The 72,089-nt window shown below is 46.4% G+C and overlaps 3 non-coding genes across 3 annotated transcripts; 2 read left to right on the top strand and 1 right to left on the bottom strand.

Moving 5' to 3' along the window:
- The first annotated feature begins 30,549 nt into the window (after positions 1–30,549).
- trnak-cuu (transfer RNA lysine (anticodon CUU)) lies at positions 30,550–30,622 on the top strand. The gene has a single exon. It is a non-coding gene; the product is annotated as a tRNA-Lys (tRNA).
- A 197-nt stretch (positions 30,623–30,819) lies between these two features.
- Positions 30,820–30,892, top strand: trnak-cuu (transfer RNA lysine (anticodon CUU)). Its single transcript has one exon. It is a non-coding gene; the product is annotated as a tRNA-Lys (tRNA).
- A 36,933-nt stretch (positions 30,893–67,825) lies between these two features.
- Positions 67,826–67,898, bottom strand: trnak-uuu (transfer RNA lysine (anticodon UUU)). The gene has a single exon. It is a non-coding gene; the product is annotated as a tRNA-Lys (tRNA).
- Positions 67,899–72,089: the final 4,191 nt, after the last annotated feature.

The raw sequence follows: 72,089 nt of genomic DNA on the forward strand, positions 1-72,089 counted from the left end.
CTCAACATTGGGAACATTCTTCCTGCATCTAACCTGTCTAAACGCATCAGAATGTTAAACGTTACGATGATGTCCCCTCTTATTCATCTGAACTCCAGTGAATACAAGCCCAGTTGATCCAGTCTTTCTCGAAATGTCAGTCCCGCCATCCCGGGAATCAGTCTGGTGAACCTTCGCTGCACTCCCTCAATAGCAAGGATGTCCTTCCTCAGTTTAGGAGACCAGAACTGTACACAATACTCCAGGTGTGGCCTCACCAAGGACCTGCACAACTGTAGCAACACCTCCCTGCCCCATGTACTCAAATCCCCTCGCTATGAAGGCCAACATGCCATTTTGTTTCTCAACCGCCTGCTGTACCTGAATGCCAACCTTCAATGACTGATGAACCATGACACCCAGCTCCAGTTGTACCTCCACTTTTCCTAATCTGTCACCATTCAGATAATAGTCTGTCTCTCTGTTTGTACCACCAAATTGCATAACCTCACATTTATCTAAATTATACTTCATCTGCCATGCTTTTGCCCACTAACCGAACCTATCCAAGTCGCTCTGAAGCCTCATAGCATCCTCCTCGCAGCTCACACTGCCACTCAACTTAGTGTCATCCGCATATTTGGAGATACTACATTTAATCCCCTCGTCTAAATCATTAATGTACAGTGTAAACAGCTGGGGCCCCAGCACAGAACCTTGCAGTACCCCACTAGTCACTGCCTGCCATTCTGAAAAGTCCCCATTTACTCCTACTCTTTGCTTCCTGTCTGACAACCAGTTCTCAATCCATGTCAGCACATTACCCCCAATCCCATGTGCTTTAACTTTGCACATTAATCTCTTGTGTGGGACCTTGTCGAAAGCATTCTGAAAGTCCAAATACACCACTTCAACTGGTTCTCCCTTGTCCACTCTACTGGAAACATCCTCAAAAAATTCCAGAAGATTTGTCAAGCATGATTTCCCTTTCATAACTCCATGCTGACTTGGACCTATCATGTTACCTCATTCCAAATGCGCTGCTATGATATCCTTAATAATTGATTCCATCATTTTACCCATTACCGATGTCAGGCTGATCGGTCCATAATTCCCTGTTATTTCTCTCCCTCCTTTTTTAAGAAGTGGGGTTACATTGGCTACCCTCCACTCCATTGGAACTGATCCAGAGTCAATGGAATGTTCGAAAATGACTGTCAATGCATCCGCCATTTCCAAGGCCACCTCCTTAAGTACTCTGGGATGCAGTCCATCAGGCCCTGGTGATTTATCGGCCTTCAATCCCATCAATTTCCCCAACACAATTTCCCGACTAATAAGGATTTCCCTCAATTCCTCATCCTCACAAGACCCTCTGACCCCTTTTATATGCGGAAGTTTGTTTGTGTCCTCCTTAGTAAATACCGAACCAAAGTACTTGTTTAATTGGTCCGTCATTTCTTTGTTCCCCGTTATGACTTCCCCTGAGTCTGACTGGAGGGAACCTCCATGTGTCTTTACTAACCTTTTTCTCTTTTACAAATCAATAGAAAGTTTTTCAATCCGTCTTAATGTTCCCTGCAAGCTTCTTCTCGCACTCCATTTTCCCTGCCCTAATCAAACCCTTTTTCCTCCTCTGCTGAGTTCTAAATTTCTCCCAGTCCGCGGGTTCGCTGCTATTTCTGGCCAATTTGTCGGCCACTTCCTTGGCTTTCATACTATCCCTGATTTACCTTGATAGCCACGGTTGAGCCAACTTCACTTTTATATTTTTACACCAGGCACGAATGTACAATTGTTGTCGTTCATCCATGCGGTCTCTAAATGTCTGCCATTGCCCATCCACAGTGAACCCCTTAAGTATCATACGCCAATCAATCCTAGACCATTCACTCCTCATACCTTCAAAGTTAGCCTTCTTTAAGTTCTAATAAAAACATAGAAACATAGAAACATAGAAACATAGAAACATAGAAAATAGCTGCAGAAGTAGGCCATTCGGCACTTCTAGCCTGCACCACCATTCAATGAGTTAGTTGCTGAACATGCGACTTCAGTACCCCATTCCTGCTTTCACGCCATACCCCTTGATCCCTTGAGTAGTAAGGAATTCACCTAACTCCTTTTTGAATATATTTAGTGAATTGGCCTCAACCACTTTATGTGGTAGAGAATTCCACAGGTTCACCACTTTCTGGGTAAAGAAGTTCCTCCTCATCTCCGTCCTAAATGGCTTACCCCTTATCCTTAGACTGTGACCCATGGTTCTGATCTTCCCCAACATTGGGAACATTCTTCCTGCATCTAAACTGTCTAACCCCGTCAGAATTTTAAACGTTCCTAGGAGGTCACCTCTCATTCTTCTGAGCTCCAGTGAATACAAGCCCAGTAGATCCCGTCTTTCTTGAAATGTCAGTCCCGCCGTCCCGGGAATCAGTCTGGTGAACCTTCGCTGCACTCCGTCAATAGCAAGAATGTCCTTCCTCAGGTTAGGAGAACAAAACTGTGCACAATACTCCAGGTGTGGCCTCACCAATGCACTGTACAACTGTAGCAGCACCTCCCTGCCACTGCACCCAAATCCCCTCGCTATGAAGGCGAACATCCCATTTGCTTTCTTAATCGCCTGCTGTCCCTGCATGGCAGCCTTCAATGACTGACGTACCATGACACCCAGGTCTCTTTGCACCTCCACTTTTCCTAATCTGTCACCATTCAGATAATAGTCTGTATCTCTGTTTTTGCCACCAAAGTGGATAACCTCACATTTATCCACATGATACTTTATCTGCCATGCATTTGCCCACTCATCTAACCTATGCAAGTCGCTCTGCAGCCTCATAGCATCCTCCTCGCAGCTCACACTGCCACCCACCTTAGTGTCATCCGCAAATTTGGAGATACTACATTAAATCCCCTCGTCTAAATCATTAATGTACATTGTAAACAGCTGGAGCCCTAGCACAGAACCTTGCGGTACTCCACTAGTCACTGCCTGCCATTCTGAAAAGCCCCATTTACTCTTACTCTTTGCTTCCTGTCTGACAACCAGTTCTCAATCCATGTCAACACACTGCACCAAATCGTATGTGCTTTAACTTTGCACATTAATCTCTTGTGTGGGACCTTGTCGAAAGGCTTCTGAAAGTCCAAATATACCAGATCAACTGGTTCTCCCTTGTCCACTCTACTGGAAACATCCTCACAAAATTCCAGAAGATTTGTCAAGCATGATTTCCCTCTTACAAATCCATGCTGATTTGGACCTATCATGTCACCGCTTTCCAAATGCGCTGCTATGACATCCTAAATAATTGATTCGAGCATTTTACCCACTACTGATGTCGGGCTGACCGATCTATAATTCCCTGTTATTTCTCTCCCTCCTTTTTTTAAAAGTGGCGTTACATTGGCTACCGTCCACTCCATAGGAACTGATCCAGAGTCAATGGAATGTTGGAAAATGACTGTCAATGCTTCCGCTATTTCCAAGGCAACTTGCCTAAGTGCTCTGGGATGAAGTCCATCAGGCCCTGGAGATTTATCGGCCTTCAATCCCATCAACTTCCCCAGCACAATTTCCCGACTAATAAGAATTTCCCTCAGTTTCTCTTCCTTACTAGACCCTCCGACCCCTTTTATATCCGGAAGGTTGTTTGTGTCCTCCTTAGTGAATACCGAACCAAAGTTCAATTGGTCTGCCATTTCTTTGTTCCCCATTATGACTTCTCCTGATTCTGACACAGGGGACCTACGCTTTTCTTCCCTGATCTTTTTCTCTTGACTTATCTATAGAAACGTTTGCAATCCTTCTTAATGTTTCCTGCAAGCTTCTACTCGTACTCCATTTTCCCTGCCCTAATCAAACCCTTTGTCCTCCTCTGCTAAGTTCTAAATTTCTCCCAGTTCCCGAGTTCGCTGCTGTTTCTGGCCAATGTGTGTGCCACTTCCTTGGATTTAATACTATCCCTGATTTCCCTTGATAGCCACGGTTGAGCCACCTTCCCTTATTTATTTTTATGCCAGACAGGCATGTACAATTGTTGTAGTTCATCCATGCGGTCTCTAAATGTCTGCCATTGCCCATCCACAGTCAACCCCTGAAGTATCATTCGCAAATCTATCCTAGCCAATTCACGCCTCATACCTTGAAAGTTAGCCTTCTTTAAGTTCTGGATCATGGTCTCTGAATTAACTGTTTCATTCTCCATCCTAATGCAGAATCCATCATATTATGGTCACTCTTCCCCAAGGGGCCTCGCAAAACGAGATTGCCTATTAATCTTCTAAAATGTCACAAACCCAGTCTAAGATGGCCTCCCCCCAGTTGGTTTCTCGACAGATTGGTCTAAAAAACCATCCCTTATGCACTCCAGGAAATCCTCCTCCACCGTATTGCTTTCAGTATCGTTAGCCCAATCTATATGCATATTAAATACACCCATTATAACTGCTTCACCTTTATTGCATGCATCCCTAATTTCCAGTTTGATGCCCTCCCCAACATCACTACGACTGTTTACAGGTCTGTACACAACTCCCACTAACGTTTTTTGCCGTTTGGTGTTCTGCAGCTCTACCCATATAGATTACACATCATCCAAGCTCATGTCCTTCCGAACTACTGCCTTAATCTCCTCCTTAACCAGCAATGCTACCCCACCTCCTGTTCCTTTTATTCTATCCTTCCTGAATATTGAATACCCCTGGATGTTGAGTTCCCAGCCCAGATCATCCTGGGGCCATGTCTCCGTAATCCCAATCAAATCATATTTGTTAATATCTATTTGCACAGTAAATTCATCCACCTTATTGCGGATACTCCTTGCATTAAGACACAAAGCCTTCAGGCTTGTTTTTTAACACCCTTTGTCCTTTTAGAATTTTGCTGTACAGTGGCCCTTTTTGTTCTTTGCCTTGGGTTTCTCTGCGCTCCACTTTTCCTCATGTGAGAAAAAAATAATTATTTGCAATTTGAAGCCGAACTGATTTGCTTGAACACGCATTCGAGGATTGCCTGACAGGAGAAGAATCTGCTGTGGGATTTTGCTATTCCACATCTGAAAGAAGGCAAGTTACATAAGGTAGAAACATAGCGGTTTTAGCGAGAGCTTGTGTGTGGGCTGTGTGGCATGATGACCTCCTTCCCGCTTATTTTCAAAAACAAATCAAGACAAGACAAGACATGACAGACTGACTGACTTTGTTTATATATATATATATATGTAAATATTTACATATATGCATTTTTATATACATTCCCTACTTGCTAATTTTCACAGTACATGATCTTTTGCTGTTCTGCCTGCAATCGGCTCAATTACATTTGACCGTTTTCACAGCACAAGCAGCTGCTGTCAGATCCAGCAGATGGCACTCGCGACTTTAAAAGATCGCATTTGTTGCCCACAACTTCCCTTGTCGCTTGTCTTCCACCATGGGTATTTACTGACTGCACCCCCTGATTTCCAGTGGAATTCATCCAGTCACACAGCATTCGTTCAATCAAAAATATATAGATTATCAAAAAATTATTATTTATTTAATCAAATCAAATTCAGTTTTTTGAAATAAAATTGTAAATTTATTTATTTTCTTATTATGATAAATATATATATATTTCAACTAGGCTTTTTGTCTGGGTTGGTTTTACTTCCCTCCCTCATTTCTGCCTGTCGATCACCTGTGGCTTCAACAACCGTCCCAGCCCCGCATGGTCCTGAGCCCCACACTTACTCACGCGCATCACAGTTGCCTTCAGGAATGATAGAAATCCCACTTTATTCTTTTAAAACGGAACTGCTGTCAGTCAAGAGTCATTCTACATCTGTAAGGGGGAAGTACTTGCATTCATTCGGTGGCTGTTTAAACGGGGTGGTTGTCAGTTCCATTTTATGTTTTGCCCTTTTAAGACGTATTTGCTCAGAATGCCGGATCATTCTGTATAGTTTTAAAAGGACTTTGATTTCAGCTGCGTTGACCGAATAGTTAAACTGTTGTGTTTCAAGCTATATTGACGTTGCCTGTGCCCGTGAGCATCTATATCACAGTGCATCTATTCATTACTCGAAATGTACTCCTGTTTTTCGAAATCCTCTCCTTGATATAACCCTTGTCCCAAATTTACTCTCAATATAAAAAAACAACAAATGTTGCGTCAACGGCAGCGGCCGCTTTCCCGAATGGATAAGGCGTCTAACTTCGATTATAACAGCGATGCTATCAGAAGATTGCAGTTTCGAGTCTTGCCACGGTCAACTTACTCGCCGCGTGAAATATTATATTTTTTCTTTTGATTTTGCCTCAAAACTAACCATCTCGTACAGTCACTCACCTGAAGTAAATGAAGGCTGTTTGCTTTAAGAAGCTAATGGCACATTTTCATCACTGCCGATTTGGTTGCATGGGCAGAACAGGCGGTGAAGTCGACTTTCTTGCACATTATTTCTGTTTGGATGCTCAAAGTAGAGGATCGATTTCTGACGAGGTTCTGGCGATGGACTGCTAATCCATTGTGCTCCCACCCTCGTCGTTATTGTGTTAAACATTTGACCCCTCTGGTTTTTTTGGCAATCACTTTTCACCTCATTCCCAAATTCACCATTTACTGACAAGGATGCAGCTCTTTGGTAATGTAATGTCTCAAATTAATAATATATTCATCAAAGGCAAAACAATAGCAAGACAAGGGTGAGGGGGACTCATCAGATAGGTCTCTGAGAGTCAGAACATGTACGATGGGCCGAATAGTAAACTACCGTCAGAATCTGTGAGCTGCGCTCCTCGTTATTGGTGGCTCGTTGGTCTCAGGTTATGATTCTCGCTTGGGGATTTTCATAATTGGAAATGCGAGAGGTCCCGGGTTCAAATTCCGACGAGCCCTGTCAACTTTTAGGCAAAGAAGCGTTTCTGAGCCGGTCGACATATGAGAAAACAGACATATTTCAAATTAAAACGTGTGATTTCGCTCCGTTGTTCCCACATCGTCCAAATCCTGGAGTTTCCCAGGAGCAAAGTGAAACTCACTGAACGGACTAAAATTAAAGTATCTCAGATGTACTTGGCTCTGTGTCTCATTTGAGAACTTAAACCCGTGTTTGGTTCCGGCCAACACTTGATCAGGAAATCTTCATTTCTGCATGCATGAGCGCACCTCCATTGGGATAAGCATACATTCGGCGTCAATCTCCACTTCAACGTGAAACATTCTCTGCCCTGAATATGAGTGCGTCCTGTTTCTCTCGCGCCGAAAAGATGGGAGAAGCCGATTTTTGAATTAGTCCCTTGGCTGCCGAATTTAAACCGTACAGGAAATCAATCCGCGGTGGCCAAGCTGCCTGGTCTGATTAAAAGGCGTCCACACCCTATATTTCAGGCATGTTATAGTCTTGTGGCCTCAACATTAGGTTCAGCATATCGGATCATAAGCACCGAATCCATTGTCTGGCAATGGTTCTGCTGTTCTCACTCACACCTCCTCTGGACCATCCTTTGTTACATTATTGCCCGCTTACCACCCACTCTGCCTTTTTCGCCTTGCGGCATTTATTATTCAATCATTCCTGTGCTCCACTTTTGTCCTTCCTCGCTGCCTATATTTTCCAGGCGCTATTTTTGTTGAAAAAATCTGTAAAATTTACATTTTTCCCAAAATATCGGAATGATCATCTGACTGAACTTGAACCCGGGATCTTCATCCACAGAATCTGCACGACCTGCTGAGTTTTGCAGAATTCTCTGTTTTTGCTCATTCTGTTCCCGTATCCCTTATAAGGTGATGTGCTGATGGTCGATGACATTCTCTGTCTCTCTAAAATGGTGTGCGATCAGTCCCGGTTCGTTCTGTGTCTGTCCCGGATTTCAAATTTCAAATTTCAAAATCTGCCTTTGGAGGGTGCAGGAATGTTAGTTTGTTTGTGTGCTTGTGTATGCGAGAGAGTGCGTACCAACATGCTTCGCGATCTTACTGTGCATTTCATGTCACCTGAGAAAAAAGGCATTATTTGCAACTTGAAGCCATACTGATTTGATTCAACACGCATTCGAGGACTGCCTGGCAGGAGAAGAATCTGCTGTGGGATTTTGCTCTTCCTCATCTGAAAGAAGGCAAATGACATAAGTTAGAAACATAGCGATTTTAGCGAGTGTTTGCCTGTGGGCTGTGCGACATGATGACCTCTTTCCCCATTATTTTCAAATGCAAATCAAATCAAGACAAGACAAGATATGACTGACTGACTGACTTTGTTTATATATACGTATATTTAAATACATTCCCTACTTTTTTAATTTTACAATAAATGTACTTTTTCTGTTCTGTCTGCTTTGGCTCTATGACATTTGACCGCTTTCACATCACACGCAGCTGCTGTCAGATCCAGCAGAAAGGCACTCCCGACTTTAAAACATCGCCTTTGTTGCCCACATCTTCCATCGTGGCTTGTCTTCCACTATGGGCTTACTGTGTTTGGGTATTTACTGACTGCACCACCTGATTTCCAGTGGAATTCATCCAGTCACACAGCCTTCGTTCAATCAAAATATATAGCTTAAGAAACAATTATTTATTTATTTAAATCAAATCAAATTCAATTTTTTGCAATAAAATTGTAAAATTATTTATTTTCTTATTATGATAAATATATAGATATTTTAAAATGTCATTTTGCCTGGGTTGGTTTTACTTACCTCCCGACTAATAAGGATTTCCCTCATTTCCTTCTCGTTCCTAGACCCTCCGACCCCTTTTATATCCGGAATGTTGTTTGTGTCCTCCTGAGTGAATACCGAACCAAAGTTCAATTGGTCCGCCATTTCTTTGTTCCCCGTTATGACTTTCCGTGATTCTGACTGCAGGGGACCTACGTTTTTCTTTACTAACCTTTTTCTCTTTACATATCTATGGAAACTTTTGCAATCCGTCTCAATGTTCCGTGCAAGCTTCTTCTCGTACTCCATTTTCCCTGCCCTAATCAAAACCTTTGTCCTCCTCTGCTGAGTTCTAAATTTCTCCCAGTCCCCGAGTCCGCTGCTATTTCTGGTGTAAAGGAAGGCTGTTTGCTTTAATAAGCGAATGGCACATTTTCATCACTGCCGATCTGTTTGCACGGGCAGAACAGACGGTGAAGTAGACTTCCTTGCACATTATTTCTGTTTGGATGCAAAAAGTAGGGGATGGATGTCTGACATTGCTGTAAATAGGAGACGAGGAGGCCAGAGTTTCAAGCGATGGACTGCTAATCCAGTGTGCTCCCACTATCGTCTTTATTGTGTTCAAAATTTGATCGCTCTGGTTTTTTTGTCATTCACATTTAACCTCATTGCCAACTTCACCTTTTACTGACAAGGATGCAGCTCTTAAGTGATGTAATGTCTCAAATTAATAATATATTGATCAAAGGGAAAACATTAGCACGACAGTGGATAGGGGCACTCATTAGGTAGGTCTGTGAGAGTCAGCACAGGCACGATGGGTCGAATAGTAAACTACCGTCAGATTCTGAGAGCTACGATCTTCGTTGTCGGCGGCTCGTTGGTCTAGCGGTATGATTCTTGCTTTGGGATTTTCAAAATTGAAATGGGAGAGATCCTGGACGAGCTCTGCCAACTTTTGTTCAAAGAACCGCTTCTAAGCCGGTCGACATGTGAGAAAACGGACATATTTCAAATTGAAACGTGTGATTGCGCTCCGTTGTTCCCACACCGTCCAAATCCTGGAGTTTCCGAGGAGCAAAGTGAAACTCACCAAACTGAGTAAAGTTAAATTATCTCAGATGCACTCGGCTCTGTGTCTCATTGGACAACCTGAACCCGTGTTTGATTCCAACCAATAGTTGATCAGTATATCTTCATTTCTGCATGCATGAGCTCACCTCCATTGGCATAAGCATACATTCGTCGTCAATCTCCACTTAAACGTGAAACATACTCTGCCCTGAATATGAGTGCTTCCTGTTTCTCTCGCGCCGAAAAGATGTGAGAAGCTGGCTTTTGAATTAATCCCTTAGCTGCCGAATTTAAACCGTACAGGAAATCAATCCGGATTGGCCAAGCTGCCTGGTCTGACTAAAAGGCGTTTACACCCGATATTTCAGACATATTATAGTCTTCTGGCCTCAACATTAGGTTCAGCGTGTCGGATCATAAGCACCGCTCCTATTGTCTGGTAATGGTTCTGCTGTTCCAACTCACACCTCCTCTGGACCATTCTTTGTTACTTTATTGCCCGCTTACCACCCAATTTGCCTTTTCGCATTGTGCCATTTATTATTCAATCACTCCTACGCTCCACTGTATCACAGACATTATCTTTTGTCCTTCCTCGCTGCCTATTTTTTTCCAGGCGATATTTTTGTTGAAAAAATCTGTAAACTTTACATTTTTCCCAAAATATCGGAATGATCATCTGACTGAACTTGAACCCAGGATCTTCATCCACAGAATCTGTACGACCTGCTGAGTTTTACAGAATTATCTGTTTTTGTTCATTTTGTTCCCGTATCCCTTGGAAGGTGATGTGCTGATGGTCGATGACATTCTCTGTCTCTCTAAAATGGTGTGCGATCAGTCCCGGATCATTCTGTGTCTGTTTAAAAGGGATGTGCTGTCTGTCCCGGATTTGAAATTTAAAATTTCAAAAACTGTCTTTGGAGGGTGCAGGAATGTTAATTTGTTTGTGTGTTTGTGTATGTGAGAGATTGCGTGCCAACGTGCTTCGCGGTCTTACTGTGCATTTCATGTCACCTGAGAAAAAAGGCATTATTTGCAACTTGAAGCCATATTGATTTGATTGAACACGCATTCGAGGATTGCCTGGAATAAGAAGAATCTGCTGTGGCATTTTGCTCTTCCACATCTGAAAGAAGGAAAATGACATAAGTTAGAAAAATAGCGATTTTAGCGAGAGGTTGCTTATGGGCTATGCGAAATGATGACCTCCTTCCCCATTATATTCAAATAAAATCAAATCAAGACAAGACAAGACATGACTGACTGACTGACTTTGTTTATATATATGTATATTAATATTGATATATATGTATATTTATATACATTCACTATTTGCCAAATTTCACAATAAATGTGCTTCTTCTGTTCTGCCTGCACTGGGCTCTATTACATTTGATCACTTTGACAGCACAAGCAGCTGCTGTCAGATCCAGCAGAAAGGCACTCGCGACTTTAAAAGATGGCCTTTTTTGCCCACATCTTCCCTCGTGGCTTGTCTTCCACCATGGGCTTACTGTGCTTGGGTATTTACTGACTGCACCCCCTGATTTCCAGTGGAATTCATCCAGTTCAACAACAGTCTTAGCCCCACGTGGTCCTGAGCCCCACGCTCACTCACGCACAGCACAGTTGCCTTCAGGAATGACAGAATTTCCACTTTATTCTTTTAAAACGGAACTGCTGTCTGTCAAGGATCATTCTACTTCCGTAAGAGCGATGTACTTGCAGTCCCGGATGATTCGGTGTCTGTTTAAACGAGGTGGTTGTCAGTTCAGGTTCATAATTTGCCCTTTTAAAACGTATTTTCTCAGAATGCCGGATCATCCAGTCTAGTTTTAAAAAGGAGTTTGATTTCAGCTGCGATGACCGAATTGTTAAACTGTTGTGTTTCAAGCTACATTGACGTTGCCTGATCCCGTCCGCATCCATATCGCAGCGCATCTACTCATTCCTCGAAATATGCTCATATCTTTCGAAATCCACTCCTTGATATCACCCTTGTCCGAAGTTTACTCTCACTATAAAAAAACAACAAATGTTTCGTCAACGGCAGCAGCCGCTTTACCTAATGGCTAAGGCGTCTGACTTTGGTTATAACCGCGATGCTATCAGAAGATTGCAGGTCCGAGTCTTGCCATGGTCAACGTACGTGAATTGTTATACATATTTTTTTGATTCTGCCTCAAAACCAACATCTCGTACAGTCACTCACCTGAAGTAAAGGAAGGCTGTTTGCTTCAAGAAGCTAATGGTACATTTTCATCACTGCCGATCTGGTTGCATTTGCAGAACAGGCGGTGAAGTAGACTTTCTTGCACATTATTTCTGTTTGGATGCAAAAAGTAGGGGATGGATGTCTGACGTTGCTGCAAATAGGAGACGAGGAGGCCGAGAGGTTCAAGCGATGGACTGCTAATCCAGTCTGCTCCCACTATCGTCTTTACTGTGTTAAAAATTTGATCCCTCTGGTTTCTTTGTCAATCACATTTAACCTCATTGCCAAAGTCATCTTTTACTGACAAGCATGCAGCTGTTTGGTGATATAATGTCTCAAATTAATAATATATTCAACAAAGGGAAAACATTAGCACGACTATGGATAGGGGCACTCATTTGGTCGGTCAGTGAGAATCAGCACAGGCACGATGGGTCGAATAGTAAACTACCATCAGATTCTGAGAGCTACGCTTTTCGTTGTCGGCGGCTCGTTGGTATAGGGGTATGATTCTCGCTTTGGGATTTTCAGAATTGAAATGGGAGAGATCCCGGACGAGCTCTGCCAACTTTTAGTCAAAGAACCGCTTCTGAGCTGGTCGACATGTGAGAAAACGGACATATTTCAAATTAAAACGTGTGATTGCGATCCGTTGCTCCCACAACGTCAAAATCCTGGAGTTTCGAGGAGCAAAGTGAAAGGCACCGAACTGAGTAAAGTTAAAATATCTCAGATGTACTCGGCTCTGTGTCTCATTGGACAACCTGAACCCGTGTTTGATTCCGGCCAATATTTAATCAGTATATCTTCATTTCTGCATTCATTAGCTCACCTCTATTGGGATACGCATACATTCGGCGTCAATCTCCACTTCAATGTGAAATATACTCTGCCCTGAATATGAGTGCGTCCTGTTTTTCTCGCGCCGAAAAGATTTGAGAAGCTGCCTTTTGAATTAGTCCATTGGCTGCCGAATTCAAACCGTACAGGAAATCAATCCGGGCTGGCCAAGCTGCCTGGTCTGATTAAAAAAATCTGTAAACTTTACATTTTTCCTAAAATATCGGAATGATCATCTGAATGAACGTGAACCCGGGTTCTTCATCCACAGAATCTGCACGACCTGCTGAGCTTTACAGAATACTCTGTTTTTGTTCATTCTTTTTCCCTATCCCTTTTAAGGTGATGTGCTGATGGTCGGGATCATTCTCTGTCTCTCTAAAAGGTTGTGCTATCTATCAGTCCCAGTTCCTTCTGTGTCTGTGAAAAGGGATGTGCTTCGCGATCTTACTGTGCATTTCATGTTTTGTGAGAAAAAAGGCATTATATGCAACTTGAAGCCACACTGATTTGATTGAACACGCATTCGGGGACTGCCTGACAGGAGAAGAATCTGCTGTGGGATTTTGCTATTCCATATCTGAAAGAAAACAAATGATATAAGTTAGAAACATAGCGATTTCAGCGAGAGCTTGCGTATGGGCTGTGGGGCATGATGAAACATAGAAACATGGAAACTTAGAAAATAGGTGCAGGAGTAGGCCATTCGGCACTTCTAGCCTGCACCGCCATTCAATCAGTTCATTGCTGAACATGCAACTTCAGTACCCCATTCCTGCTTTCTCGCCATACCCCTTGATCTCCCTAGTTGTAAGGACGACATCTTACTCCTTTTTGAATATATTTAGTGAATTGGCCTCAATAACTTCCTGTGGTTGAGAATTCCACAGGTTCAGCACTCTCTGGGTAAAGAAGTTTCTCCTCATCTCGGTCCTAAATGGTTTACCCCTTATCGTTAGACTGTGACACCTGGTTCTGGATTTCCCCAACATTGGGAACATTCTTCGAGCATCTAACCTGTCTCAACCCATCAGAATTTTAAACGTTTCTATGAGGTCCCCTCTCATTATTCTGAACTCCAGTGAATACAAGCCCAGTTGATCCAGTATTTCTTGATAGGTCAGTCCCGCCATCCCGGGAATCAGTCTGGTGAACCTTCGCTGCACTCCCTCAACAGCAAGAATGTCCTTCCTCAGGTTAGGAGAGCAAAACTTTACACAATACTGCATGTGTGGGCTCACCAAGGCCCTTTCCAACTGTAGCAACACCTCCCTGCCCATGTACTCAAATCCCCTCGCTATGAATGCCAACATGCCATTTTCTTTCTTCACCGCCTGCTGTAACTGCATGCCAACCTTCAATGACTGCTCTACCATGACACCCAGGTCTCGTTGCACCTCCCCTTTTCCTAATCTGTCACCAATCAGATAATAATCTGTCTCTCTGTTTTCACCACCAAAGTGAATAACCTCACAATTATCCACATTATACTTCATCTGCCATGCATTTGCCCACTCACCTAACCTATCCAAGTCGCTCTGCAGCCTCAGTGCATCCTCCTCACAGCTCACACTGCCACCCAACTTTGCATTGTTGGAGCTGATTTTTGGACATATACTTGACTAGCATACGGGACCAAACATTTGTTTTTATTTTCCCCTTTAATGAATTTTGGAAGGGACAATACTGATGCATTATGCTTTATATATACAAAAACACAGTTAGACTTCAAGGTATGCTGACCTTGAGTTATGAAGACAGGAAAGTGAGAAAATGAACGATTGGAGTGATAATTAAGTGAGATGTTTGTCTATACCGGTGCCAAAGAGCCTGCACTTGTGTACAATGCCCTGTCACAATGAAGGCTGGTTTATATCGAGAACTCTGCCTTGGAGGAAAAGCTTTGCAAACCTAGTAATGCGATGATTCGACTTCAGGACTAGTGCTAAAACATGTGATGTAAAGTGACGTCATTTGTAAGATAAAAGAACCTCACTGGAGATACCAAATTGAGAAGTTGGTTCAAAGACAGGGGTTCGGGTTCGGGTTAGGGTTAGGGTAAAGCATGCACTCCCATATTCCGCCACCAGCACCCCTTGGGAGCACTGTATTTAAGCCGGCCCCTGAGGCCAGTTTCTCACTTTGGTGTGTCTTATGAAAGACTGAGGTCACTGTTACTTTAACCTCACTGTATGCAGCATCATCTGTGTTAGGAACACAATAACTGGAGACGAGTATACGAATCCAACACAAACTTGCAGCAAACTGTAGGCCTCCTGCAGAAGTTCTCAGAGGGTGAGGACTGGGAAGCCTATGTGGAACAGCTAGACCAGTACTTTGTAGCGAATGAGCTGGACGGAGAAGGAAGTGCTACAAAAAGGAGAGCGGTCCTCCTCACAGTCTGTGGGGCACCGACCTACAGCCTCATGAAGAATCTTCTGGCTCCAATGAACCCCTCAGATAAGTTGTATGAGCAGCTGTGTACACTGGTTCGGGAGCATCTTAACCCGAGGGAGAGCGTGCTATGGCGAGGTATCGGTTCTACACGTGCCAGCGATCTGAAGATCAGGAAGTGGCGAGCTACGTCGCCGAGCTAAGGCGACTTGCAGGATAATGTGAGTTTGATGGCGACCTGGAGCAAATGCTCAGAGACTTTTTTGTACTTGGCATTGGCCACGAGACCATGCTACGAAAACCTTTGGCTGTAGAGACACCGACCCTCAGTAAGGCCATTGTGATAACACAGGTTTTTATGTCCAGCAGTGATAACGCCAAACAAATCTCTCAGCACACAAGTGCTAGCAATGTTCATAAATTAACTGGAACTGTGTTTGTGAGCAGACATGTACGGGGAAGAAACCACGAGACTGCAACTGCCAGCAGGCCTCAGGTGACCCAGATGACTCAGAGACCCCAACAAAGGATGAATGCAAGGCAATTCACACCTTGTTGGCGTTGTGGAGGCTTCCATTCAGCCAATTCATGCCGCTTCAAATGTTATGTTTGCAAGAGCTGTGGAAGAATGGGGCATCTCCAACGGGCTTTCGAATGAGCTGCAAGCTCTGCAAAACCTGCTCACCACCATGTGGCAGAGAAAGATTGGTCCATGGTGGATCAAAGCAATTTCGAGCCTCAGAGAGAGGAAGCAGATGCTGAAGTACACGGGGTGCAAACATTTTCGACGAAATGTCCAACTCTAATGCTAAATGTAAAATTGAATGGCTTACCCGTAACCATGGAACTGGACACTGGCGCTAGCCATCCATCGTGAGTAAAAAGATGTTTGAGATACTGTGGGTGAAACAAGGCATTCAGACCAGCCCGAAGCCCCATCCACACGAAACTGAGAATGTACACCATAGAGTTTATCACTGTCCTGAAAACGCCATGGTGGAAGGTCACCAACGAGGGCACGGTGCACAAACTGCCACTCTGGATTGTCCCGGGCGATGGCCCCATACTGCTTGGAAGGAGCTGGCTGGGCAAAATCCGCTGGAACTGGGACACCATCCGAGCGATATCACATGCAGATGAGGCCTTATGTACCCAGGTTCTGAACAAAGGCATTTGAAGCTTTTCCGGGGCGAAGGTGCGGATCCACTTGGTCCCAGAGGCACGACCCATGCCTCACATGATGAGGAGAGAGTGGAAATCGAGCGGGACAGGCTGCAACACGAGGGCATCATCTCCCCAGTGGAATTCAGCGAGTGGGCCAGCCCGATTGTTCCAGTACTTAAAAGTGATGGCACGGTCAGAGTTTGTGGCGATTATAAAGTAACTATTAATCGTTTCTCGCTGCAGGACCAATACCCGCTACCTAAGACAGACGACCTATTTGACGCACATACAGGAGGCAAGGCGTTCACCAAGCTTGACCTGACTTCGGCCGACATGACGCAGGAGCTGGAGGATTCTTCGAAGGGCCTCACCTGCATCAACACGCACAAGGGTTTATTCATTTACAACAGATGCCCGTTTGGAATTCGGTCGGCTGCAGCGATCTTCCAGAGAAACATGGAGAGCCTACCCAAGTCGCTACCACACACGGTGGTCTTTCAGGACGACATATTGGTTATGGGTCGGGAAACCGCCGAACATATACAAAACCTGGAGGATATCCTCCAGCGACTGGATCGTGTAGGGCCGCGGCTGAAGAGGTCGAAATGCGTCTTCATGGCAACAGAAGTGGAGTTTTTTGGGGAGAAAGATCACGGCGGACGGCATTCGGCCCACAGATGTCAAGACAGAGGCTATCAGGAATGCTATCAGGCCACATAACGTCACGGAGCTGCGGTCGTTCCTGGGGCTCCTCAACTATTTTGGTAACTTCCTACCGGGATTAAGCACCTTTTAGAGCCCCTACATGTCTTATTGCAAAAAGGTGAGAAATGGGTATGGGGAAAAAAAACAAGTAATTGCTTTTGAGAAAGCCAGAAACCTTTTATGCTCCAACAAGCTGCTTGTATTATATAACCCGTGTAAAAGACTTGTGCGAGCATGTGATGCGTCGTAGTACGGAGTTGGGTGTGTATTACAACAAGCTAACATTGCGGGGAAGTTGCAACCTGTCGCCTATGCTTCCAGGAGCTTGTCTAAGGCCGAGAGGGCCTACAGCATGATTGAGAAAGAGGCATTAGCATGTGTGTTCGGGGTAAAGAAAATGCATCTGAACCTGTTTGGCCTCAAATTTGAGCTGGTAACCGATCACATGACACTCACATCCCTGTTCGCTGAAAACAAGGGGTTAAATACTAATGTCTCAACCCGCACACAAAGGTGGGTCCTCACGTTCTCTGCGTAGCCCTACACCATCAGCCAAAGGCCAGGCACTGAAAACTGTGCGGATGCTCTCAGTCGGCTACCATTGCCCACCACGGGGGTGGAAATGGCGCAGCCTGCAAACTTGTTGATGGTGGCGCAGCCCGCTGATTGTTGATGGTCATGGAAGCGTTTGAAAATGAGAAATCACATGTCACGGCCCACCAGATTAGTACTTCTACCAGACAAGATCCTCTGCTGTACCTATTAAAAAACTATGTACTTCATGGGAGCTGGGCCAGCATGCGCGTTGGAATGCAAGTTCCGATCAAGCCGATCCAGCAGTGAAAGGACGAGCTGTCCATTCAGGCAGACTGCCTGTTGTGGGGTGACCGCATAGTGCTACCAAAAAAGGGCAGGGAGACGATCATCTCGGATCTCCACAGCACACACCCGAGTATAGTAATGATGAAAGCGATAGCCAGATCCCACGTGTGATGGCCCGCTATCGACTATGACTTCGAGTCCTGTGTACGGCAATGCAGCGTATGTGCTCAGTTGACCAACGCGCCCAGAGAGGCACCACTTAGTTTGTGGTCCTGGCCCTCCAGACCATAGTCGAGGATCCATGTCAACTATGCGGGCCCATTTCTTGGTAAAATGTTCCTGGTGGTGGTGGATGTTTTTTCAAAATGGATTGAATGTGAAATAATGTCCGGAAACACCGCCACCACCACCATTGAAAGCCTGAGGGCCATGTTTGCCACCGACGGCCTGCCTGACATACTGGTCTGTGACAACGGGTCATGTTTCGCCAGTGCCAAATTTAAAGAATTCATGACCCGCAATGGGATCAAACATGTCGCCTCGACCCCATTTAAACCAGCCTCCAATGGACAGGCAGAGCGGGCAGTACAAACCATCAAACAGAGCCTTCAACGAGTCACAGAAGGCACACTCCAAACCCGCCTGTCCCGAGTACTGCTCAGCTATAGCATGAGACCCCACTCGCTCACAGGGATGCCCCCGGCTGAGCTACACATGAACAAGATACTTAAAGCAGACTCTCGCTGGTCCAACCCAACCTGCATGACCAGGTAGAGAGCAGGCGTTAGCAACAAAAAGTAAATGATAGTCGCGCAACTGTGTCAAGGGAAATTGATCTGAATGACCGTGTATGTGCTAAACTATGGCCATGGTCCCAAGTGGATCGCGGGCACGGTGATAGCTAAAGAAGGGAGTAGGGTGTTTGTCGTCAAACTGGACAATGGACAAATTTACAGAAAGCACCTGGACCAAACGAGGCTGCGGTTCACAGACTACCCTGAACAACCCACAGCAGACACCACCTTTTTCGAACCCGCAACACACACCCGAAGGATCAACGACACCACGCCGGACCAGGAAATCGAACCCATCACACCCAACAGCCCAGCAAGGCCAGGCTCACCCAGCAGCCCTGCAGGGCCAACAACACGCCAGCCCAGCGAGGGCATAGCCAATATACTAGAACAGATATTTGTACCGAGGCAGTCCACCAGGGAAAGAAAGGCTCCCGACCGCCTCACCTTGTAAATAGTTTTCACATTGACTTTGGCGGGGGAGTGATGTTGTGTCTCTGTAAAACATGCACTCCCATGTTCCACCACCGGGGAGCGCATCCCCTGAATTCCCAAGGGATCCCAAGGCACTGTTGGATGCTCTCGTTCCAAGTCATTACTCTGGAAAGTTTAAGTCCGGGCACTTGTTCAGTGTTGCTGGAAGGCCCAGTGACCGAATATCCTCTACCCGGGGTTTTCCTGAGCCTGTGCTCGGTGTACGGGGAGCTTTGGTCCGGGTCCGAGATAGCTTGCATCATGTGACAATGTACCCCGGACTGCACTTTTTCCATTTTATCGTCCACAAGTTTTCATTTCAAAAATGTTTCTGCCAACAGTCGCTCAATCCCTTTCTCTGCAAAAAGTTCCATTCACAAACATTTCTCTGACCGGAACTGCACTCAACAACAATGTTCCTTTCAAAGTCATTAAACTCCCCAATTTACACATCCGCAATTTTAAGGACAAGGACTGAAAGCGCATTGCGATCAGAAAAATGCCGGATCCGCTGTGGTTAATGACAGCGCTTTTGATGATTGATCTCCGTACACACCTTGGAATTCAGGAGAACCTGTTTCGTGGTTTGAAGCTGGAGGTAAACCCACGGGGCGGACCCAACAGGCTCCTGGCAACAATCAGCGACAGGAAGATGCAACTTATGCATGCCCGGCTATCAACGGCATTACCATCGCTGAATCCCCGCCATCAACAGCCTGGAAAGTTTCAGACCGGGCACTTGTTCAGTGTTACTGGAAGGCCCAGTGACCGGGATATCCTCTCCCCCGGGGTTTTCCTGAAACTGTGCTCGCTATACGGGGAGCTTTGGCACGGGTCCGAGGTAGCTTACATGTGTAGGCAGTTTGCTGGCTTCAAGTGGTCTCTTACCAGTGTGCTCAATTCTTCAAACGACTTGCTTGCTGGTTTCTCGGGTGCCAGCAGGTCCTTCATTAAAGCCTATGTTTTCGAGCTACAGCTGGTCAAGAGATGGGCTCTCCTCTTGTCTGCCTTATTGTCGCCTAACCAGTCTTTGTTTACAAAGCTTTGCTGGAGCCTTTCTATAAAGTCCTCCCAATTATCTCCAGCAATGTATTTTTCATCTGAGCCGTTGGTCGCCATTCTGTGGATTCTGTAATCCCGCAACTCGTCGCCACTGTAAAGTCCTGACCCTGTAGTACAGACTCAGGCACATACTGAAGTCATGGTCACTCAGGACCTGCACTTTTATTGCACAGCTCTCGAATGCCACACTTGCCTGAGACCTGTCCTTATATAACTGTCTGGGAATGGTATCCAGTGTCTCCTGCAAATGTACCCCTGGTGGTAAGGTAAACTTGTGGTTACAGGCCATCTCTGGTTACAGTCATGTATGGCATGGTAAGGTACAGTTATGTACAGTAGTGTGAGATACATGACAGTATTGGTATTCATGGTGATTAAAGCAATTATTAATCGTCTCACAGATCTCAATTATTTTTATGCGATGAATTGATCGAGGATTGAAACCAGGTTAGTGCGCCAGATCTTAACCCCTCGACCACCAGCGAACAGTTACGATACATGTCGATATATTTATATTCATTTATATATGAACCTGAATATCAATGGCGACCGACCTAGACCTCATGGTGCAACGCTAGTGCGTCTAACTTTGAGTGAGAGAAATTGTTCCACAGTGACACCCATTTCATATTTTGTTCCCTTTTAAACACTAGAAACTGAGACAGGGGAATAAATAGAGAAACCAAAGCCCAGGGATATAGACAAGATGAGGAGAGAAGTGGAAAGATACTGTCCCCACCAGAACTAATGCAGAAACCCCTCTGCTGCGCTCGGGGTGACCACCCACACCTGGATACACTAACGTCCCAGCAGCTCATTGACTGTCAGAGTGCGGTGCTTCAGAAGACAGGTCGAAAAAGCAAAGTCACTGATTCCGTCCCATGTGCTCCTCCGATCAAGAATAGCAACACACTGAAAAGGCTTAAAAAATGGTTACACCTTACCTCCATATTTATCCAGCATTTGGCTCGTTGGTCTAGGTGTATGATTATTACTTCGGGGTTGTTGCTTGAAGTTTGCGAGAGGTCCTGGGTTCAAATCCCAGTCCAGCTCTCAGTATATCTGCGAATTTTGAATTTGCATCGAACTTTTGCAAAGAAGGACTTGCATTTCCCCAACCCCTTTCAGGAACTCATGACGCCCCAAAGCACTTTACAGCCGTTGTGTTATGTTTGAAGTGTTGGAGTGTGGGGAAAGATGTGCCCAAATCACCCCACACGAACCGCAACTCTTTGCGAAAGTTTTCGGTGCAAATAATCAGGTGCTTCAGGGACTTGGACTTTCTATGAATGAGTTCTGCTTGTACCTGCGTTCAATCTTGAAACAGTAACAGGACTTCCATCTCACGGGAGCAGCGTGTAGCGGTTAGTGAGTAGGTGACCAGGTTGATGTGCGCCGCTTTCAATCTTTGAAATTTCACCAAACGAAGAAACGGTGAATCCAACTGTCCCTGTAAGCGACGAATTGAAGGGATCGGTGCTCCAAACAGAGCTGGAACACACGCAGTGCAGTAATAGGGTCCACAACATTAAATGTCAGTGTTTTAAGCAGACAATAATTAAACATTCATTAACAACAGTACTTACACCCAAACCTTGCGAATGTTAGCCGAAGAACTCAAACACGTTATAGTTCCCAGATCGATGTACAAATTGGTCAAACATTAATCGGATTCTAAACTATCTGTTCCAAATGCCACATTTTATATATTTTCCTTTCCCCTGCTACGTGACAATTGAAATTTTTAATACTATTACCTAACACAACTGCCCAACTTCTGATGGAAGGTCATTAACCTGAAAGGGTAACTCTGTTTCTCTCTCCACAGATGCTGCCTGGCCTGCTCAGTGATTCCAGCATTTACTCTTTTTACTCTCCAAACATATAATCAGAGTATCACTTCCCTTGTCATCTCACGTCACTCCTTCCTGATATGTAGCCTTGTCGTACAAACAGGATCCTTTCGCACGATTCAGGCATTCATTGGAATTATAACTTCTTAATGATAACAATTATGTGATGTATGTAACTCTGTAATACTTGCCACCAGAGGGCGCGACTGTTGGAGTCCTACTGGTCACGTGCCCACACAGGGCCAGTATAAAAGGTAGGCTGCCATGTTGTTCAGGCACTCTGGAGTTGTAATAAAGAAGACTAAGGTCACACTAAGTTTAGCTCACAGTACTCATCCTCGGGGAGTTATTCTCTACACAACAATTGGCGACGAGTAACAGAATACGAACTTTCACACAACCATGGCTGCTGTTGGAATATTAGAGATATCCGTAGAGGGTGATGATTGGCAAGCCTTCGTCGAGGGCTAGGCCAGTACTTTGTGGCCAACGAGCTGGAAGGAGACACTAACGTGGCCAAGCACAGGGCGGGTCTCCTCTCCGTCTGTGGGCCTAAAATATACAGCCTCATCAAGAATCTGCTCACACCGACAAAACCAACGGAGAAGGAATATTCAGAGTTGTGCACACTGGTTTGGGACTACCTCAAGCCGAAGGAGAGTATCCTCATGGTCAGATATCGTTTTTACACGCACCATAGCTCCGGGGACCAGGACCTGGTGGATTATGTCACCGACCTGAGACACCTCGCGGGACCTTGCGATTTTGGAGCTGCATTGGGGCAAATACTGTGGGACATTTACATGCTGGGCATCAGCCACGAGGTCATTCTTCGAAAGTTGCTGGCTGCTGAATCCCGAGACCTGAGCATGGCCATCGCGATCGCCCAGGCATGCATGGCCACGGACGATAACACCAAACAGATACCTTCTCAACATCGAAGATCACCGGCAAGTACTGTGCATGAAATGATGTCGCTAGCAGGCCGAACTGCATATGGCAGGGTCTATACCTCTGCGGTTGCAAGACCTGTGATGACTCAGATTCACCATCGGGGGTAAATGTGAATCTATTAGCAGCGTGTTGGTGCTGCGGGGGTGATCATCGTGCCCATCAATGTCGATTCAAGCACTACGTGTGCAAAGGCTGCACAACGATGGGGTACCTCCAGTGAATGTGCAAACGTGATGTGACATACCACGTGGCAGAGGATGATCGATCCGGCATGGATCACGCAGCACAGGCAACTCAACCAGAGGAACAAGGACTCCCAGGTGCCGGTGGGGATGTTGCATTTTATCAGGGAGGCTTTGAGGGTGTGCCCGAAACGTTTCCTCTGCCTGTAAAATCCTGACACTTGCAGTACAGGCTTACTCGAGGCACATGCTTAAGTCAAGGTCACTCTGGACCTGCACCTTTATTTCACAGCCCTCAAGTGCCACACTTGCCTGAGACCTGCCTTTATATACCTGTGTGGAACAGATATGCAGTGTCTCCTGCAAGTGCACCCCTGGTGGTAAAGTACGCTTTGGTTACAGGTCATATCTAGTTCCAGTCATGTATAGCATGGTAAGGTACAGTTATATACAGTAGTGTGAGATACATGACATAACCCTCCCCCAAAAGGTCTTATTGTCTTTATAGGTTCAGTCTCTCAGGTGGTCTACGCTCTCGCGTGGAGCGTCTTAGTTGTTGTTCAGTTGTTGCCTTTGTGCCTGTTTTTCTTTCGGTGTGATTGCTGGTATCTCGCCTGAGCTGTCTGTTGAGACAGCCCTTTTCTCAGGTTGTTCCCTCTGTCTGTCCACCAGGTGTGGTGTGAGTTCCACAATGCAGTCTGCCTCTGGTTCTGCAGTTTTATCAGTGAATCTACTTTTTACTTGGTCTGCATGCCTCTGGCAGGTTTGGCCATTGTCCATTTGTACCACAGTAGCCTGTTTAATTCCTTATCTGTTACTGTCCCTGCAAACCATTTGGGACCCCGGCCATAATTTAGCACAAACTCTTTGTCCTCTATCTCATTCTACCTTCCCCTCGAATTTCGGTCATGGGACTCAGTTAGCTTCCGGCGCTTTGCCTCAACAATTTCATGCATGTCTGGGAGGATTAAAGGGAGTCTCGTCTATCAGGTTCGTTTCATCAATAGTTGCGCGGGGGAACCCCAGTCAACGAATGCGGACAAGGTCTGTATGTCAGCAGCAGTCGCGACAGGCGGCTCTGCAGCGTAGGACCTTGGACTTTTAGCATACCTTGTTTCAAGATTTGCACTGCTCGCTCCACCTGGCCATTGGAAGCCGGCTTGAACGGTCCGTCTTAACGTGATTTATGCCGTGGTCAACTATGAAATCTTGAAATTCTGCGCTGGTGAAGCACGGACCATTATCACTGAGCAATATGTCAGGTATTCCGTGCGTTGCAAACATGGTTCTAAGGCTCTCCACAGTGGTGGAGGTGGTGTTCGAGCTTAAAATGGTGCATTCGATCCACTTTGAAAATGCATCGACGACTACGAGGAACATTTTGCCCATGAATGCGCCCGCATAGTCTACATGCACCCGCGACCACGGTTTGGTGTGCGAGGGCCAGGGGCTTAGGTGGGCCTCCCTGGGGGTATTAGTGCATTGGGCACAAATGGTGCACCGCCGGACGCAGAGCTCCAAGTCCGCGTCAATGCCAGGCCACCAGACGTGGGATCTGGATATGGCCTTCAACAGGACGATCCCTGAGTGCTCGCGGTGGAGCTCCCGGACAAACGCCTCTCTACCTCGCAAGGGCATAACTACTCAGGCAGTCTGCCTGTAGTGATAGTTCATGCATGCGCCTATGGAAAGGTTTGATCTCCTCGGAGCAGGCATCACGAGCCTCTGCCCAGTCACCAGTTAAATCATATCCTTTGACTAAGGATAACGCGGGTTCGCTGGCCGTTCAATCTCTGATTTGGCGATCCTTCATGGGTAAACCTGTGGAGTCAAAGGCATTGATTGCCATGGTCATCTCACAGTCCTGTTCGTCGGACCCTGCCATGGTCGCCAGGGATAGCCTGCTAAGCGCGTCGGCACAGTTGTCTGTGCCTGGTCTGTGCCTTATTGTATAGTCATAAGACGCTAGCATGAGTGCCCACCGCTGAAAGCGCCGAGGCGTTGGCGTTTATTGCTTTGCACTCGGATAGTAGGGACGTGAGGGGTTTGTGGTCAGTTTCTCACGCGATCTTCGCCCCGAAAAGTTATTGGTGTATCTTTGTGACACCGTACAGGCACACGAGCGCCTCCTTCTCAACCATACAGTACCCGCGCACCGCCCGCGAAAGTGACCTGGAGGTATAAGCTATGGGTTGTAATTCACCCGCATTATTGACATGTTGTAAAACGCACGCGACACAATGCGCTGACGCATCACATGCGAGAACTAGCTTTTTACCTGGATCAAAGAAAACCAAAACACTGTTGGAACATAGAAGGTTGCGTGCCTTATTGAAGGCTGTTCCTGGGTGTCCCCCAAAACCAATCGCAACCCTTGCTGAGTAGCACATGGAGAGGCTCGAGCAGCGTGCTTAAGTTCTGCATAAAGTTCCCAAAGTAATTGAGTAGCCCGAGAAAGGCGCACAGTTCTGAGACATTCCGGGGCCTGGGTGCCAGACGAATTGCTTCTGTTTTGGATTCTGTTGGGCAGATTCCATCAGTGCCAATCCTTCTGCCCAAAAATTCAACCTCGGGCGCGAGAAAATAACACTTGGATTTCTTAACTCTGAGGCCTACCCGATCCAATCGACTTAGTACTTCCTCCAAATTGCAGAGATGGGAGTCGGTGTCCCTGCCCGTTATAAGTATGTCGTCTTCAAATACAACCGTCCCCGGGATGGACTTCAGCAGACTCTCCATGTTGTGCTGGAATATTGCAGTTGCCGACCTGATGCCGAATGGGCATCGATTGGACATGAAAAGGCCTCGATGTGTGTTGATGGTGGTGAGTAGCTTAGTCTCTTTGGTCAGTTCTTGCGTCATATACGCAGATGTGAGATATAGTTTCGAGAAAAGTTTTCCTCCAGCCAATGTGGCAAATAGATCTTCCGCTCTGGGCAGCGGGTACTGGTCCTGTCGGGAGACTCTGCTTATGGTAGACTTATAATCCCCACAGATTCGTACGGATCCATCAGGCTTCATGACGGGGACGATGGAACTTGCCCAGTCGCTAAATTCCACGGGTGAGATAATGCCTTCCCGCAGAAGCCGGTCCAGTTCGTATTCAAACTTTTCCATAATTACAAAAGGCACAGCTCTAGCCTTGTGATGGACCGGTCTGGCATCCTGTGTGACGTAGATTTTAACTTTCGCCTCTTTGAAGGCTGAAAGAGATGTTCAAAACGACTTGGAACTGTTGAGCAGGAGGTCCGTTTCTCTGACGACATGGTGTGAACATCAAACCCATTTCCAATTTAGTTTTGCCAGACAGCTTCTTCCCAACAATGCAGGGAGATCTCCGGGGACAATTCACATGGAAATCGGTTCACTGTCCCTTTGTGTGTGACATAGAGCATGGCGCTGCTAAGGACTGGGACGATTTATTTGGTATAGGGCCTTAGTTTGGTGTCGATCCTTGTGAGTTTTGGTCTGTTGCTTTTGTGCGGCCACAGCTGTTCAAATTGTTGAACGCTCATCAGAGATTGAGTAGCTCCCGTGTCCAGTTCCATGTTGACGGGTATCCCGTTGAGTAGGACCCTCATCATTATTGGAGGCGTCTTGTTGTAAGAACAGTGGACATTGATCGTGTTGACCCGCTGTACCACGGTGTCCCGGGCACTGTCCTCACCGTCTTCTGGTCCGCTTTCCGACCCTTCTGATTCGTATACCAGCCGAGCTGCTGTTTATTTGCAAGTGAGCCGGATGTCCTGTATAGTTGCAGTTTCTGCAAACAGCATGCTGAAATCGACACCACCTTGTTGATTGCCTTCCCCCACATCTCTAGCACAGACCGCTTCCATTGTTTACGAAGGATGAGCTGCGTCTGGCTGAACTCTCTTCAGCTTCTCTCAGTCTGTAGTTGATTGCTCCCATTGTGGGTTGATGAGGTGTGAATGGCCGTTCATTTGGCCCTTGATGGCTTCTGGCGCGACTGCCTGCTGTTGAAGGCCTGCTCTCCTGCCTTTGTCTGTGTGTGGGGGTAACGGCTTGTTTCATGCTGTGAACCCCTTGTTCCGATGTTTCGTTAGTTGTCGTACCCGCAGTGTAGTTCAACATTGTTTCTTCTTCACCTGCCAATAATGTCTGTGCGATCAGTGCTGCTGCCTCTAGGGTCAAGTTCTTGGTCTCTATAAGCTTTCGGAATAAGCCTGCGTGGCCTATTCCTTCAATTAAAAATTATTTCAGTACTTCTCTCCTTCGTTCATTGGAGAACTCACATAAACTCGCAAACATCCTTAGTTCCGCCACAAAGTCGGGTATGCTCTGGCCCACACAGCGTCTGTAGTTGTAGAACCTGTAGGCTGCTTGCTGGCTTCAGGTGGTCTCTCACCAGTGTGCTCAACTCCTCAAACGACTTGCTTGCTGGTTTCTCGGGTGCCAGCAGGTCCTTCATTAAGGCGTATGTTTTCGAGCCACAGCTGGTCAAGAGATGGGCTCTTCTCTTGTCTGCCGTATCGTCCCCCAAACGAATCTTTGGTTACAAAGCTTTGCTGGACCCTTTCTATGAATTCCTCCCAATTGTCTCCAGCATTATATTTCTCATGTGAGCCGTTGGTAGCCATTCTGCGGATTCTGTGACCCCGTAACTCTTCGCCACTGTAAAGTCCTGACCCTGCAGTAGACTTACACGAGGCACATGCTGAAGCCAAGGTCACTCTGGACCTGCACCTTTATTTCACAGCTCTTGAGTGCCACACTTGCCAAAGACCTGCCTTTATACACCTGTGTGGAACAGGTATGCAGTGTCTCCTGCAAGTTCACCCCTGGTGGTAAAGTATGCTTGTGGTTACAGGTCATATCTGGCTATAGTCATGTATAGCATGGTAAGATACAGTTATATACAGTAGTGTGAAATAAATGACACTGCTCACCTGGGGCTCGCTTACCGTGTTGGAGTTCTGAGTTGAGCGCTTGCTTAGGGAGTCTCGTATCGGGTATGTGGACAATGTGGCCCACCCAGCGGAGCTGGTCGTGTGTGGTCAGTGCTTCCATGCTGGGGATGTTGGCCTGAGCGAGAACACTGATGTTGGTGGGACTGTCCTCCCAGGGGATTTGCAGAATCTTGCGGAGACAGCCCTGGTGGTATTTTTCCAGTGATTTGAGATGTCTGCTGTGTATAGTCCATGTCCCGGAGCCATACTGCGGGGCAGGTGTCACCACCGCCCTGCACACCATAAGCCTGGTGCCAGATTTGAGGTCCTGGTCTTCAAACACTCTCCTCCTCAGGTGATCGAAGGCTGTGCTAGCACACTGGAGGCGGTGTTGGACCTCGTCATCGATGTCTGCCCTTGCTGATAGTAGGTTCCCGAGGCGTGGAAGGTCAACGCTGTCGAAGGCCACACTTACAGCCTTCCTAAATATAGCACCCTCATTCTATTCTCTTAAAACAAGTTCCTGAATTCTCGGCTAGCTGTGTAGGTTTAGAGCTCAGGTTTTATCATAAGATCGATTCTATCACAGTGTTTCCGTCGTGTAGTAGTTATCATATTCGCCTCACACACGAAAGCTCCCCGCTATGAAACCGAACGGAAAGATCTTGAAAACTTGAAAATGGGACGAATGGCTGACTCCTGTTCCTAACTCTTACGTTCTTATGATCTCTAGACCTTTCACAGGAGAACAATCTCTCCTCTGAACATGCATGAGAAAGCTCCAGAAAATATTTCCTCCCGAGGTGCTTTCGCGTGTGAGGCGAACGTGTTTTCCATTACACTGCGGAAACATCTCCACTTTCAGCACCAGATTACCAAAATTAAACCAAATGAGATCGGGATAAAAGTTCCTCACATGCTTAGGGCAAAATATATGATTACCGGTCGACAAAAGAATGAACAAACTTAAGCACCAGGTCAGACGGAAATGTTAAGCGAGCAGGTGGACTGCTGAATCGTACTTTTAAGGAGTTGCTGGTGACAAAACAAATGGGTTCCGCGTAATGATTAAATATAAGAAATGTCAGAAGTGGGAAATAAACCGACATTTCCAGTGAAAACAGCGACCTGAAAACAGCACCTTCGCCCGCTCGGCCATCCTGACTACTCAGTGCTGCATGTGGCCACCTGCAGGTTGATTTTGAACTTTTGCGTCCTGTCACATGAAATAAATGAGGGCAGCAGGCGTATCTCTGCCTGACACCGGGGAAACAGTGAGACAGACCTTGGAGTGAGGGTCTGGTTATTGTCAAACAGAAAAGGAAATAATAATTCTGGAAGAAAAATATCCTAGAGAACATTGACCACGAAGTGATTTGAACACACATCCCTCTGATTTGGAGTCAGACACACTACCGTTGCACCATGAGACCTACACAGTCAGTTGGAGATGTTCGTCTATATGAAGGTTCTGCAATACAAGGGGCTTCAAAATCTCCGGCAATTCCCACCAGGTATCACAAGCAGCGCTCACCTGACAGGCACCGTATGATTTCTTCTTAAACATTTCTCAAGCTTTTACGGGAAACCATCATTAATTAACCCCTCACCTTCTGTTGCACAATCAAACAAATGCTAACTCAGGGACACTCCATACTTCAATCATTTGTCCTGTGCTTTGCATCTTAACTCGAAAACCATATCCCATTTTATCACTGTATTTTAGCTTTCTGGTTCAAAGTCTTCAGGGATCTGGGGCAACTTTTATCAAATTTAACAGCACCGGTTATTCCTATCGTGCACACGAATACAATCAGTAGTGAAGATAAAATCCGACTGTGCATATTTGCAGATTCAACGCAATATGATTTCAAATAGAGTGAAAGAATTTTACACTGAAAAGATTTGGAAGTGTTACTTGTATTTGTGTCTTTAATTAAACATTTTGACGTCTGACTCCCGTTCCTGCCACTGCTGAATAAGAAAGGAGGGTTTGACATTGACCAGACTGCACTCCCCCTGATATTTGTCAGCTCATCCTTTATATTCAGTGGTTTCTCGCCCTTTGATGGGCTGCACTGTAGCGGATATCACGTAGGCCTCACACGCAAAAGGTCCCCGGTGGATCCGTTTTCTCTCAGTCAAAGTTATCCATTTATTGAAGTGTAATTAAGAGCAATTAAGGAGTAAGGGAGCCCTTTTGCAAGGAGAATAAATAGCAAATAAAACCAGCAAATGCCGGAAATCTCAGCAGGTCAGGCAGCATTTTCCGGGAGACGAAACTCGCCTCCGATTGTTCATCCACAGAAAGTTTAAACATAATGTTTCTGCCCGGGATTGAACCAGGGACCTTTTGCGTGTAAAGCAAACGTGATAAACACGACACAAGTTTCAACAGCAAGTTTGAACATCTGGGGCGGAGACAACAGGCGCCTGGCTGCAATAAGTGATAAAAACCTGCGTTGGACAGAAGCCTGGCTAGCTCAGTCGGTACAGTATGAGACTCTTAATCTCACGGCCGTGGGTCCGAGTCCCACGTTGGGTGATTACATTTCTTTTAATTTAATGCAGCTTTCATGGAAAAACATCATCAATTAACCCACAATCTTCTTTTGCACAATGAGAGAAATGCAAACTGAAGGAACTCCATAATTTAAGTCTGTGAGATACTCAATCATGATTTCAATAATCATTAATCCACACACAACATTTGACATACGTCAAGGATCCCATATTTGCCAAGCCCGGCTAGCTCAGTCGGTAGAACATGAGACTCTTAATCTCAGGGTCGTGGGTTCAAGCCCCACGTTGGGCGAATAAGTTTTGTTAAACTTTTATGTTGCTTTCACGCGAAAACATAATTAATTAACTGATCAATTGGAGAGGCTGGTCCGTATCCTTTGGAACAGAGTATTTGTCCTCCAGGATCGATAGTTTCCTTGCTTAATCACAATAACCATACCCTATATCTCCCTCTGGATGTTTGCGGGTCTCTCGTACATTCCCAGTCGTGTGATCGCCCATTTTCCGTTCTCCAATTCAATCCATATGGCCTCGTTCCAAAATCTGTCTATCTCCACCTTAAGTATATTCAATGGCCCAGCCTCCACAGCTCTCTGGGGCAGAGAGCTCCAAAGATTCACCACCCTCTGAGAGAAGAAATTCCTCCTCATCTCCGTTGTAAATGGGCGACCCTTAAACGTTCAGGGAATAAGGGGTTATGGGGAGCAGCAATGATCGTATTGAATGGTGGAGCAGGCTCGAGGGACCATGTGGCCTACTCCTGCTCCGACTTCTTATGTTCTTATGACACTTTTTTCTGAAACTGTGCCCCCAAGTTCTAGATTCCCCGACAAGGGGAATCATAGAAACATCGAAAATAGGTGCAGTAGTCGGCCATTCGGCACTTCGAGCCTGCACCGCCATTCACTATGATCATAGCTGATCATTCCCTCAGTACCCCTTTCCTGCTTTCTATCCATACATCTTGATCCTTTTCGCCATAAGGGACATATCTAACTCCTTTTTGAATGTGTGGGTTAATTCCCGTGAAAGTAACATAAAAGTTGAAGGAAAATAATTCATAACAGGTGGGGCTCGAACGCATGACCTTAAAATTAAAAATCTCATGCTTTACAGACTGAGCTAGCCAGGATTGCCCACATTTCTTTTGTCAATGGTGACGCCCAAGATGTTGATGTGTATTATTCAAAGGAAAATAAGAAATAGGAGCAGGAGTCGGCCTTGCGGCCCCTCGAGCCTGCTCCACCATTTAATAAGATCATGGCTGATCCGATCATGGACTCAGCTCCACTTCCCCGCCCGCTGCCCTTAACCCCTTATTGTTTAAGAAACTGTCTATTTCTGTCCTAAATATATTGAATTTCCCAGCTTCCACTGCTCTCTGGTACAGTGAATTCCACAGATTTACAACCCTCTGAGAGAAGAAATTCCTCCTCATCTCAGTTTTCAATGGGCGGTCCCTTATTCTAAGATAATGCCCCTAGTTCTAGTCTCCTCCATCGGTGGAAACATCCTCTCTGCATCGACTGTTATTGAAAATAAATTCACAAACACTCTGGTAAGGTAAGAGAGAGAAATTTATTGCGAACAGAGCTCTGGGAGAAGAGTTGAGATACAGCGATCTCCCCGAGTGCCTTGTGCCGCAGGGTTATAAGCAGTTTACAGGGGGCGGAATACAATCATTTAAATTCATCTACATACAACCAATCGATTCATATGGCAACGCAATTCATTTACATTCAACTTTTTAGTCCTAGTGAAACCTGACAGCATGGTGCGAGTTTGGGGGCCCTTCGTCTTTATTTTCTTTTGTGGTTAGTTATTCTGTTGGAAAGCTTTCGATGAAACAGTGGCCTGCACCTGGCCAGGAGTCACTTGTTGCTGCAGAGTTCATATCAGGGTCAGCAGATAGGCTTCTTGGTATAAGTTTATTTCGTGGTGGCTTACCCCATCATGCTTTGCTATGTCTGAAAATCCACTCCAACACCGTCATTCTATTCTCGTAAAACCAGCTCCTGAAGTATCGGCCCGCTGTGTAGGTTAAAGTTCTGGTTATATTCCTAAAATTACTTTAACGACAAAGTTTCTGTAGTGTAGCAGTTATCACATTCGCCTCACACGTGAAAGTTTTTGTTCAAGCCCAGGCGGTAACATTATTTTGGAGGCTATTTTTGCTGTAAATAAATTGAACAAAAGTCACCCAAGGTTCCTTGTCGCATGAGCAGTGAACATTTTAAACCAGTCTCCTAAACACAGAGTGTATAAAGTCAGATAGGGGAGAAAACTTCATCAATGATTCAAGATCCTTAAATGATTAACAAAAGTACATAAGAAATAGGAACAGGAGTCGGCCATTTAGCCTCTCGATCCTGCTCTGCCATTCAATAAGATCATGGCTGATCTGACCATGGACTCTGAGTTAAGGGACTCGGGGGCCTGTTCTCTCTCCCCTGAGAAGGTTCACGTTCTACAGTCCAGCCTCTAAAAGGCACCACTCTGTGTACAGTACTTGCCGGGTTTGAGTCCTGAGGATGAGTCATTCACCGAGAGCCACAGCTCGAGGTCATGAATGCTTGGCTCACGGAGATGGCCTTCTGCAGTTTAACTGAGGTATCCGCTGACAGTATCTTGTGAAGGAGGCCTTCGTGGCCGATTCCGATGACAAAGATGTTCCGCTGTGCTTCGGTGAGGTGATCACCAAAATCCCACAGTGCCGCCAGCCTCCTGAGGTCTGCAGCATATTTCGTGATCTCCTGGCCTTCGGGCCGTCGGTGTGTATAAAACCGGTGTCTGATTGTGAGGATGCTCTCTTTGGGCTTGAGTTGTTCTTGGATCAGTGTTACAAGCTCCTCGTACATCTTGGTCATTGTCTTCGCTTGTGCCAGCAAGTCCTTGACGAGGCCATAGACGGTGGGCCCACAACTGGTTAGCAGGATAGCTCTGCACTTAACAGCCAGTGTGGCCGGGTTGTCACCTGCCAGATCGTTTTCTGTGAAGAAGTGGTCGAGTCTCTCCACAAAGGCTTCCCAATCATTACCATCGGCGTACTGCTGCAACGTACCAAGGTTAGTCATTTTCGTGTGAAGGTCCGTAATCTCGTCACCAAATGTTATACCTTCAGATGCTCAGATACTGACTCCACGAGACAATGCGTGGTGATTGAACGATAGTGACCGTAGTACTTTATTGATAACCACAGAGTGAGGATCACACCTGGTGGCCTGCCTTTTATACGGGGCATGGCACACCTGTACAGGTAAGCTACAAGTCTCCCACTGCAGTGCCCCCTGGTGCACAACTTCTAACAGTTCAAGCAAAAACCATGTCGGACACATGAGAGGTTTCACTGTGGAACCGTTTCTCTCACTCAAAGTAAGACACACTACCATGGGCACCACGCTGTCTAGGTAGTAGCCATTGACATTCAGGTTCATATATGAATATATATAAATAGATCGACATGTATCGTAACTGTTCCATGGTGTTCAAGGGTTAAGAACAGCACACTAACCTGGTTTCAATCCTCGATCAATTCATCGCATAAAAATAATTGAGGTCTGGGAGACGATTGATAATTGATGTAGTCACCATGAATACGAATACTTTCTGTGATAGACCGAGCTTACAGACTATCTGGCTTCTCCTGCCCTTTGCCAGGCACGTGTTCGGGGTTTAACTTTGTAAACTGGGTGAGTTTGCTGATCGCGAGGTGATGGTATGAGCCTCTGTGGCCCCACTGTCAGTTAGTGAACACGGTGGCTGGGTGATTCGTGACATTTCTGTAAAGGGCAGCTGAGGAGAAGGATTGGGAACTTTCAGTGTGGGACCGAAGTTGTTTAAGGTGAGCCAACACATTCCCGATCAGCACAGAGGGAGCTCACTGGTCATTGTACTTTTTGATATTGTTCTTCCAGAATTAATATTTCCTTTGCTGCGTCGAAATAACCAAACCCTTGCTCCAAGACCAGTCTCACTGTTTCCCCGGTGTCAGGCAGAGACACGCCTGTTGCCCTCATTTATTTCATGTGACAGGACACAAAAGTTCAAAATCAACCTGCAGGTGGCCACACACAGCAATGGATAGTCAGGATGGCCGAGCGGCCTAAGGTGCTTTGTCCTGGTCACTGTCGACTCTGGAGATGTGGGTTCAAGTCCCATTTAGTCATTAAGCGGATCCCATTTGTTTTGTCACCACAAACTCCTTAAAAGTACGATTCAGCAGTCCACCTGCTCGCTGAACATTCCCGTCTGACCTGGTGCTGAAGTTTGTTCGTTCTTTTGCAGACCATCAATCATATATTTTGCTCTGAGCATGTGAGGAACTTTTATCCCGATCTCATTGGGTTTAATTTTGGTAATCTTGTGCTGAAAGTGGAGATGTTTCAGCAGTGTAACGGTTAACACGTTCGCCTCACAGGCGAAAGTACCTCGGGGGGAAATATTTTCTGGAGCTTTCTCATGCATGTTCAGAAGAGAGTTTGTTCTTCTGTGAAAAGTCAAGAGATCATAAGAACGTAGAGTTAGGAACAGGAGTCAGGTATTCGGCCCATTTTGAAGTTTCCAAGATCTTTCCGCCCGGTTTCGGACCGGGTCCTTTCATGTGTGATGCAAATGTGATAACTACTACACTACGGAAACACGGAGATCGAATCTATCTCAGGATAAAACCACAGCTCTAACCTACACAGCTAGCCGAGAATTCAGGAACTTGTTTTAAGAGAATAGAATAAGGGTTCTATATTCAGGAAGGCTGTAAGTGCCTTTTCCACGCCTCGGGAACATTTTCCACGCCTCGGGAACCTACTATCATCAAGGGCAGACATCGATGACGAGGTCCAACACCGCCTCCAGTGTGACAGCACCGCCTTCGATCACCTGTAGAGGAGAGTGTTTGAAGACCAGGACCTCAGATCTGGCACCAGACATCTGGTCTGCAGGGCGGTGGTGATACCTGCCCCGCGGTATGGCTCCGAGAAATGGACTATATACAGCAGACATCTCAAATCACTGGAGACATACCACCAGGGCTGTCTCCGCAAGATCCTGCAAATCCCCTGGGAGGACAGATGCACCAACATCAGTGTTCTTGCTCATGCCAACATCCCAAGCATTGAAGCACTGACCACACTCGACAAGCTCCGCTGGGCGGGAACATTTTCCACATGCCCAACATGAGACTCCCTAAGCAAACGCTTTACTCAGAACTCCGACACGGATAGCGAGCCACAGGTGGGCAGAGGAAACGTTTCGGGCACACACTCAAAGCCTCACTGATAAAATGCAACATCCCCACCGGCACCTGGGAGTCCTTGTTCCTTGGGTTGAGTTGCCTGTGGTGCGTGATCCGTGCCGGATGGATCATCCTCAGCCACGTGGTATGTCACAGCACGTTTGCACATTCACTGGAGGTACCCCATCGTTGTGCAGCCTTTGCACACATCGTGCTTGAATCGACATTGATGGGCCCGAGGATTACCCCCGCAGCACCAGCACGGTGCTAATAGATTCACATTCAGCCCGATGGCGGACTCTGAGGCATCACAGGTCTTGCAGCCACAGACGAATAGGCCCTGCTATATGCGGTTCGGACTGCTAGCGACATCATTTTATGCACAGTACTTGCCGGTGAGCTTCGATGTTGAGAAGTTATCTGTTTGGTTTTATCGTCCCTGGCCACGCATGCCTGGGCGATCGCGATGGACCTGCTCAGGTCTCGGGATTCAGCAGCCAGCAGCTTTCGAAGAATGACCTCGTGGCTGATGCTCAGCACGTAAAAGTCCCACAGCATTTGCCCCAACGCAGCTCCAAAATATCAAGGTCCCCGAGGTGTCTCAGGTCGGTGACATAATCCGCCAAGTCTTGGTCCCCGGAGCAATGGTGCGTGTAAAAAAGATATCTGGCCATGAGGATACTCTCCTTCGGCTTGAGGTAGTCCCAAACCAGTGTGCACAGCTCTGAACATTCCTTCCCGTTTGTTTTGTCGGTGTGAGCAGATTCTTGATGAGGCTGTATATTTTAGGCCCACAGACAGTGAGGAGAACCGTCCTGTGCTTGGCCACGTTAGTGTCTCCTTCCAGCTCGTTGGCCACAAAGTACTGGTCGAGCTTCTCGACGAAGGCTTCCCAATCATCACCCTCGATGGATCTCTGTAATATTCCAACAGCAGCCAAGATTCTGTTAAGGTTCGAATTCTGTTACTCGTCACCAATTGTTGTGCACAAAAGAACTCCCTCAGGCTGAGTACTGTGAGCTAAACTTAGTGTGACCTTAGTCTTCTTTATTACAACTCCAGAGTGCCTGAACAACATGACAGTCAACCTTTTATACTGGCCCTGTCTGTGTGGGCAGGTGACCATTAGGATTCCAACTGTCGCGCCCTCTAGTGGAAAGTATTATATAGTTACATACTTCAAATAATTGTTATCGTTCAGAAGTTATAATTCCAAAGAATGCCAGAATCATCAGAGAGGAGCCTGGTTTGTAGGACAAGGCTACATATCAGGAAGGAGTGTTGTAAGATGACAAGGGAAGTAATATTCCGATTATAAGTTTGGAGAATAAAAAGAGTAAATGCTGGAAACACTGAGCAGGTCAGGCAGCCTCTGTGGAGAGAGAAACAGAGTTAACGTTTCAGGTTAATGACCTTCCATCAGAAGTTTGCCACTTGTGTTAGGTAATACGATTAAAAGTTTCAATTGTCACGTAGCAGAGGTAAGGAAAAGATTTAAAATGTGGCATTTGGAACAGATAGTTTAGAATCGGATTAATGTTTGACCAACTTGCACACCGAGCTGGGAACTGTAACGTGTTTGAGTTCTTTGGCTAACATTCGCATGGTTTGGGTGTAAGTACTGTTAAGTGTATGTTTAATTATTGTCTGCTTAATAACTCTGACATTTAATTTTGCGGACGCTATTCCTGCACTGCGCGTGTTCCAGCTCTGTTTGGAGCACCGATCCCTTCAATCTGTCGCTTGACAGGGACAGTTGGATTCACCGTTTCTTTGTTTGGTGAAATTTCAAAAATTGAAAGCGGCACACATCAACCTGGTCACCTACTCACTAACCGCAAAACACTGCTCCCGTGAGATGGAAGACCAGTTACTGTTTGAAGCTTGAATGCAGGTACAAGCAGAACTCTTTCAAAGAAAGTCCAAGTCCATGAGGCACCTGATTTTTTGCACCAAACTCCTTCTCAAAGAGTTGCGGTTCGTGTCTCAACGGCTGTAAAGTGCTTTGGGGCGTCATGCGTTCCTGAAAGGGGTTGTCGAAATGCAACTCCTTCTTTGCAAAAGTTCGATGCAAATTCAAAATTCTTGGTTAAACTGAGGGCTCGTCCAGGATTTGAACACGGGACCTCTCGCAAACTTCAAGTAACAACCCCGAAGCTGGAATCATACCCCTAGACCAACGAGCCAACTGCTTGATAAATGCGGAGATAAGGTGTAACCATTATTGAAGCCTTTTTAGTGTGTTGCTATTCTTGATCGGACGTGCACATGGGACAGAATCAGTGACTTTGCTTTTTCGACCTGTCTTCTGAAGCACCGCATGGTCCCACTCCGACAGTCAATGAGCTGTTGGGACGGTAGTGTGTCCAGGCTGTGGGTGGTCACCCCGAGTGCAGCAGAGGGGTTTCTGCATTAGTTCTGGGTGGGGACAGTATCTTTCCCCTTCTCTCATCCTCTTGTCTATGTCCCTGTGCTTTGTTTTCTCTATTTATTCCCGTGTCTCAGTTTCTAGTGTTTAAAAGGGAACAAAAGATGAAATGGGTGTCACTGTGGAACAATTTCTCTCGCTCAAGTTAGACACACTACCATTGCACAATGAGGTCTAGGTAGTTAGCCGTTGATATTCAGGTTCATATATAAATATATGTAAATATATCGAAATGTATCGTAACTGTTCCCTGGTGGTCGAGGGGTTAAGATCTGGCGCACTAACCTGGTTTCAATCCTCGATCAATTCATCGCATAAAAATAATTGAGGCCTGTGAGACAATTAATAATTGCTTTCATCACCATGAATACCAATACTGTCATGTATCTCACACTACTGTACATAACTGTACCTTAGCATGCCATACATGACTGCAAACAGAGATGACCTGTAACCACAAGCTTACCTTACCACCAAGGGTGCATTTGCAGGAGACACTGGATACCTTTCCCAGACAGGTATATAAGGACAGGTCTCAGGCAAGTGTGGCATTCGAGAGCTCTGTAATAAAGGTGCAGGTCCTGAGTGACCTTGACTTCAGTATGTGCCTCGTGTGAGTCTGTACTACAGGGTCAGGACTTTACAGTGGCGACGAGTTACGGGATTACAGAATCCACAGAATGGCGACCAACGGCTCAGATGAAAAATACAATGCTGGAGAGAATTGGGAGCACTTTATAGTAAGGCTCCAGCAAAGCTTTGTAACCAAAGACTGGTTAACGACAATAAGGCAGACAAGAGAAGAGCCCATAACTTGACCAGCTGTGGCTCGAAAACATACGCTTTAATGAAGGACCTGTTGGCACCCGAGAAACTAGCAAGCAAGTCGTTTGAAGAATTGAGCACATTGGTAAGAGATCACCTAAAGCCAGCAAGCAGTCTACACATGGAAGCTACCTCGGACCCGTGCCAATGCTCCCCGAATACCGAGCACAGGCACAGGAAAATCCCGGGGGAGAGGTTATCCCGGTCACTGGGCCTTCCAGTAACACTGAACAAGTGCCCGGTCTGTAACTTTCCAGGCTGTTGATGGCGGGGGATTCAGCGATGGTAATGCCGTTGATAGCCGAGCCTGCTTAAGTTGCATCTTGCTGTTGCTGATTGCTGCCAGGCGCCTGTTGGCTCTGCCCAGTGGGTTTATAACCAACTTCAAACCACGAAAAAGATTCTCCTGAATTCCAAAGTGTGTACGGAGATCAACCATCAAAAGCTCTGTAATTAACAAGGGGCTCTGGCAATTTTCTGATCGCAATGCGCTTTCAGTCCTTGTCCTTAAAATTTCGGACGTGGAAATTGGGGAGTTTAATGATTTTGAAAGGAACATTGTTGTTTGGTGCAGTTCTGGTCAGATAAATTTTTGTTTAAGGAACTTTTTGCAGAGAGAGGAATTGATTGCCTGTTGGCAGAAACATTTTTGAAATGAAAACGTGTGGACGATAAAATGGAACAAGAGCAGTCCGGGGTACATTGTCACATGATGGAAGCTAACTCGGACCCGGACCAATGCTCCCCGTACACCGAGCACAGGCTCAGGAAAACCTCGGGTAGAGGATATCCCGGTCACTGGGCCTTCCAGCAACACTGAACAAGTGCCCGGTTTGAAACTTTCCAGAGTAAAGACTTGTACCTAGAGCATCCAACAGACCCTTGGGATCCCTTGGGACTTCAGGGGATGCGCTCCCTGGTGGTGGAACATGGGAGTGCATGCTTTACAGAGACACAACATCACTCCCCCGCCAAAGTCAATGTGAAAACTATTTACAAGGTGAGGCGGTCGGGAGCCTTTCTTTCCCTGGTGGACCACCTCGGTACAAATGTCTGTTCTGGTGTGTTGGCTGTGCCCTCGCTGGGCTGTTGGGCGTGCTGGGTTCGATTTCCTGGTCCAGCATAGTGTCGTTGATCTTTGGGTGTGTGTTGTGGGTTCGAAAAAGGTGGTGTCTGCTGTGGGTTGTTCAGGGCAGTCTGTGAACCGAGCCTCGTTTGGTCCAGATGCTTTCTGCAAATGTGTCAATTGTCTAGTTTGACGACAACCACCCTACTCCCTTCTTTGGCTATCACCGAGCTCGCGATCCACTTGGGACCATGTCCATAGGATAGCACATACACGGTAATTCAGATCAATTTCCCGTGACACAGTTGCGCGACCATCATTTCCATTTTGTTGCTGACGACTGCTCTCTACCTGATCATGCAGGTTGGGGTGGACCAGCGAGAGTCTGCTTTAAAATGTCTTTTACATTAGTAGCTCAGAGGGGGGCACCCCTGTGAGCGAATGGGGTCTCGTGCTATAGCTGAACAGTACTCGGGACAGGCGGATTTGGAGTGAGCCTTCTGTGACTCGTTGAAGACTCTGTTTGATGGTTTGTACTGCCCGCTCTGCCTGCCCATTGGAGGCTGGTTCAAACGGGGTCGAGGTGATATGTTTGATCCCATTGCGGATCATGAATTCTTTAAATTCGGCACTGGTGAAACATGGCCCGTTGTCACTGACCAGTATGTCAGGCAGGCCGTGGGTGGCAAACATGGCCCTCAGGCTTTCAATGGTGGCGGTGGCGGTGCTTCCCGACATTATTTCACAATCAATCCGTTTTGAAAAAGCATCCACCACCACCAGGAACATTTTACCAACAAATGGCCCCACATAGTTGACATGGATCATCGACCATGGTGCCTCTCTGGGCGCGTTGGTCAAGTGAGCACATACGCTGCATTACCGTACACAGGACTCGAAGTCAGAGTCGATACCGTGCCACAACACGTGGGATCTGGCTGTCGCTTTCATCATTACTATACTCGGGTGTGTGCTGTGGAGATCCGAGATGAACGTCTCCCTGACCTTTTTTGGTGACACTATGCGGTTACCCCACAAAAGGCAGTCTGCCTGACTGGACAGCTCGTCCTTTCGCCGCTGGAACAGCTTGATTGGCTCTTGCATTTCAACGGGAATGCTGGCCCAGCTCCCATGCAGTACATTGTTTTTTACTCGGGACAGCAGAGGATCTTGGCTGGTCCAAGTCCTAATCTGGTGTGCCGTGACAGGTGATTGATCATTTTTAAACGATTCCATGACCATCAACAAGTCAGTGGGCTGCGCCACCATCAACAAGTTTACAGGCTCCGCCATTTTCACCTCCGTGGTGGGCAATGGTAGCCAACTGAGAGCATCCGCACAGTTCTCAGTGCCTGGTCTGTGGCGGATGATGAGTGGCCACCTTTGTATGCGGTATGAGGCATTAGTATTTAATCCCTTGTTTTCAGCGAACAGGGATGTGAGGGGCATGTGATCGGTTTCCAGCTCAAGTTTGAGGCCAACCAGGTACTGATGCATTTTCTTTACCCCGAATACACATGCTAATGCCTCTTTCTCAATCATGCTGTAGGCCCTCTCGGCCTTAGACAAGCTCCTGGAAGCATAGGCGACAGGTTGTAACTTCCCCGCAATGTTAGCTTGTTGTAATATACACCCGACTCCGTACTACGATGCATCACATGTTAGCACAAGTCTTTTACACGGGTTATACAATACAAGCAGCTTTTTGGAGCATAAATGTTTTCTGGCTTTCTCAAAAGCAATTACTTGTTTTTTTCCCAAACTCAGTTCTCACCTTTGTGCAATAACACATGCAGGGGCTCTAAAAGGTGCTTAACCCCGGTAGGAAGTTACCAAAATAGGTGAGGAGTCCCAGGAACGACCGCAGCTCCGTGACGTTCTGTGGCCTGGGCGCATTCCTGAAAGCCTCTGTCTTGGCGTCAGTGGGTCGAATGACCTCCGCCATGATCATTCTACCCAAAACCTCCACTACTTTTGCCATGAAGACACATTTCGACCTCTTCAGATGCAGCCCTACACGATCCAGTCGCTGGAGGACCTCCTCCAGGTTTTGTATGTGTTCGGCGGTGTCCCGACACATAACCAATATGTCGTCCTGAAAGACCACCATGTGTGGTACCGACTTGAGTAGGCTCTCCATGTTTCTCTGGAAGATCGTTGCTGCCGACCAAATTCCAAACGGGCATATGTTGTAGATGAATAGTCCCTTGAGCGTGTTGATGCAGGTGAGGCCCTTCGAAGACTCCTCCAGCTCCTGCATCATGTAGGCCGAAGTCAGGTCAAGCTTGGTGAACGCCTTGCCTCCTGCCAGCGCGCCAAATAGGTCGTCTGCTTAGGTAGCGAATATTGGTCCTGTAGCGAGAAACGATTAATAGTTACTTTATAATCGCCACAAACCCTGACCGTGCCATCACCTTTGAGTACTCGAACAATCGGGCTGGCCCACTCGCTGAATTCCACTGGGGAGATGATGCCCTCGTCTTGCAGCCTGTCCAACTCGATTTCCACTCTCTCCTCATCATGTGAGGTACCGCTCGCGCCTTGTGGTGAATGGGTCGTGTCTCTGGGACCAAGTGGATCCGCACCTTCGCCCCGGAAGTGTTTCCAATGCCTGGCTCAGAAAGGGAAGGAATTTTGTTCAGAACCTGGGTACATGAGGCCTCATCGACATGTGATAGCGCTCGGTTGGTATCCCAGTTCCAGCGGATTTTGCCGAGCCAGCTCCTTCCAAGCAGTGTGGGGCCATCGCCCAGGACAATCTAGAGTGGCAGTTTGTGCATCGTGCCCTCGTAGGTGACCTTGACCATGGTGCTGCCCAGGACAGTGATAAGCTCTTTGGTGTACGTTCTCAGTTTCGTGTGGATGGGGCTTCGGGCTGGTCTGAATGCCTTGTTGCACCACAGCCTCTCAAACATCTTTTTACTCACGATGGATTGGCTAACGCCAGTATCCAGTTCCATGGTTATGGGTGAGCAATTCAATTTTACATTTAGCATTATAGGTGGACATTTCGTCGAAAATGTGTGCACCCCGTGTACTTCAGCTACTGCCTCCTCTCTCTGAGGCCCTAAATTGCTTTGATCCACCATGGACCGATCTTCCTCTGCCACATGGTGGTTCGCAGGTTTTGCAGAGCTTGCAGCTCATTCGCAAGCCCGGTGGAGATGCCCCATTGTTCCACAGCTCTTGTAAACATACCCTTTGAAGCGGCTGAATGGAAGCCTCCACAACGCCAACAATGTGTGAATTGCCTTTCACTCATCCTTTGTTGGGGACTCTGAGTCATCTGGGTCACCTGAGGCCTGCTGGCGGTTGAAGACTCGTGGTTTCTGCCCTGTACATGTCTGCTCCCAAACACAGTTCCAGTTAATTTATGAACATTGCAAGCACTTGTGTGCTGAGAGATTTGTTTGCTGTTATCACTGGTGGACATAAATACCTGTGTTATCGCAATGGCCTTACTGAGGGTCGGTGTCTCTGCAGCCAAAAGTTTCCGTTGGATAGTCTCGTGGCTAATTACCAGTGCAAAAAATTCTCTGAGCATTTGCTCCAGGGAGCCATCAAACTCACATTATCCTGCAAGTCGCCTTAGCTCGGCGACGTAGCTCGCCACTTCCTGATCTTCAGGTCGCTGGCACGTGTAGAACCGATACCTCACCATAGCACGCTCTCCCTCGGGTTAAGATGTTCCCGAACCAGTGTAGACAGCTCCTCATACGACTTATTTGTGGGTTTCACTGGAGCCAGAAGATTCTTCATGAGGCTGTAGTTCGGTGCCCCTCAGATTGTGAGGAGGAACCCTCTCCTTTTTGCAGCACTTCCTTCTCCGTCCAGCTCATTGGCTACAAAGTACTGGTCTAGCTGTTCGACATCGGCTTCCCAGTCCTCACCCTCCGAGAACTTCTCCATGATGCCTACAGTTTGCTGCAAGTTTGTGTTGGATTCGTATACTCATCGCAAGTTATTGTGTTCCTAACATAGATGATGCTGCATACAGGAAGGGTAAAGTAACAGTGACCTCAGTGTTTCATAAGACACTCCAGAGTGAGAAACTGGCCTGAGGGGCTTGCTTAAATTCAGTGCTCCCAAGGGGTGCTGGGTTCCCTTGGGAATTCAGGGGATGAGCTCCCTGGTGGCAGAACATGGGAGTGCATGCTTTACAGATACACAACACATACATTGCCTCAACTTTGATTTCTGCCAACATCACTCGTGTTTAACCTTCGCCGCACCTACGCCACAATCTCTCACCGTTCGTCCACCACGGCCTCTCACCGTTCCTCCACCACAATCTCTCACCGTTCCTACACCACGATCTCTCATCACTCCTCCACCACGACCTCTCACCGTTCCACCAGCACGATCTCTCGTCACTCCTCCACCACGACCTCGCAACGCCCGTCCACCACGACCTCTCACCGCTCCTCCACCACGACCTCTCACCGTTCGACCACCACGATCTCTCACCGCTCCTCCACCACGAGCTCTCACCGCTCCTCCACCACGACCTATCACCGCTCCTCCACCACGATCTCTCACTCTTCCTCCACCACGATCTCCCACCGTTCTTCCACGACGATCTCTCACCGTTCCTCCACCACGATCTCTCACCGCTCCTCCAGACTGAGTATCCTGCTGCTCCGCTGTACCTCGGCCCCGCCGATGTTCCTGCCCATGCACCAAACGGCGACCTGTATTTTGATGACGTGCGGCAGAGCAGGTCTTCAGCCGTCCTGGTTAACCCTTGCCACTGTTCCAAACCTCGCTCTGTCAAGCCCGTGTGGTGGCTGGTGTACAATGGTCACACCACGTTAAAACAATCCACCCACAGGCATCTTCCACCGTTTGATTGGAGTTCAGGACTGCAACATCGGGTCCTTCATTGAAACACCTGTTAACCCATGTGGAAGTAAGCCTTCCTCGTTCGAGGACCCGCCTATGATGATGATGATGATGATGTGTGGAACCTTACCAAATGCCTGCTGAAAACCATCAGATTAAATTTATAAGACCCGTCCCTTGATTCAGTTTTCACTGACCTTGCCTGAGGAAGGCTATATTGGTTTGGAGGGAGGACAGTGTCGGTTTCCCAGAATGATACCTGGATTCCAAGGTTTAAGTTAAGATATGAGATTACACTCACTGGAAATTAGAGGGTCGAGCAGTGATTTGATCAAAATTTTCAAGATAATAAGGGAACAGATAGAGTAGATAGAGAGAAATGATTCCCGCTGGTTGGGGAGTCCCAGACTTGGGGCCATAGTCTAAACATTAGAGCCAGACGTTTCAGGAGTGAAATTCGGAAACATTCCTACACACACAGGGTCTGAGAGGTTTGGAACTCCCTTCTGCAAAGGGCAGTTGGTGCGTGGTCAGTTGTTCATTTTACATCGCATTTTGAGCAAAGGTATTAAGGAATATGGGCCAAAGGTGGGTATATGGAGTTTGCTCACAGTTCAGCCATGATCACATTGAATGGCGGAACCGGCTCGAGGGGCAGAATGGCCTCCTCCTGTTCCTGTGTAACAGGCTCGAGCAGCTGAATGGACTCCACCTGTTCCTGTGTCACAGGCTCGAGGGGCTGAATGGCCTCCTCCTGTTCCTGTGTAACAGGCTCCAGGGCCTGAATGGCCTCCTCCTGTTCCTGTGTAACAGGCTCAAGGGGCTGAATGGGCCTCCTCCTGTTCCAGTGTAACAGGCTCAAGGTGCTGTATGGGCCTCCTCCTGTACTTGTGTGTAATGTCTGGGAAACAAAGGGAGGTGATATGAGAAAACATAAACTAAATGAATGATCTTGTGTTAAAAGGGAAGCAGAAGGATTGAGTGATTTACACAGATAAATCTTTGAAGCTGGGTAGATAAGTTGCTCAGTTGTTTAAAATGAATACAGGGCCCTTGGCTTTATATGTAGTGAAATAGAGGACACCAGCGAGGAAGTTATACCATACCTTTTCAATCCAGGTTTAGGCCTCAGTTGGAGACCTGTTTACAGTTCTGAGCACCACAATTTAGGAAGGATATCAAGGCATTGGAGAGAACGTAAGAAATATATATGAAACATTTTCTGTTGTTGTTGAAGACACAAACACAGGCATTCATCGAGAATCAACCTGCAGATGACCACACACAGATTAAAGAGAGCCAGAGAGACTGACAGAATCGGGAAACACCGGCAAATAGACAAGAGATATTGACAAGGACTGAAAGCACTTTGCGATCAGAAGATTGACGGCCCAGATGTGGTTAATGACACGGCTTTTGAAGATTGATCTCCGTACACACCTTGAAATTCAGGAGAACTTGTTTAGTCGTTTGAAACTCGAGATAAACCCACGGGACGATGCCCACAGGTGACTGGCAGCAATCAGCGACTGGAAGATGCAACTTAAGCAGGCCCGGCTAGTTCAGTCGGTAGAGTATAAGACTATTAATCTCCGGGTTGTGGGTTCGAGCCCCATGTTGGTGAATTATAATCCTTAAATTTTATGGTGCTTTCACAGGAAAACATCATTAATGAACCAATAATCTACTTTTGCACAATGAAAGAAATGCGAACTGAGGGAGAGTTGATCATTTAATCATTTATTCTGTGCTCTGTATAAGAACACAAGAACCAGGAGCAGGAGTCGACCATTTGGCCCTTCGAGCCTGCCTTCTTTTGCACTGAAACAAATTATAACTGTGTTTTTAAATGAGCAGTGCGAGATATTTAGAGGGCACATTTCAATGCTTCACAAAACCATTCCTTTCGTTACAGCCACCCAGGATCGATTCCCGGTTTGAGAAGTAACTTTGATATCACCGTTTGTCTTTGAAGTGGGGTCATTTTATTAAGTTCGATGGATGTCGCAAAGCACTTCAGAGTGGTGTCCAAACAAATGAGTTTGTAATTAAAAACACTGAATATCAGAAGTGGGATTTGAACCCACGCCTCCATACAAGACTGCGACCTGAACGCAGCACCTTAGACTGCTCGGCAATACTGACTGTGAAATATTCCAGTTACAAGTTATTACACTGGAAAGTTTCAGACCGGGCACTTATTCAGTGTTACTGGAAGGCCCAATGACCGGAGTATCTTCTCCCTCAGGGTTTTCCTGAGCCTGTGCTCGGTGTCCGGGGTGCTTTGGTCCGGGTCCGAGGAAGCTTGCATCATGTGACAATGTACCCCAGACTGCACTTGTTCCATTTTATCGCACATTCGTTTTTGGTTCAAAAATAGCATCAGAAGTGGGACATGAACCCACATCTCCAGAGAAGACATTGACCTGAATACAGAACCTTAGACCGCTCGGCCATGCTGATTATTCAGTGTTGTGTGTGGTCAACTGCAGGTTGATTTTTAACTTTTGTGTCCTGTCACATGAAATAAATGAGGGCAGCAGGTGTATCTCTGCCTGACACCGGGGAAACAGTGAGACAGACATTGCATTGTGTGCAGGTTTAATCACAGCAATATCCGCAGTCAGGAGCTGAAAAGGACGAAGAACTGAAAAAACACAAGAAAAAAGTGAAGAAATGTCAGCAATTTTGGCAAAGTCTTTAATGTGTTTCCTGCTCGTTTAGTGTTGCGGTGCTCACAGACGCAGCCCGGATTCAGAAAGTAACTCTTTCATTCAACATCTTTAAAATAATGACATGCAACTAATCAAACTCTGTGTATAGGGATGGGGATGGGTGAAGATTATTAGTTTTATTCCCTATTCGTTAAGCGACAGCGTTGTTTTGTAGAATTGTTTCTGAGGGACAGTGGCAAATTCAGCAACTGATCTTTAATTATTTAAGGATTTTGAATCATTGATTAAGTTTTCTCCGCTATCTGACTTTATACACTCTGTATTTAGGAGACTGGTTTAAAATGTTCAGCGCTCATGCGACAAGGAACCTGGGGCGACTATTGTACAATTTATTTCACAGCAAAAATAGTCTCCAAAATAAAGTGTTCACCTGGGCTCGAACCGGGGACCTTTCGCGGGTGAAGCAAACGTGATAACCACTACACTACTGAAACACTGTGGTTAATTAAATCTTATGTATATAACCAGAGCTTTAACCTACACAGCTGGCAGATACTTCAGGAGCTGGTTTTACGAGAATAGAATGACGGTGCTATATTTCGGAAGGCTGTGAGTGTGGCAGGAATTGATCTCGTGTTTCCCAGACTTTACACATAGGAACAGGAGCTGGCCATTTAGCAGCGAGTGGTTAGGATCTGGAATGCACGGCTTGAAAGGGTGGTGGAGGCAGACTCAATCTTATCTTTCAGACGGGAGTTGGATAAGTGTCTGAAGGAAAAACCATTGCAGGGCTACGGGGAAAGAGCGGGGGAGTGGGACTCGCTGAGATTCGGCACGTGCTCGATGGGCCGAATGGCCTTCCGTGCTGTAACCATTCCATGATTCGATAAGTTAGTGGCACATTTATAGTGTGGGTGGGAGCACAACATTGCAAAGGGACATGGATTGAGTCGGCAAAACTAAAGGCATCTGATTCAGGAGATTCGCGGGGAGCGGAGATTTCGGAGTTTAATGACTTTGAAAGGAACATTTTTATTTTGTGCCGTTTCATCAGAGGTTTTGTATGAAAGCAACATTAAATAAAAATAAATGCAATCGCCCAATCTGGGGCTCTAACCCACGACCCTGAGATGAAGAGTCTCATGCTCTACAGGCTGAGCTAGCCGGGCTTCTGTCCAGCAGAGATTTTTATCCCTCATTGCAGCCAGGCGCCTGTTGGCTCCGCCCCAGATGTTTAAACTTGCTGTTGAGTAACTGCCAGGGTCTTCTTGAATGGTGGACCAGGCTCGAGGGGCCCAATAGCCATCTCCGGCCCCTAATCCTGACGTGTTTATGCGGAGCTCCTTCTGGGTAAACGAGTCAAAGGAGGACGGCGGAAACGTTACAAGGACACTATCAAAGCCTCTCTGGTAAAGAGCGACATCAGCACTGACACCTGGGAGACACTGGCCGCAGACCGCCCGAGGTGGAGAAAGTTCATCTGGGAGGGCGTTGAGCTCTTTGAGTCTCGACGCAAGGAGCATGAAGAGACCAAGCGCAGGCAGCGCAAGGAGCTCGCGGCAAACCAGTCCCACCGACCCCTTCCCTCGACGTATGTCTGTCCCACCTGTAACAGGTTCTGTGGCTCTCGTATCGGACTGCTCAGCCATCAAATGACTCAATTTGGGAATGGAAGCAAGTCCTCCTCGATCCCGAGGGACTGCCTCTGATGGTGTCTATGATTTGCGTGTGAGGCGAACGTGTTAACCGCTACACTGCGAAAACATCTCCACTTCCAGCACCAGATTACCAGAATTAAACCCAATGGGATCGGGAGAAAAGTTCCTCATATGCTCAGGGCAAAATATATCATATGACAATAGAATTTTATGAAATAATTAATGATGTTTAAATCAATGTTTCTTTTTTTTTTGCACAGGAGATGCATAAAGATGTGTAAAATAGAGGAACTATTTTTTTATAAGGTTTTGAATTAAAAGTACAATTTCCCTGAACGGGAATCGAACCAGGGCAGCGGCGCTGAGAGCGCCAAATCCTAACCACTACACCATCAGGGAAATTAGTTTGTAAAGCGAAGCAGTGGTTGTGTCGAGGTTCATCCCGAGCAGCTCCGGAACACAGGACTCTGTGCTCTGTGGGCTGTTCCCAGGGACACACACCGAGACAGACATCATCTGCTGCTGGAGGGCCATCAACTCGGTCAAAGACGCTCTTTGGTCTTGCCGAAATTTGCTGGTCTTCCAGAGCAAGGAGATGTCCACGTCTGCGTGTTGCAGACTGGCGTAATCCAAGATCCAGGATTATGTGCTGAGGGACGCAATTAAAATTGGTGTCGTGGCACGGTGGGGAAGGTTCTGCAATACAAGGGGCTTTGAAATCCCCGCCCATTCCCACCAGGTATCACAAGCAGCGCTCACGTGACAGGCACCGTGTGGTTTGTTCTTCAACTTTTCTCTTGCTTTCACGGGAAACCATCATTATATACCCTTCACTTTCTTTTGCACAATCAAACAAATGCTAACTCAGGAACAGTCCATAATTCAATCATTTGTCCTGTGCTTTGCATCTTAACTGGAAAACCATATCCCATTTTACTCACTGTATTATAGCTTTCTGGTTCAAAATCTTCATTGCCGATGACACCACGAAAAGGGGCAACTTTTATCAAATTTAACAGCACCGGTTATTCCTACCGTGCACACAAAATACAATCAGTACTGAAGATAAAATCCCAACATGCGTATTTTCAGATTCAACGCAGTAACATTTCAAATAAAGTGAAAGAATTTTACACTGAAAAGATTTGCAAGTGTTGCTTGTATTTGTGTCTTTAATTAAATTTTCTGGCGTCTGACTCCCGTTCATGCCACTGCTGAATAAGAAAGGAGGGTTTGACATTGACCAGACTGCACTGCCCCTGATATTTGTCAGCTCATCCTTTATATTCAGTGGTTTCTCGCCCTTTGATGGGCTGCAGTGTATCGGATGTTACGTTGGCCTCACAGTGAGTAATGTCGAGGGGGATGACTCATCAGCGGAAAGCAGCAGCAGCCAAGTTCATGGCACCGTGGCTGGCTCTGCTGTACAGGAGGGCAGGAAAAAAAGTGGGACAGCGGTAGTGATCGGGGATTCAATTGTAAGGGAAATAGATAGGCATTTCTGCGGCCGCTACCGAGACTCCAGGATGGTATGTTGCCTCACTGGTGCAAGGGACAAGGATGTCTCGGAGCGGGTGCAGCACATTCTGAAAAGGGAAGGTGAACAGCCAGTTGTAGTGGTGCACATTGGTACCAAAGATTTAGGTAAAAAAAGGGATGAGGTCCTACGACTTGAATTTAAGGAGCTCGGAGGTAAATTAACAAGTTGGACCTCAAAAGTAGTAATCTCGGGATTGCTACCAATGCGACGTGCGAGTCAGAGAAGGAATCGCAGGATAGCTCAGATGATTACGTGGCTTGAGCAGTGGTGCAGCAAGGAGGGATTCAAATTCCTGGGGCATTGGAACCGGTTCTGGGGGAGGTGGGACCAGTACAAACCAGACGGTCTGCACCTGGGCAGGTCTGGAACCAAAGTCCTAGGGTGGAGTGTTTGCGAGTGCTGTTGGGGAGGAGTTAAACTAATATGGCAGGGGGATGGGAACGAAAGCAGAGAGACAGAGGGAAACTAAATGGAGACAGAAACAAAAGACAGAAAGGAGATGAGTAAAAGTGGAGGGCATAGAAACCCAAGGCAAAAACCAAAAAGGGCCACTGTACAGCAAAATTCTAACGGGTCAAGTGTCATAAAAAGGCAAGCCTGAAAGCTCGGTGCCTCAATGCGAGGAGTATTCAGAACGTAGGAGTGGGCTCTGAGCTAGGTAGAGTGGGTGAGAGCGCAGATAAACCGGACCCCAAGAAAGAATGCAAAAGGCAGGAGGCAACAGAGCAGAGTAGCACTGGGGTAAGTGTAAACCACAAGGTGATAGGAAGGGACAATATGTATGAATATAAAGGGGCTGCAGGAGGGGTCAAAACTAAAAATCGTGGTTTAAAAACTAGTGTTAAACACTCTACCTAAACGAACGCAGCATTCAAATTTAAAGTAAATGAGTTGACGGCACAAATCATGACAAATGGGTATGATCTGGTGGCCATTACAGAAACGTGGTTGCAGGGTGGCGAAGACTGGGAATTAAACATACATTGGTAGCTGACAATTCTGAAAGATAGACAAGAAGGGAAAGGAGGTGGGGTAGCTCTGTTAATAAAGTATGATATCAGAGCAGTTGTGAGAGATGATATTGGCTCTAATGAACAAAATTTTGAAGCATTGTGGGTGGAGATTACAGAGAGTAAGGGGAAAAAGTCACTGGTGGGCGTAGTTTATAGGCCCCCAAATAATAACTTGACGGTGGGGTAGGCAATAATCAAGGGAATAATGGAGGCATGTGAAAAAGGAACGGCAGTAATCATGGGGGATTTTAACCTACATATCGATTGGTCAAATCAAATCGCACGGGGTAGCCTGGAGGAGGAATTTATAGAATGCATACGGGATTGTTTCTTCGAACAATATGTTACAGAACTTACAAGGGAGCAAGCTATCATAGATCTGGTCCTGTGCAATGAGACAGGAATAATAAACGATATCCTCGTAAAAGATCCTCTCGGAATGAGTGATCACAGTATGGTTCAATTTGTAATATAGATTGAGGGTGAGGAAGTAATGTCTCAAACGAGCATACTATGCTTAAACAAAGGGGGCTACAGTGAGATGAGGACAGAGTTGGCTAATGTAGACTGGGAACACAGACTAAACGGTGGCACAGTTGAGGAACAGCAGAGGACTTTTAAGGAGCTCTTTCACAGTGCACAACAAAAATATATTCGTGAAAAAGAAGGGCAGTAAAAGAAGGGATAACCTGCCGTGGATAACCAAGGAAATAAAGGAGAGTATCAAATTAAAAACCAATGCTTATAAGGTTGCCAAGATTAGTGGGAAACTAGAAGATTGGGAACATTTTAAACGACAGCAAACAATGACTAAGAAAGCAATAAAGAAAGGAAAGATAGATTACGAAATTAAACTTGCGCAAAACATAAAAACAGGTAGTAAAAGCTTTCACCGATACATAAAACGGGAAATAGTGACTAAAGTAAATGTTGGTCCCTCAGAAGATGAGAAGGGGGATTTAATAATGGGAAATGTGTAAATGGCTAAGATCTTAAACAATTATTTTGCTTCGTTCTTCACAGTGTAAGACATAAAAACCATGCCAGAAATTGCTGCTCACAGGAATGTGGGAAGGGAGGACCTTGAGACAATCACTATCACTAGGCGGGTAGTGCTGGACAGGGTAATGGGACTCAAGGTAGACAAGTCACCTGGTCCTGATGAAATGCATCCCAGGGTATTAAAAGAGATGGCGGAAGTTATAGCAGATGCATTCGTTATAATCTTCCAAAATCTTCTGGACTCTGGGGAGGTACCAGTGGATTGCAAAGCAGCTAATGTAACGCCTCTGTTTACAAAAGGGGGCAGACAAAAGGCAGGTAACTATAGGCCGGTTAGTTTAACATCTGTAGTGGGGAAAATGCTTGAAACTCTCATGAAGGAACAAATAGCGGGGCATCTAGATAGGCTTAGTGCAATCAAACAGAGACAGCATGGATTCATGAAGGGGAAATCATGTTTAACTAATTTACTGGAATTCTTTGAGGATATAACGAGCATGGTGGACAGAGGTGTACCGATGGATGTGGTGTATTTAGATTTCCAAAAGGCATTCGATAAGGTACCACACAAAAGGTTACTTCTGAAGATAGAGGTACGAGGAGTCAGAGGATATGTATTAGTATGGATCGAGAATTGGCTGGCGAACAGAAAGCAGAGAGTCGGGATAAATGGGTGCTTTTCAGGTTGGGAATCGATGGTTAGTCGTGTGCCACAGTGATCGGTGCTAGTACCACAACTGTTTGTAATATACATAGATGACCTGGAAGAGGGGACAGAGTGTGGTGTAACAAAATTTATAGATGACACAAAGATTAGTGAAAAAGCTGGTTGTGGAGTGGAAACAGAGAGGGTGCAAAGAGATTTGGATAGGTTAAGCGAATGGGCTAAGGTTTGGCAGATGGAATACAATGCCGGAAAGTGTGAGGTCATCCATCTTGGGAAAAAAAACAGTAAAAGGGAATATTATTTGAATATGGAGAAATTACAACATGCTGCGGTGCAGAGGGACCTGGGGGTCCTTGTGCATGAAACCCAAAAAGTTAGTTTGCAGGTGCAGCAGGTTATCAGGAACATGAATGGAATGTTCGCCTTCATTGCGAGAGGGATGGAGTACAAAAGCAGGGAGGTCCTGCTGCAACTGTATAGGGTATTGGTGAGGCCGCACCTGGAGTACTGCGTGCAGTTTTGGTCACCTTACTTAAGGAAGGATATACTGGCTTTGGAGGGGATACAGAGACGATTCACTCGGCTGATTCCGCAGATGACGGGGTTACCTTATGATGATAGATTGTGTAGACTGGGACTTTACTCGTTGGAGTTCAGAAGGATGAGGGGTGATCTCATAGAAACATTTAAAATAATGAAAGGGATAGACAAGATCGAGGCAGAAAGGTTGTTTCCACTGGTAGGGGAGACGATAACTAGGAGGCACAGCCTCAAAGAACGGGGGAGCCAATTTAAAACCGAGTTGAGAAGGAATTTCTTCTCCCAGAGGGTTGTGAATCTGTGGAATTATCTGCCCAAGGAAGCAGTTGAGGCGAGCTCATTGAATGTATTCAAGTCACAGATAGATAGATTTTTTACCACTAAGGGAATTAAGGGTTGCGGGGAGAGGGCGGGTAAGTGGAGCTGAGTCCACGGCCGGATCAGCCATGATCTTGTTGAATGGTGGAGCAGGCTCGAGGGTCTAGATGACCTACTTCTGTTCCTAATTCTTATGTTTCTTATGTTTCTTATGGAGTAGGCGTCTACTACAACCAAAAACATTATTGAAAGGACTTGCGTAGTCCTCTTGGATGCGTGCCCAAGGCTTGGTGGGCCAGGACCAGGGGCTAAGGGAGGCTTCCCTGGGCGCATTACCCAGCTGGACAAACGTGTTGCACCTGCGAACACAAAGTTCCAGATCTCCGTCTATCCCTGGACACCAAATGTGTGACTTGGCAATTGCCTTCCTCATGACAATGCCCGGGAGCTCATTGTGGAGTTCTCGGATGAACACCTCTCTGCCCATCTGGTTTCTACGCGGTTTCCCCACATTAGGCAATCGGCCTGAATCGAGAGTTCATCCCTGCGCCTGTGAAATAGTTTACCTTGCTCAGGACATGCCCTGTACTTGGCTGCCCAGTCCCCATTCAGGACACATTTCTTGACTAGAGACAATAGCGGGTCTCTATTTGTTCAGACTTTAATCTGACGTGCTGTCACGGGTGAGCCTTCGCTTCCGAAAGCTTCAACAGCCATGACCATCTCAGCAGCATGCTCGGTAGCCCCCTCAGTGGTGGCTAGTGGGAGCCTGTTGTGTGCATCGCCGCCGTTTTCGGTGCCCGGTCTGTGCCGAATTGTGTAGTCATAGCCGGCTAACGTGAGTGCCCACTTCTGTATGCGGGCCGATGCGTTTGCATTTATGGCCTTGTTGTCAGACAAAAAGGACGTTAGGGGATTGTGGTCTGTCGCCAGCACAAATTTCCTGCCAAACGGGTACTGGTGCATTTTCTTTACCGCATATACACTTCCGAGCACCTCCTTTTCTACCATCCCGGAGCCCCTTTCTGCCTGGGACAGACTTCTGGAGGCCTAAGCTAACGGCTGTAAATGACCCTTGGCATCGACATGCTGCAACTCACACCCGACACCATCGGACGACGCATCGCACGTTAACACAAGTTTCTTACATGGGTCATATAGCGTTAACATAGTGTTGGAACATAACAAATTGCCTGTTCTATTAAAAGCCCCTTCCTGGCTGTCCCCCCCAGACACATTCGCGACCTTTGCATAGGAGCACATGTAGCGGCTCTAGCAGCGTGCTCAATTTGGGAAGAAAGTTACCAAAATAGTTCAGGAGCCCCAGGAACGGATGCAGCTCCGTTGTGTTACGGGGTCTGGCTGCTCTCTGGATCGCTTACGTTTTGGAGGCAGTAGGGCTGATCCCATCTGCTGCTACCCTCCTCCCCAGGAATTCTACCTCTAGAGCAAGGAAGACGCACTTCGCCTTTTTCAGTCGCAGCCCTATCCGGTTAATTCTGCGTGCCACCTCCTCCAGGTTGTGGAGGTGTTCTTCAGTATCGTAACCAGTGATGAGGATGTCGTCCTGAAAAACCGCCGTCCCTGGAATCGACTTGAGGAGGCTTTCCATATTTCATTGGAAGATCTCGGCACCCGAGCGAATCCCGAACGGACATCTGTTGTACTCAAACAACCCCTTGTGTGTCGTGATGGTGGTCAGCTTCATCGACTCACTCGCCAGCTCCTGGGTCATGTAAGCTGAGGTCAGGTCTAATTTTGAAAAAAGTTTGCCACCGGATAGCGTCGCAAAGAGGTCCTCCCTCTCGGTCGCGAGTACTGGTCTTGGAGTGACACCCGATTGATGGTGGCCTTGTAATCACCACATATCTTGACCGACCCATCCACCTTGAGAACCGGCACAATCGGGCTCGCTCAGTCACTGAATTCGACAGGCGAGATGATGCTTTCTCTCAGCAGGCGGTCCAATTCACCTTCTATCTTTTCTCGAATCACGTACGGCACAGCCCTGACCTTGTGGTGTACTGGCCTGGCGTCCGGGTTTATGTGAATCACTACCTTCGCCCCCATGAAATTGCCAATGCCGGGTTGAAATAATGAGTCAAATTTGTCCAGGATGTGTGAGCATGATACTCGCTCCACAGAGGAAATTGCATTGACATCGCCCTATTTCCAGTTCATGACAGCAATCCAACGTTGTGGGTCACGACTACCGCGGCGCTGCCGAGCACCGGAATGATCTCCTTTGTGTATGTTCGTAGCTGTGCGTCAATCGGCGATAATTTTGGCCTCCTGGCCTTGGACGCCCACAAATTTTGAGCTATTTGATACCCATCAGGGACTGGCTGGCCACGTGTCTAACGCCACTGATACTGGGATGCCATTGAGGAGCACTTTCATCATTATCGGTGCCGTCCTTGTGTATGAACTGTATACGTGCTCCACATGAACTCGCTGAACTTCAGCTTCCAGCGATTTCCCCCAGTGTCCATTTCTGCAATTTCTGCATGTATTTTGCTCATCTCTGCAAACTCCGGTGAGTGTGTGCCTCCACGCCTCCAACATGATCTGCTGTATAAACAAAAGGTCTCTTCAAGTCGATCGTCACTGACTGCCCCGTGATTGTCCTTGAGTGCACCATGAACAGTTGTTGATGGCCCCATTGCTGGCCGCAATGTCGCTTGCAATGACGTGAATCGCCATTCAGCTTGCCATTGTATCTGTCGAACTCCCCCTCTGTTTTCGGCTACATATTGGGGCATGCCTAACTGCCCTTGGCTGCCTGGAAAACTGTGTGATGCTTTAACAATGTTGAATAACAGTCCCAACCATTGCTTAACACAGTACCTCTCGTCTGTTCTGCTAGTGGCCATGCTCGCGTGGTTTAAATCCTAGTTCCTCGTCGCCATTGATACGTCCTTACTAGACAGTGTAAATCCACACGAGGCCCATGCTTCAGAGACGTTCAGTCTGTGACCTGTCCTTTATTCCATAGCACTCAAGTGATGGAAGTGGGTGGAGCTTCCCCTTTTATACCTGAAGGTCCAGGTTAGGAGTGTCTCCCACAAGTTCACGACCTAGTGGTCAATGTTCTCGCAGTGTACAACTTAGATCAGATTATACATGGGTTACAATGCTAGTTGAATACATGACAGTCCCGGCCTCACTCCCTCTGGAGCTGGGGACGAGCGATTAGTCGATGTGTTGTTTTGGGCTTCAATCTGCTGTTGTCAAGCGAGGCGGAGATGCAGGACCCTTTCATAATCTCTCACAACTCAACTGAAAGCAGCCGGAACGTGCAGCTTTGAGAGGGGCTTTCTGCACCGTCAGGGCTGAAAACGGGAGGGAGTGAGAGACAATGTGTCGAGTTTGAGTGTGTCGAACTGTACAGAGAAACCAGCCAATGTATAGGGGCTGTGAGACACTGCATTTGTGTTCATAGTAAACTATTAGGCAGTCCCTCGTATCGAGGATGACTTGTTTCCACACTAAAAAGGGATGATTTTTACAGGTGTTTCGATGAGGGACATGACAATCTAGGTCCTGAAAAAGATCCTGAAGATTGGAAGATGCCTGTGGGTGGATTGTTTTAACGTGGGGTGACCGTTGCACACCAGCCACCACACGGGATTGACAGAGCGAGGTCTCGGTTCGATGGCAAGGATTAGCCAAGACGACCAGAGACCAAGCTCTTGTGCATGCACCTAGTGTGTACACATGCGCCGACTATACATAGATCGCAGTGTGGGCTGGCCCGTGCTGTCCCTGGGCCCTCGCCTCTCCAGAGCCCCGATCACGACGCTCCTGGGCCCCGATCTCTCACCTCTCCTCCGCCCCGATCAAAAATGGAGCAGTCAGAAATAGGACATCAATTAGCCTGTCTTATCTTGGAGACATCAAATATCAACACTGTTATTTGAAATATCAAAATATTAAACTCCAGCCTAGTTGAAGGGTTATTAACATCAGCAGAAAGAAACACCAACTTTGTTAATATTGAACCATTAATGTCAATTATTCCATTTTTTCTAATATTTAATTGAACAATGTTCAAAATGTTTCCACCCGGTTTCAAACCAGGGACTTTTCGCTTGTTCGGCGACCGTGATAACCACTACACTATAGAAACACTGCGATTGACATGGTGCTAGGAACACAACCAGAGCTTTAACCTACGCAGCTGGCCGATACTTCAGGAGCTGTTTTTACGAGAATAGAATAATGGTGCTCTATTTAGGAAGGCTGTGAGTGTAGCAGGAATTGATCTCGTGTTTCCCAGACTTTATACATAGGAACAGGAGCGAGTGGTTAGGATCTGGGATGCACGGCTTGAAAGGCGGGTGGAGACAGACTCAATCTTATGATTCAGACGGGAGTTGGATAAGTGTCTGAAGGAAAAACAATTGCAGGGCTACGGGGAAAGGGCGGGGGAGTGGGACTCGCTGAGAGTCGGTACGGTCTCGACGGGCCGAATGGCCTTCCGTGCTGTTACCATACCATGATTCGATAAGTTAGTGGCACATTTCATAGTGTGGGTGGGAGCACAACATTGCAAAGGGACATGGATTGAGTCGGCAAAAGTAGAGGCATCTGATTCAGGAGATTCGCGGGGCACGGAAATTCGGGAGTTTAATGAATTTGAAAGGAACATTTTTGATTTGTGCCGTTTCGGTCAGAGAAATGTTTGGGAAAGGAATTTTTTGCAGAAAGGGATGCAGCATTTAACCTTCTGCCTTAACACTTCTTTCTGGGTGTCAGGTCACATTTCGTTTCAATGTTATTCTTCCAGAATTGCTATAAGAACATCAGAATTAGGAACAGGAGTGGGCCATCTAGCCCATCGAGCCTGCTCCAACTTCCCCAACATCGGGAACAATCTACCCGCATCTAACCAGTCCTGTCCCATCAGAATATTATATATTTCGATGAGATCCCCTCTCATTCTTCTCAACTCCAATGTATAAAGGCCAAGTTGATCCAGTCTCTCCTCATATGTCAGTCCAGCCATCCCGGGAGTGAGTCTGGTGAACCTTCGCAGCACTCCCTCAATAGCAAGAACGTCCATCCCTCAGATTTGGAGACCAAAATTGAAAACAATATTACAGGTGAGGCCTCACCAACGCCCCGTACAACTGTAGGAAGACTTACCTGCTCCTATACTCAAATCCCCTAGCTATGAAGGCCAAAATACCATTTACCTTTTTCCTGCCTGCTGTACCTGCATGCCAACTTTCAGTGACTGATGAACCATGACACCCAGATCTCGTTGAACCTCCCCTTTTCCTAATCTGCCACCATTCATAAAATATTCTGTCTTCACGTTTTTGCCCTCAAAGTGGATAACCTCACATTTATCCACATTATAATGCATCTGCCATGAATTTCCCACTCACCTAACCTGTCTAAGTGACCCTGCACTCTCTCAGCGTCCCCCTCACAGCTCACACCGTCACTCAGTTTAGTGTCATCTGCAAATATGCAGATATTACACTCAATTCCTTCATCCAAATCATTGATGTACATTGTAAAGAGCTGGGGTCCCAGCACTGAGCCCTGCGGCACTCCACTAGTCACTGCCTGCCATTTTAAAAAGGACACTTTTATCCCGACTCTCTGCTTCTTGTCTGCCAACCAGTTCTCGATCCACGTCAGTATATTACCCCCAATACGATGTGCTTTGATTTTGCACACCAATCTCTTGTGTGGACCCTTGTCAAAATCCTTTTCAAAATCCAAATACACCACATCCACTGGTTCTCCCTTGTCCACTCTACTAGTTACAAGCTCACAAATTCCAGAAGATTTGTCAAGCATAATTCCATCCATTTCATAAATCCATGCTGACTTGGACCGATCCTGTCACTGCTTTCCAAATGCGCAGCTGTTTCATCCTTAATAATTGATTGCAACCCTTTCCCCATGACTGATGTCAGGCTAACCGGTCTATAATTAGTCGATTTCTCTCTCCCTCCCTTCTTAAAAAGTGGTTTTACTTTAGCTAATCTCCAGTCCATAGGAACTGATCCCGAGTAAATAGACTGTTGGAAAATGATCACCAATGCATCCACCATTTCTAGTCCGACTTCCTTAAGTACTCTTGGATGTAGACTATCAGGCCCCAGGGATTTATCATCCTTCAATCCCATCAATGTCACACCTCATAAGGATATCTTTCAGTTCCTCCTTCTCACTAGACCCTCGGTCCCCTAGTACTTTTGGAAGGTTATTCGTGTCTTCCTGCGTGAAGACGGAACTGAAGTATTTGTTCAATTGGTCTGCGATTTCTTTGTTCCCCATTATAAATTGACCTGAATCCGACTGCAAGGGACCTACAGTTGTCTTCACTAATCTTTTACTCTTCACATATTTACAGAAGTTTTTGCAGTCAGTTTTTATGTTCCAAGCAAGCTTCTTCTCATAATCCATTTTCCCCCTCCTAATGAAAACCTTAGTCCTCCTCCATTGAATTCTAAATTTCTCCCAGTCCTCAGGTTTGTTCCTTTTTCTGGCCAATTTATCTGTCTCTTCCTTGCTTTTAACACTAGCCTTAATTTCCCTTGTTAGCCACGGTTGAGCAACGTTCTCCGTTCTATTTTTACTCCAGACAGGGATGTGCAATTGCTGACGTCACCCGTGTGATCTTTAAATGTTTGCCATTGCCTATCCACCGTCAACCCTTTAAGTATCATTGGCCAGTCTATTCTGGCCAATTCACACCTCATACCGTCAAAATTACCTTTCCTAAAGTTCAGGACCCAAGTTTCTGAATTAACTGTGACACACTCCATTTTAATGAAGAATTCCAGCATATTATGTTACTCTTCCCCAAGGGGCCTCGCAAAACAAGATTGCTAATTAGTTCCTTCTCATCACACATCAGCCAGTCAAGGATGGCCAGCTCCCTTCTTGGTTGAGAAAACCATCCATAATACACTCCATGAAATCCTCCTCCACCACATTACTGCCATGTGGTTAGCCCAATCACTTTGTGGATTAAAGTCACCCATGATAACTGCTGTACCACCACTGCACACATCCCTTCTTTCTTGTTTGATGCTGTCCCCAACCTTACCACGACTGACCAGTGAGATAGACATTGCAGCAAGTGTCTGTTATTTTGAAACAGCAATTGCTAAACGAACAGTGACCCCTAAATGATTTGAACACGCAACCCTTTAACCTAACGTCAGGCGCACGACCGTTGCACCACAAGTTCCACACAGCAGTTAAGGGATGTTCGTCGATATGACGGTTCTGCAATACAAGGGGCTTTAAAATCCTCGCCAATTCCCACCAGGTATCACAAGCAGCGCTCACCTGACTGTCACCGGATGGTTTGTTCGAAAACTTTTCTCTTGCTTTCACAGGAAAGCATCATTAATTAACCCCTCACCTTCTTTTACACAATCAAACAAATGCTAACTCAGGGACACTCCATACTTCAATCATTTGTCCTGTGCTTTGCATCTTTATTCGAAAACCATATCCCATTTTATTCACGGTATTTTAGCTTTCTGGTTCAAAGTCTTCATTGCCGATGACACCACGAATCTGGGGCAACGTTTATCAAATTTAACAGCACCGTTTATTCCTACCGTGCACACAAAATACAATCAGTAGTGAAGGTAAAATCCCACTCTGCGTATTTTCAGATTCAAGGCAGTAGGATTTCAAATAAGGTGAAAGAATTTTACACTGAAAAGATTTGGAAGTGTTCCTTGTATTTGAGTCTTTAATTCAACTTAGTGACGTCTGACTCCCGTTCATGCCACTGCTAAATAAGAAAGGAGGGTTTGACGTTGACGAGACTGCACTGCTCCTGATATTTGTCAGCTCATCCTTTATATTCATTGGGTTCTCGCCCTTTGATGGCCTGCAGTGCAGCGGATATCACGTTGGCCTCACACGTGAAAGGTCCTCGGTGGATCCGTTTTCTCTCACTCAAAGTTATCTATTTATTAAAGTGAAATAAAAAGCAATTAAGGAATAAGGGAGCCCTTTTGCCAGGAGAATAAATAGCAAATAAAAACATCAAATGCTGGAAATCGCAGCAGGTCAGGCAGCATTTGCAGGGAAACTAAAATCGCCTCCGATTGTTCATCCACAGCAAGTTAAACATAATGCTTCCACCGAGGATCGAACCAGGTACCTTTTGCGTGTAAAGCAAACGTGATAACCACTATACTACAGAAACCTCTTGTACAACCGCCCCCACAGCGAGGAGCTGACCAGTGAGCTCCCTCTGTGCTGATCGGGAATGTGTTGGCTCACCTTCAACAACTTCTGTCCCACACTGAAAGTTCTCAATCCTTCTCCTCCGCTGCCTTTTACAGAAATGTCACGGATCACCCAGCCACCGTGTTCATTTTCACATCTTCACAGTGGGGCCACAGAGGCTCCGACCGTCTCCCCGCGATCAGCCATATCAACCAGTTTACAAAATTAAACCCCGAACACGTGCCCGGCAAATGGCAGGAGAAGCCAGATAGTCTGTAAGCTAAGTCTATCACAGAAAGTATTGGTATTCATGGTGATTACAGCAATTATTAATCGTCTCACAGACTTCAATTATTTTTATGCGATGAATTGATCGAGGATTGAAACCAGGTTAGTGCGCCAGGTCTTAACCCCTTGACCACCAGATAACAGTTACGATGCATGTCGATATATTTATAGATATTTATATATGAACCTGAATGTCAATGGCTAGCTACCTAGACCTCGTGGTGCCCACGGTAGTGTGTCTAAATTTGAGTGAGAGAAATTGTTCCACAGTGACACCTGTCATGTGTTCTACATGGTTACTGCTTGTACTATTACAAGGTGTGCACCAGAGGGTACTGCAGTGGGAGACTTGTAGCTTACCTGTACAGGTGTGCCTGGCCTAGTGTAAAAGGCAGGCCATCAGGTGTGATCCTCACTCTGTGGTTAACAATAAAGGACATATTGCCTCTTGGAGTCATCATCAGGGCATCTGAAGGTATAACAATTGGCGACGAGATTTCGGAACTTCACACGAAAATGGCTAACCTTGGTACGTTGCAGCAGGTTGCTGATGGTGATCATTGGGAAGCCTTTGTGGAGAGGCTTGTCCATTTCTTCACAGCAAACGACCTGGCTGGTGACAACCCGGCCACACTGGCTGATAAGTGCAGAGCTATCCTGCTAACCAGTTGTGGGCCTATCGTCTGTGGCCTCGTGACGGACTTGCTGGCACCAATGAAGGCAACGACCAAGGCGTACGAGGAGCTTGTAACACTGATCCAAGAACAACTCAAGCCCAAAGAGAGCATCCTCACAGCCAGACAGCGGTTTTATACACACCGACGGCCCGAAGGGCAGGAGATCACGAAATATGCTGCAGACCTCAGGAGGCTGGCGGCACCATGGGATTTTGGTGACCACCTCACCGAAGCACTGCGGGATATCGTTGTCATCGGAATCGGCCACGAGGGCCTTCTTCATAAGCTACTGTCAGCAGATACCACAGTCACATTGCAGAAGGCCATCTCCGTGAGCCAAGCATTCATGACCTCGACCTGCGGCTCTAGGCGGCTGACTCATCCTCAGGACTCAAACCCGGCAAGTACTGTGCACATTGTGGTGCCTTTTAGAGGCTGGACTGTAGAACGTGAACCTTCTCAGTGGAGTGAGAACAGGCCCCCGAGTCCCTGAACTCAATGTCCATGGTCAGATCAGCCATGACCTTATTGAATGGCAGAGCAGGATCGAGGGGCCGAATGGCCGACTCCTGTTCCTATTTCTTCTGTTCTTTTGTTCATCATTTAAGGAGCTTGAATCATTGATGAAGTTTTCTCCCCTACCTGACACTACACACTCTGTATTTAGGAGACTGGTTTACAATGTTCAGTGCTCATGCCACAAGGCACCTGGGGCGAATTTTGTTCAATTTATTTCACAGCAAAAGTAGTCTCCAAAATAACGTTACTACACGGGTTCAAACCGGGGACCTTTCACGTGTGGTTCTCCACAGTGGTGGAGGTTGTGCTCGAGTTTAAAATGGTGCATTCGATCCACATTGAAAATGCATCTACTACTACGAGGAACATTTTGCCCATGAATGGGCCCGCATAGTCTCCGTGCACCAGCAACCACGGTTTGGTAGGCCGGGGCCAGCGGCTCAGTGGAGCCTCCCTTGGGGCATTGCTGAGCTGGGCACAAATAGTGCACCATCGGACGCAGAGCTCCAAGTCCGCGTCAATACAAGGCCACCAGACTTGGGACCTGGCTATGGCCTTCATGAGAACGATCCACGGGTCCTCGCGGTGGAGCTACCGGACAAATGCCTCTCTGCCTCGCAGAGGCATGACTGCTCGGCTGCCCCACATCATGCAGTCTGCTTGTAGTGATAGCTCATGCATGCACCTGTGAAAGGGTTTTAATTCCTCGGGGCAGGCATCACGAGCCTCTGCCCAGTCACCGGTTAGGACACATCTTTTTTATAAGGATAACGTGGGGTTGCTGGCCGTCCAGGCTCTGATAAGGTGAGCTGTTATGAGCGAACCTGTGGACTCAAAGGCATTGATTGCCATGATTATCTCACAGTCCTGTTCGTCAGACCCTTCCGTGGTCGGAAGGGGTAGCATGCTGAGCGCGTCGGCACAGTTGTCTGTGCCTGGTCTGTGCCTTGTGGTATAGTCGTAGGACATCAGCATGAGTGCCCACCGTTGAATTCGCGCCGAGGCGTTGCCGTTTATTGCCTTACAGAAACTTCTGGTACAACAGCCCCAACAGAGGAGAGCTGACCAGTGAGCTCCCTCTGTGCTGATCGGGAATGTGTTGGCTCACCTTGAACAAATTCTGTCCCACACTGAGGGCCCAAGTTTCGGGTGGAGTTGCTCCTAGTTTTTTGGAGCAACTAGTTTACTTTGGAGAATGTTAGAAATTGCAATTCTCGGATATTAATTTGCTCCAGTTCTACGGAGTTAGTTGAGGTTGGCTTCAGGTCAGGTATTTGTTTTCAAAAGGGGGCGTGTCCAGCCACTCAGGCCTGTTTTGCAAGTTTCGGCAGTGAAAACTTACTACAAACTAACTTCGGTTGGAGTAAGTGCCCACTTCTGTAAGTTCAGAACAACCTGACCTATTTCTTCTGTTCTTATGTTAATCATTTAAGGAGCTTGAATCATTGATGACGTTTTCTCCCCTATATGACTTTATACACTCTGTGTTTAGGAGAATGGTTTAAAATATTCACTGCTCATGTGACAAGGAACCTTTGGCGACTTTTGTTCAATTTATTTACAGCAAAAATAGCCTCCAAAATAATGTTTCCGCCTGGGTTTGAAACAGGGACTTTCATGTGTGACGTGAGTGTGATAACCGCTACACTACAGAAACGTTGTGGTTAAAGTAATCTTAGGAATATAATCAGAGCTTTGACCTACACAGCTGGCCGATACTTCAGGAGCTCGTTTTATGAGAATAGAATGACGGTGTTGGAGTGGATTTTCAGACAAAGCAAAGCATGATGGGGTAAGCCACCACGAAATGAACTTTGCACCAAGAAGCCTATCTGCTGTCCCTGATATGATCTCTGCAGCAACAAGTGACGCCTGGCCAGGTGCAGGCCACTGTTTCATCGAAAGCTTTGCAACAGAATAACTAACCACAAAAGAAGATAAAGAAGAAGGGTCGCAAACTCGCAACATGCTGTCAGGTTTCACGAGGACTAAAAAGTTGAATGTAAATGAATTGTGTTGCCATATGGATCGCTTGGTTGTTTGTAAATGAATTTAAATGATTGTATTCCGCCCCCTGTAAACTGCTTAGAACCCTGCGGCACAAGGCACTCGGGGAGATTGCTGGATCTCAACTCTTCTCCCAGAGCTCTGTTTGCTATAGAGTTGTCTCTCTTACCTTCCCAGAGTCTTTGTGAATTTATTTTCACTAACAGTGGATGCAAAGAGGATGTTTCCACCGATGGGGGAGACTAGAACTAAGGGCATGATCTTCGAATAAGGGGCCACCCATTTAAAACTGAGATGAGGAGGAATTTCTTCTCTCAGAGGGTTGTAAATCTGTGGAATTCACTGTCCCAGAGAGCTGTGGAAGCTGCGACATTGAATATATTTCGGACAGAAATAGTCAGTTTCTTAAACAATAACGGGTTAAGGGGTTATGGGCAGCGGACGGGGTAGTGGAGCTGAGTCCATGATCGGATCATCCATGATCTCATTAAATGGTGGAGCAGGCTCGAGGGGCCGTGTGGCCGACTCTATCTCCGATTTCTTATGTTCCTTTGACTAATACACATCAACATCCTGTGGGTCACCATTGACAAAGTAGATGTGGCCAAGCCTGCCTAGTGCAGTCTGTAAAGCATGAGATTTTTAATTTTAAGGTCATGCATTCGAGCCCCACCTTTCGTGAATTATTTTCCTTAAACCTTTCTGTGACTTTCACGGGAATTAACCCACACATTCAAAAAGGAGTTAGATATGTCCCTTATGGCTAAAAGGATCAAGGGGTATGGAGAGAAAGCAGGAAAGGTGTACTGAGGGAATGATCAGCTGTGATCATAGTGAATGGTTGTGCAGGCTCGAAGGGTCGAATGGCCGACTACTGCACCTATTTTCTCTGTTTCTGTGTTTCCCCTTGTGGGGGAATCTAGAACTTGGGGGCACAGTTTCAGAATAAGGGGTCATAAGAACATAAGAAGTCGGAGCAGGAGTAGGCCACATGGTGCCTCGAGCCTGCTCCACCATTCAATACGATCATAGCTGATCCCCATAACCCCTTATTCCCTGAAGTTTTAAGGGTCGCCCATTTAAAACGGAGATGAGGAGGAATTTCTCCTCTCAGATGGTCGTGAATCTTTGGAACTCTCTGCCCCAGAGAGCTGTGGAGGCTGGGTCATTGAATATATTTCAGGTGGAGATAGACAGATTTTTGGAAGAGGCCATATGAATTGAATTGGAGAACAGAAAAGGGGCGATCACACAACTGGGAATGTACGAGAGACCCCCGAACATCCAGAGGGAGATATAGGGTCTGGTTATTGTGATTCAGCAAGGAAACTATCGATCCTGGAGGACAAATACCCTGTTCAAAAGGAAACGGAACCAGCCTCTCCAATTGATCAGTTAATTAATTATGTTTTCGCGTGAAAGCAACATAAAAGTTGAACAAAACTTATTCGCCCAACCCTGAACCCACGACCCTGAGATTAAAAGTCTCATGCTCTACCGACTGAGCTGGCTGGGCTTGGAAAATGTGGGATCCTTGACGTATGTCAAATATTGTGGGTGGATTAATAATGATTGAAATCATGATTGAGTATCTCACAGCATTGAATTATGGAGTTCCTGCAGTTGGCATTTCTTTAATTGTGCAAAAGTAGATTGTGGGTTCATGAATGATGTTTTTCCATGAACGCTGCATTAAATTAAAATAAACGTAATCACCCAACGTGGGGCTCGGACCAACGACCCTGAGATTAAAAGTCTCATACTCGACCGACTGAGCTAGCCGGGCTTCTGCCCAACGCAGGTTTTTATCACTCATTGCAGCCAGGCGCCTGTTGGCTCCGCCCCAGCTGTTGAAACTTGCTGTTGAAACTTGTGTTGTTGTTATCACGTTTGCTTTCCAAGCAAAAGGTCCCTGGTTCAATCCCGGGCAGAAACATTATGTTTAAACTTTCTGTGGATGAACAATCGGAGGCGAGTTTAGTCTCTCGGCAAATGCTGCCTGACCTGCTGAGATTTCCAGCATTTGCTGTTTTTATTTGCTATTTATTCTCCTGGCAAAAGGGCTCCCTTATTCATTAATTGCTCTTTATTTCACTTCAATAAATGGATAACATTGACTGAGAGAAAACGGATCCACCGGGCACCTTTTGCGTGTGAGGCCAACGTGATATCCGCTACACTGCAGTCCATCAAAGGGCGAGAAACCACTGAATATAAAGGATGAGCTCACAAATATCAGGGGCAGTGCAGTCTGGTCAAAGTCACAGCCTCCTTTCTTATTCAGCAGAGGCATGAACGGGAGTCAGACGCCACAAAGTTTAATTAAAGACACAAATACAATAACACTTGTAAATCTTTTCAGTGTAAAATTCTTTCACTTTATTTGAAATCCTATTGCGTTGAATCTGCAAATACGCACGGTGGGATATTATCTTCACTGCTGATTGTATTTTGTGTGCACGATACGAATAACCGGTGCTGTTAATGTTGATAATACATTTGCCCCAGATCCCTGAAGACTTTGAACCAGAAAGCTAAAATACGGTGAGTAAAATGGGATATGGTTTTCGAGTTAAGATGCAAAGCACAGGACAAATGATCGAAGTATGGACTGTTCCTGAGTTAGCATTTGTTTGATTGTGCAACAGAATGTGAGTGGTTAATTATTGATGGTTTCCCGTGAAAGCAAGAGAAAAGTTTAACAAGAAATCATACGGTGCCTGTCAGGTGAGCGCTGCTTGTGATACCTGGTAGGAATGGGAGGGGATTTTAAAGCCCCTTGTATTGCAGAACCTTCATATAGACGAACATCTCCAGCTCACTGTGTAGGTCTCATGGTGCAACGGTAGTGTGTCTGACTCCAGATCCGAAGGTTTAGTGTTCAAATCACTTCGGGGTCACTGTTCTCTTGGATATTTTTTTCCAGAATTATTATTTCCTTGGCTGTTTGGCAAGAACCAGACCCTTGCTTCAAGGTCTGTCTCACGATTTCCCCGGTGTCAGGCCGAGATACGCCTTCTGCCCCCATTTATTTCATGTGACAGGACACAAAAGTTCAAAATCAACCTGCAGGTGGCCACAGGCAGCACTGAATATTCAGGATGGCCGAGAGGTCTAAGGTGCTGTCTTCAGGTCACTGTTTCCTCTGGAAATGTTGGTTTATGTCCCACTTCTGACATTTCTTACATTCAATCATTCAGCGGAACCCATTTGTTTTGTCACCACCAGCTCCTTAAAAGTACGATTCAGCAGTCCACCTGCTCGCTTAACATTTCCGTCTGACCTGGTACTGAAGTTTGTTCATTCTTTTGTAGACCGTCAATCATATATTTCGCCCTGAGCATGTGAGGAACTTTTATCCCGATCTTATTGGGTTTAATTTTGGTAAACCGGGGCTGAAAGTGGCGATGTTTCTGCAGTGTAACGGTTAACACGTTCGCCTCACACGCGAAAGCACCTCGGGCGGAAATATTTTTTTGGAGCTTTCTCATGCATGTTCAGAGGAGAGTTTGTTCTCCTGTGAAAGGTCAAGAGATCATAAGAACGTAAGAGTTAGGAACAGGAGTCAGCCAATCGTCTAATTTTCAAGTTTTCAAGATCTTTCCGCCTGGTTTCGGACCGGGGTCCTTTCGTGTGTTCGGCAAATGTGATATCTGCTACACTACGGAAACACTGTGATAGAATCTATCTGAGGATAAAACCACAGCTCTAAACAACACAGCTAGCCGAGATTTCAGGAACTGGTTTTAAGAGAATAGAATTAGGGTGCTATATTTAGGAAGGCTGTATTTGTGGCCTTCGACAGCGTGGACCATTTTCCATGCTGCGGGAGCCGACTATAAGCAAGGGCAGACATCGATGACAATGTCCAACACCGCCTCCAGTGTGACAGCACAGCCTTCGATCAACTGAGGAGCAGAATGTTTGAAGACCAGGACCTCAAATCTGGCACCAGGCATATGGTGTGCAGGGCGGTGGTGATACCTGCCCCGCAGTATGGCTCCGAGACATAGAAACATAGAAAATAGGTGCAGGAGCAGGCCATTCAGCCCTTCTAGCCTGCACCGCCATTCAATGAGTTCATGGCTGAACATGAAACTTCAGTACCCCCTTCCTGCTTTCTCGCCATAACCCTTGATCCCCCGAGTAGTAAGGACTTCATCTAACTTCCTTTTGAATATATTTAGTGAATTGGCCTCAACTACTTTCTGTGGTAGAGAATTCCACAGGTTCACCACTCTCTGGGTGAAGAAGTTTCTCCTCATCTCGGTCCTAAATGGCTTATCCCTTATCCTCAGACTGTGACCCCTGGTTCTGGACTTCCCCAACATTGGGAACATTCGTTCTGCATCTAACCTATCTAAACCCGTCAGAATTTTAAACGTTTCTATGAGGTCCCCTCTCATTCTTCTGAACTCCAGTGAATACAAGCCCAGTTGATCCAATCTTTCTTGATAGGTCAGTCCCGCCATCCCGGGAATCAGTCTGGTGAACCTTCGCTGCACTCCCTCAATAGCAAGAATGTCTTTCCTCAAGTTAGGAGACCAAAACTGTACACAATACTCCAGGTGTGGCCTCACCAAGGCCCTTTACCACTGTAGCAACACCTCCCTGCCCCTGTATTCAAATCCCCTCGCTATGAAGGCCAACATGCCATTTGCTTTCTTAACCGCCTGCTGTACCTGCATGCTAACCTTCAATGACTGATGTACCATGACAGCCAGGTCTCGTTGCACCTTTCCTTTTCCTAATCTGTCACCATTCAGATAATAGTCTGTCTCTCTGTTTTTAACACCAAAGTGGATAACCTCACATTTATCCACATTATACTTCATCTGCCATGCATTTGCCCACTTACCTAACCTATCCAAGTCACTCTGCAGCCTAATAGCACCCTCCTCGCAGCTCACACTGCCACCCAACTTAGTATCATCCGCAAATTTGGAGATACTGCATTTAATCCCCTCGTCTAAATCATTAATGTACAATGTAAACAGCTGGGGCCCCAGCACAGAACCTTGCGGCACTCCACTGGTCACTGCCTGCCATTCTGCAAAGTACCCGTTTACTCCGACTCTTTGCTTCCTGTCTGACAACCAGTTTTCAATCCACGTCAGCACACTACCCCCAATCCCATGTGCTTTAACTTTGCACATTAATCTCTTGTGTGGGACCTTGTCGAAAGCCTTCTGAAAGTCCAAATATACCACATTAACTGGTTCTCCTTTGTCCACTTTACTGGAAACATCCTCAAAATATTCCAGAAGATTTGTCAAGCATGATTTCCCTTTCACAAATCCATGCTGACTTGGACCTATCATGTCACCATTTTCCAGATGCACTGCTATGACATCCGTAATAATTGATTCCATCATTTTACCCACTACTGAGGTCAAGCTGACCGGTCTATAATTCACTGTTTTCTCTCTCCCTCCTTTTTTAAAAAGTGGGGTTACATTGTCTACCCTCCACTCCATAGGAACTGATCCAGAGTCAATGAAATGTTGGAAAATGACTGTCAATGCATCCGCTATTTCCAAGGCCACCTCCTTAAGTACTCTAGGATGCAGTCCATCAGGCCCTGGGGATTTATCGGCCTTCAATCCCATCAATTTCCCCAACACAATTTCCCGACTAATAAAGATTTCCCTCAGTTCCCCCTCCTTACTAGAACCTCTGACCACTTTTATATCCGGAAGGTTGTTTGTATCCTCCTTAGTGAATACCGAACCAAAGTACTTGTTCAATTGGTCTGCCATTTCTTTGTTCCGCGTTATGACTTCCCCTGATTCTGACTGCAGGGGACCTACGTTTGTCTTCACCAACCTTTTTCTCTTTACATACCTATAGAAACTTTTGCAATCCACCTTAATGTTCACTGCAAGCTTCTTCTCGTACTCCATTTTCCCTGCCTAATCAAACCCTTTGTCCTCCTCTGCTGAGTTCTAAATTTCTCCCAGTCCCCAGGTTCGCTGCT

This window comes from Pristiophorus japonicus, chromosome 33 (genome assembly GCF_044704955.1).
Source record: "Pristiophorus japonicus isolate sPriJap1 chromosome 33, sPriJap1.hap1, whole genome shotgun sequence".
Taxonomy (NCBI): domain Eukaryota; kingdom Metazoa; phylum Chordata; class Chondrichthyes; family Pristiophoridae; genus Pristiophorus; species Pristiophorus japonicus.